The 72,089-nt window shown below is 38.3% G+C and overlaps 4 protein-coding genes, 1 long non-coding RNA gene and 1 pseudogene across 6 annotated transcripts; 2 read left to right on the forward strand and 4 right to left on the reverse strand.

The window, feature by feature from the left end:
• Positions 1–1,109: 1,109 nt before the first annotated feature.
• Positions 1,110–3,278, reverse strand: LOC102408555 (olfactory receptor 51F2-like). The gene has a single exon (XM_006062030.2). It carries the CDS (start codon positions 2,630–2,632, stop codon positions 1,640–1,642), a length of 993 nt encoding a protein of 330 aa, XP_006062092.1. The 5' UTR covers positions 2,633–3,278; the 3' UTR covers positions 1,110–1,639.
• Positions 3,279–9,601: 6,323 nt separating this feature from the next.
• LOC123329601 lies at positions 9,602–14,216 on the reverse strand. The gene is made up of 2 exons (XR_006545154.1): positions 14,138–14,216; positions 9,602–9,744 (listed from the first exon to the last, which is right to left on the reverse strand). It is a non-coding gene; the product is annotated as an uncharacterized LOC123329601 (long non-coding RNA).
• Positions 14,217–18,070: 3,854 nt separating this feature from the next.
• On the forward strand, positions 18,071–27,670 carry LOC112579446 (olfactory receptor 51F2-like). 2 transcript variants are annotated; one of them, XM_045162869.1, is made up of 2 exons: positions 18,071–18,091; positions 26,744–27,670. In XM_045162869.1, the coding sequence occupies exons 1-2, from the start codon at positions 18,071–18,073 to the stop codon at positions 27,668–27,670; spliced, it is 948 nt and encodes a 315-aa protein (XP_045018804.1). The 2 variants fall into 2 exon arrangements, with proteins under 2 accessions (XP_045018804.1, XP_025121678.2); XM_025265893.3 differs by lacking the exon at positions 18,071–18,091 and having other exon boundaries at positions 26,575–27,670.
• A 12,366-nt stretch (positions 27,671–40,036) lies between these two features.
• On the forward strand, positions 40,037–41,207 carry LOC123464979 (olfactory receptor 51F2-like). The gene has a single exon (XM_045162870.1). The coding sequence runs from the start codon at positions 40,257–40,259 to the stop codon at positions 41,205–41,207; it is 951 nt and encodes a 316-aa protein (XP_045018805.1). The 5' UTR covers positions 40,037–40,256.
• A 7,125-nt stretch (positions 41,208–48,332) lies between these two features.
• Positions 48,333–49,611, reverse strand: LOC112579333 (annotated as a pseudogene).
• Positions 49,612–67,260: 17,649 nt separating this feature from the next.
• LOC102398927 (olfactory receptor 51F1-like) lies at positions 67,261–68,220 on the reverse strand. Its single transcript, XM_006062005.3, has one exon. It carries the CDS (start codon positions 68,218–68,220, stop codon positions 67,261–67,263), a length of 960 nt encoding a protein of 319 aa, XP_006062067.3.
• Positions 68,221–72,089: the final 3,869 nt, after the last annotated feature.

Raw genomic sequence — 72,089 nt, forward strand, 5'->3', positions numbered from 1 at the left:
AAACTGTGATTGAGAATGTTTTTTCCTTGGTGTGAATACCAGGATATGGTTTTGGATATGATGAGTCTAAAATGATTTTTAGATGTCCAAATGAAGATACTAATGCACAGGCAATTAGATATGAGTCTGGACTATATTATAAATACTTATTTGGGATTTACAAGCTTATAGATGGTATGTAAAGACATTATGTTAAATTAGATGACCAGAAATGAGAATATAACAAAGAATAAGACAGGTCTCAGAACAAAGTTCTGGGACATTTCAACATAAAATGATAACGAAGATGAAGATTAATAGTAATTGACTCTGAAAATACTATTGTCCAACATGCTGAGGAGTTTGACATCATCCTAACTATTAAGTAGCTGGTACTGTGAATAAATTCCCTGTAGCTATGAATGACTACTTCTACTTCCTTGTTGGATATGATACCAGCTATAGGGCCCACCATTACTGAGTGATTACTGAGTGAATACATGTATCATTGAAACATGCACTTTAAATTTTTGAGAATTATTGGATATACCCAGGTTGGAAAAAATAATTAACTTGCTGGATTAAGCCATACATGAAATAAATGTTATAAATTAAAACAATTCTGATAATACAACTTGTAATTCCTTTGCAATTCTAGTCACTTTTTAGTTTCTGCTGGGGCAGAAAGTTGAGGGAGGTCAGAAAGAAATTCTGGAATATACTTAGCTGGGAAAGAACATCAGGTAGAAATACATTTGTGAGGTTTGAGGATTTTGTTTTAGGCTTTTATTTGATTAATTGGTTGAAAATTTCTAGAGAATACAGTTTTATTTTTTTGTTTGTTTGTCTAAATTGTGTCCCCCCAGTACAAGTTAGTTAATTTATGTACGCTGCTGCTCAGATGGTCAGTCATGTCCCATTCTCTGCGACCCCATGGACTGTAGCCTACCAGGCTCCTCTGTCATGGAATTTTCCTGGCAGGAATACTGGAGTGGGCTGCATTTCCTCCTCTAGGGGATCCAATTCACATATAATTATATGCTATATTGTGTATACATGTTTATATTACATATAAATACAGTATAGCTATATAAATACATATATTGTTTATACTACATACACAATTAAGGTTAAGAGTAGGAGGACCCTGAAGGAAGTCAGTTTGCAGGTGGAAAGGAAATATGGCTTCATTACTTACTAGCTGTTTAAGCATGTTACTTAACATTTTTGTGCTTCAGTTTTTCTCATTAATACTGAGTGACTATCTTATCATTTTGTTTCGAATATAAAAATGTGTTAATATGTGTAAAAAACAGAACAATGACTGGTCAAAGGAAATAATAAATATTAGTTAAGATTATTAGTACGGTTAGGAAATACTACCTATTTCTCAAAAAGGAGTGACTTTTTCATACTGTGTCATCTTACCTGCTGAGAAGTGGATGAAGTAAAAAGAGACAGACTACTGGCAGGATAAACAACAGCTTAGAATAAGCAGTCATTGGAGGAGAAATTCTAGACATTAAAGCTGTTTGTTCCTCCTATTCTAATGTCTCATCTCCTCATTTGTAAAATAAATGGATCAGTCAAGCTGATTTTCTAAATATATTTCATCTTTGATTTTAAATATTTGCATATTTGGCATCAACGATCACCAGATTCACTTTTCAATTGATAAAACAACCTGACACAGACTGTTTCTATGATTCTTTGTGTCTTTGGAATGGAGAATTTTTATCACAGCTCTGCGTATCTGTTTTGTCTTAACACTGTAGATGATGGGGTTCATGACAGGGGGGAGTAGCAGGTAGGTGTTAGCTATCACAGTATGTACAAAGGCTGGGGCCCGTTTCCCAAATCTGTGAACAAAGGACAGACTGATCAATGGGATATAGAAAATGGCAACAGCCCCAATATGAGAGATACATGTGCTGAAGGCTTTTTTCCTCTCTTCTGGGGATGCAATGCTGAGGATAGTCTTAATGATCAAAACATAAGAAAAGGGAATGAGGATTGAGTCCACACCAACAGTCGAGATCATGGCAGTCAGCCCCACTGCATTGTTGAGCCTGGTGTCTGTGCACGAGAGCTTCATCACATCAGGGTGGAAACAGTAGGAGTGGTGGAGCATGCGGCTGTGGCAATAGGACAGTCTCGTAAGAAGTGCTACCATCGGCGTGAGCGTTATCGTCCCCCTGATGACAATGGCCACTCCAATTTGAGTTATTCTGGAGTCCGTCAAAATGATGGCATACCTGAGGGGGTCAGAGATGGCCACAAAACGATCAAAAGCCATGGCCAACAACACTGATGACTCCATGACAGTGAAGAATTTAATAAAGAACATTTGTGACAAGCAGGCATTAAAGCTGATCTCCCTGGCATTGAACCAGAATATACCCAGCATGGTGAACAGAGTGGATACAGACAAGCCAAGGTCAGTGGTGGACAGCATGGAGAGGAAATAATACATGGGCTCATGGAGGCTGGGCTGAGTGACGATGGCAAAGAGAACCATGCTGTTTCCTGAGAGAGCAGTTGCATAGAGAAAGCAGAAGGGAATGGAGATCCAGGTGTGGAAGGCTTCCAGCCAGGGAACACCAGTCAGCAGGAAAATGACGGAAGAGGATGTGGTATTTTGCAAGTTTGACATGATGAATTAAAAAGTACAGAATTCCAAGATGAAATTCTGGAATAACCAAAAAACTTACATTTAAACAGGCAATCCAATTACAGATAATTTTATTCAACCAAAAGCTAACCAGAGATGAAGATCTATATACCATGTAAATATGAATGGCTGATATAAACTGATAAAATAATTGCAAAATTTCAACTGCTTTAAAAATACTTTTTTTTTTTTTTGTATTTGCTCCTGCTCATGGTTTTTCTTCCCTGGAGCATTTTGCTGATAGCAAGGTTTATATTATGTGATCTTTTCCTCTAGGCAGAGATGGCAGAACTAAGAAAAGAAACTTGACCCAAGACTGGCTGATCATATTCCATCCTCTTTGGAATATATTCTGTATAGTTGGCATCAGAGACAAATGATTGAGGCCTTGGAGGAGCAGTATTACATTGGTTAAGAGAAGAGAAAGCAGTGAAGCTTACAGATAATTTGGGAAGCCAGAAAATATTGAGAGATACTTATAATGCAAAATAACATGTATTAAGTGATAATAAATGACTTAGGCATCAGTGCGGTCATGTGCAGGTGACTATAGTACCTAACCTTTCAAATGACCCTTGTCATTTGAGCCTTGCCCAGATCCTTACAGCATCTGGAATTGCATTAGAGAGATGGAGAGCTAGAACACAGACTTATTACCCACAGAAGCCTCTGGCCCCCGGTTGATATAACATGCTGTCAGTTTCAAATATATTTCTTCAATTTCTTTAAAGACTAGCTTTTCTCCATTAACAAAGAACAGATTTTTCTCCATTTTGTTAAGACATGCTTCTAAGGAGACACCTAATAGAATCTTACTGCTTTGCTTTGGAGGGGAACATAACTTTATTTTTCATTGAATAAACAATTGCAGCCTGGGTAAATAGGTCTGTATGAATTGGAAGAACAGGTATGGGGAAAACAGAGATAGTATTCCAAAGCTTTTAGAATGGCATATATGAAAGAGGGTTGAACCACAATGAACTTGTAACCAATGTTAAGATCACTGTTCCTTAAGGGAACCTAAGAGTTTACAGAACACAGTTTTACCCAAAGTGCAGGGTCAAGAATTTCCTAAATAAATCTCTTAGTTTTAACAGGAAATTTTTAATTTGATTAATGGAAAATTCAAGGAAAAGAGAGTGTTAAATTACATGAGTTGGTCAAATCAGTGAACTATGACTTCATATTCTCCAGTTTACAAAAATGAGACTGTTCTCAGAGAACCAATCAAATTACTGTCAGAATATATTAGCAAATTTCATAAGGGAAATTAGAATTAACAAAAAGGGAATATTTATTTAAAAAGGAAAATTTTTTCTGGATACTACTCCCATGGCACTGCCATGGATTTGATCATTTTATAGAACTGAAGTATCAGGATTCCTTAGTGGTCCAGGCTTAAAAAAAAAATCTGCCTGCCAATGCAGGGGACACAAATTTGATTCCTGGTCTGAGAAGATCCCACATGTCTTGGGGCAAATAAGGTTATGTGCCTCAGCTACTGAAGCCTGGGTACTTCAAGCCAGTGCTCTGCAATAAGAGAAACCACTGCAATGAGAAATGCATGCCTCTGCTAGAGAGTAACCTCTGCTTGCTGCAACTAGAGAAATCACATGCAGCAAGAAAGACCCAGAGCAGCCAAAAATAAATACATAAACAATTAAAAAATACTTAAAAAATGAAGTATCAATAGATACTGTCTCACGCAACTGGCATGTATTTAACAATTAACTGTGAAAGTTTGAAAGATTAACAGGTTCTATTAGCACTTTTTGAAATTAATTATAACTATAGTGATTTCTGAAAATCTTTTTTTTTAAACAGCTTTTACATTTAATAAGTATGTATTGATCAGGAAGATAAACTAAAAATCTATTAAATGAATTATACGATAATTTATAATAATGGGTTCACATCTCATTTTCCACAAGTCTTTGACCTATTTCTTATCATTTTTCATAGAACCTGGGACTCAGTTTTTGAAGTTAACAACTTTCTGAGGTTACTTGGAAGTAGAGAAATTATTAAAAAAGGAATCACTTCAATTCTGTTTACAAATGGTTTGGGCTATTTGCAAAAGTCTTTCCAAGAAAAACAGTACTTGAAATAATTCTACATTTTATGTATGTCAAGATGAAGTATTCCAAGCCAGAAACTGTCAAGCCAAAATGAGCTCGTAATATTTTTTCTTTGCTCTTGCCTTACACTCTCAGAGGCATTTCCTGAGCACCTACTCTGGGCACAGTGCTGTGTTAGAAGCTAAGATATAGCACAAACAAAACATCTCTTACAGGGTTTATAATTAAGGGAGAGTGAATGCTGCTGCTTATAAATAATTTCAATATCCAGCGTATCATGATGAATAATAAAAATTGTTATGAGAATACAAAAGACCAGATTATGTCAGCACTAATAGTACAAAGCAAGCAAAATAATGGAGGTTTGGTGCCTGAGAAAACCAGAGAGATGTCAGGACCTCATCACTGAGAGGCAGAAAACCTCATCTTTAAACAGAGCCCAGTGACACTTTTGAAAAAAAGGAAAATTACCTGTTTGAAAAACCAACTACATGCCAGGCACTGTGTGCTAGTCATGTGCCTATCAGAGGAATCACAGGCAAAGAAATGCCACTAGTTGTAGAGCTCTTAAATTGAAGAAAGTAGGGAAAACCACTAGACCATTCAGGTACAACCTAAATCAAATCCCTTACGATTATACAGTGGAAGTGACAAATAGATTCAAGGGATTTGATCTCATAGAGTGCCTGAAGAACTACGGACAGAGGTTTATGACATTGTACAGGAGGCAGTGATCAAGACCATCCCCAAGAAAAAGAAATGCAAAAAGGCAAAATGATTATCTGAGGAGGCCTTACAAATAGCTGAGAAAAGAATAGAAGTGAAAGGCAAAGGAGAAAAGGAAAGATATACCCATTTGAATGCAGAGTTCCAAAGAAGAGCAAGGAGAGATAAGAAAGCCTTCCTCAATGATCAATGGAAAGAAATAGAGGAAAACAATAGGATGGGAAAGTCTGGAGATTTCTTCAAGAAAATTAGAGATCCAAGGGAACATTTCATGCAAAGATGGGTGCAATAAAGGACAGAAATGGTATGGACCTAACAGAAGTAGAAGATATTAAAAAGAGGTGGCAAGAATACACAGAAGAATTATACAAAAAAGATCTTCATGACCCAGATAATCATGATGGTGTGATCACCAGCCTAGAGCCAGACATCCTGGAATGCAAAATCAAGTGGGCCTTCGGAAGCATCACTATTAACAAAGCTAGTGGAAGTGATGAAATTCCGGTTGAGCTATTTCAAATCCTAAAAGATGATGCTGTGAAAGTGCTGCACTCAATATGCCAGCAAATTTGGAAAACTCAGCAGTGGCTGCAGGACTGGAAAAGTTCAGTTTTACTCCAATCCCAAAGACAGGCAATGCCAAAGAATGCTCAAACTATTGCACAATTGCTCTTATCTCGCACACTAGTAAAGTAATGCTCAAAATTCTCCAAGCCAGACTTCAACAGTACATGTGTGAACCATGGACTTCCAGATGTTCAAGCTGGATTTAGAAAAGGCAGAGGAACCAGAGATCAAATTGCCAGCATCCTTTTGATCATTGAAAAAGCAAGAGAGTTCCAGAAAAAACATCTATTTCTGCTTTACTGACTATGCCAAAGCCTTTGACTGTGTGGATCACAATAAACTGTGGAAAATTCTGAAAGGGATTGGATACCAGACCACCTGACCCGCCTCTTGAGAAATCTGTATGCAGGTCAGGAAGCAACAGTTAGAACTGGACATGGAAGAACAGACTGGTTCCAAATCGGGAAAGGACATCAGGACTGTATATTGTCACCTTACATATTTAACATATGCAGACTACATCATGAGAAACACTGGGCTGGATGAAGCACAAGCTGGAATCAAGATTTCCGGGAGAAATATCAGTAACCTCAGATATGCAGAGGACACCACCCTTATGGCAGAAAGCGAAGAAGAACTAAAGAGCCTCTTGTTGACAGTGAAAGAGGAGAGTGAAAAAGTTGGCTTAAAACTTAGCATTCAGAAAACTAAGATCATGACATCCGATCCCATCACTTCATAGCCAGTTGATGTGGAAGCAATGGAAATGGTGACAGACTTTATTTTTTGGGGCTCTAAAATCACTGCAGATGGTGACTGCAGCCATGAAATTAAAATATACTTGCTCCTTGAAAGAAAAGTTATGACCAACTTAGACAGCATATTAAAAAGCAGAGACATTACTTTGCCAACAAAGGTCCATCTAGTCAAAGCTATGGTTTTTCTAATAGTCATGCATGGATATGAGAGTTGGACCATAAAGAAAGCTGAGTGCCAAAGAATTGATGCTTTTGAACTATGGTGTTGGAGAAGACTCTTGAGAGTCCCTTGGAGTGCAAGGAGATCAAACCAGTCAATCCTAAAGGAAATCAGTCCTGAATATTCACTGGAAGGACTGATGCTAAAGGTGAAGCTCTAATACTCTGGCCATCAGATGCAAAGAATGGACAAATGGGAAAGACCCTGATGCTGGGAAAGACTGAAGGCAGGAGAAGGAGGTGATAACAGAGGATGAGATGGCTGGCTGGATGGCATCACCGACTCAATAGAGATGAGTTTGAGCAAGTTCTGGGAGTTGGTGATGGACAGAAAAGCCTGGGGTGCTGCAGTCCATGTCATCGCAGAGTTCGATAGGACTGAGAGACTGAATTGAACTGAACTGTAAAGTATGTGAAGGTAAGATGCTCCAAAGTGACAGATAAGACAAAAATAATGTGAAGTGACAGATTCTGAATACAAGTATACATGAATGTGTGTGACTGTGTGCTAAGAAAAATTAGTTCCAAGAAATCTTAAGTGATGAGATTAATTTTAACTCTGTAAAGTTTTGATGGTTGGGTGTAAGTTTTCAAGATGGAAATCAAAGATATGTTCTTGACATAGATAACAAGGAAGCAGAGGTTGAATGATATAATACAATTTGTTGGAAGACTACTGAGCCTTAAATGTGAAGTTGGGTGCTATAGGAAATAAAGTACGAGAAGGTGGGGGGCTAGGACATGAATCTCTTGAATTCCATGGAAGAGATTAGGAATTTGGATTTTATTTCCAGAGCATCAGAAGCCAGGCATTTCCAAATATTTTATTAATAACTAAATAAATAATTCTTCATCTCCTCTAATTTAACTCCAGCAAGATTCCTTTCCTTCTTTAGTGTCTTATTTAGTACCATTGACTCCTTTTCTGCACTCTACAATACTCAAGTTTTATCCTAATCTATTAATGAAAGCTTCCCACACATTTATATTGATTTTTTCCAACACATTCAATTCAACCAAGACAGATTGAGCATCTTTCTTAACCAGCCTTTGTGCTTAGCTAGTGAGAGAAATACAACATAAACTGTTTCTCTCTGTTTCCTGCCATATTTTATAATAACAAAAATGTTCTTTGAAAGGCAGTATACTTTTGTTTATCATTCCTTCATGCTCAGTAACAATCCAGATCATTTCTCTAATGACTCTCAGAACATTCTCCAACTGTCACCAATGACTTCCTAAATACCAAGTCCAAAAGTTTATTTGCACATTCATTTTCCTCTCCCTTATTTCACATTTTCTCAGTATTGACTATCTCCTCTTTGAAACTGTCTCCTTTATTAGCTTCACTGACAGTTTTTCTATAATATTTTCTTCCCTGGTGATCAAACAATATTTTTGTTCCCTGTCTTGTAATTGTGCTGTTCTTTAAGACTGTCTTTAAGACTTTTTTGGCCTCCAAAAGCACTGCAGATAGTGACCGCAGCCACGAAATTAAAAGACACTTGCTCCTTGGAAGCAAAGCTATGGCCAACCTAGACAACATATTAAAAAGCAGAGACATTACCAACAAAGGTCCATCTAATCAAAGCTATGGTTTTTACAGTAGTCATGTATGGATTGTGAGGGTTGGACTATAAAGAAAGCCAAGCACTGAAAAACGGATGCTTTTGAACTGTGGTATTGGAGAAGACTCTTGAGAGTCCCTTGGACTGCAAGGATATCCAACCAGTCCATCCTAAAGGAAATCAGTCCTGAATATTCATTGGAAGGACTGATGCTGAAGCTGAAGCTCCAATACTTTGGCCACCTGATGCGAAGAGCTGACTCATTTGAAAAGACCCTGATGTTGGGAAAGATTGAAGGCAGGAGGAGAAGGGGACGACAGAGGATGAGATGGTTGGATGGCATCACCGACACAATGGACATGAGTTTGAGTAGGCTCTGGGAGTTGGTGATGGACAGGGAGGCCTGGTATGCTGCAGTCCATGGGGTCGCAAAGAGTCAGACATGACTGAGCAACTGAACTAAACTGAAGACTATCATTTTCTTTCAAGAAGTTCCTCTTATTTTTTGCTCTCCATAGATTCTTCTTGTGATATAAGTTATTCCCATGGCTTTAAATAGCACTTATATCCTGATGACTCACAAAACTGAGATCTAATTATGGTCTCTCCAAAGTTCTGCATTTTAAAAGTTAATAGAATCTTTGAAGCTGTAAGAAGATTTTTAGGCTTCAACTAGGTCATGGGAGTAGAATGAGTAAATCAAATTGATGATTTAGGAAAAGAACTGGCAGTAGTTTGCAGAACAAATCAAAGCTCTTTGCTTAGGGCCAGTGAATAAAATGTGAATAAACTATTTTATCTATACCTGAGGGATAGCTCCACCCATATATTCTAAGACAGCTCAATCAGTAAGAATCAAGAAGATCCTACCCTCTCTCCCATTCCAAACCTGGCTCCCTCTTCTTTGCTTCATTTATCAGAAAATGACATTGAACTCTAGCAGATCATCTGCTCAGAACTGCCTCCCTCATGCACACACATACCACACATACTCACCATCCACTCACTTAGCCTCAATATACAAGTCATCATTAAGTTCATATTGATTTTATTTCTGAAATGTCAAAAACTGGAGCCTTAAGAGGATTTCGTATGGAGGCTTAGTAATAGCAGTATGGTTGGTCGTGGAACCTTGCAGTTGTATTTCATTGCAATCTTCTTAAATCAAAAACATGAAACTGTTCTTAAAGAATAAAGGAGGACTAATGAATATGGTTAGGAGGAAGCACAAAAATTCCCTCAAACGAACGTTTTGTGTAGTCACCACTGTTCAACCCATCCTCTGAGTCCCTGCACAGCCTTCATTTTCTCTTATGGGAAATAAGCTGCAGTCTCTCTACTAATTTTCTTGTCCTCTTCGATCACGGTGATGCACTTTCTCCATTGCACTGCCATGAGCTGCAGTTTGTGGTGATGGCTTTACTGCTGAATTAGACTATATAGTATTATCAGTATTGTCCAAGTCATTGCCAACAGCATGTCTATTGTGTGACCGATCTGGGTTTAGATCCTTGTTCAAACACCAACTAGTTTTGAGATCTTGTATAGTGATAATGACAAAAATATAACAACAGCTACTGCTCTATGAACAGTACTTTGCCAAGTACTCTTTAAGCATTTTATCTTTTCATCTTTACTATAACACCATGTTGCAGTATTATATTCACTTTTCTGATGAAGAAATTGAGTATGAAAGAAGTTATGAAACATTTACAGGATCATGTACAACTAGTGAACATCAGAGTAGGGATTCTAAACCTATTTCTTTTTTTTTTTTAATCCTTTTATTTTTTTTTAATTTTATTTTATTTTTAAACTTTACATAATTGTATTAGTTTTGCCAAATATCAAAATGAATCCGCCACAGGTATACATGTGTTCCCCATCCTGAACCCTCCTCCCTCCTCCCTCCCCATTCCATCCCTCTGGGTCGTCCCAGTGCACCAGCCCCAAGCATCCAGTATCGTGTATCGAACCTGGACTGGCAACTCGTTTCATACATGATATTTTACATGTTTCAATGCCATTCTCCCAAATCTTCCCACCCTCTCCCTCTCTCACAGAGTCCATAAGACTGTTCTATACATCAGTGTCTCTTTTGCTGTCTCATACACAGCCTATTTCTTTTTAATTTCAATGCTCAGGCTCTCAAAAACTATTCTCACTGAAACCTACAAGTAATGTAAACTTTCTTTCATTTGGTTTCCTTCTCTGTGAGATTGAACACACACTGTCTAGTACAGTACCTGGCATGCATTAGATGTTCAAAATTTGTATTTTTTCATTTTTAGTAAGAATCATTGGGCTTTTCAGCCCCTGAAAACCTCTTTAGTTTCCTTGAGCACCAAACCACTAACTAGGATAAATGTATTAGCAACTGATTAAGTCATTTGACTAATGAACAACAGGATATCCCACCCACACCTGGCAGAACAAAACACCCCTTCTCTACAGATTTCTGAAAATAAATAATTATGTAAATTCTACCCTCCATCTCAGCCCACCATCCCATTATCAAGGCTAATTCAGCTCCGGGTGAGGAGACTCTCATCTGTGGGCAGGAAAGTTCAGCTCGCCTAGAGTTGAGCTTTTTCAAAACAATGTTACTTACAGGGCCCATACAGCAGTTTTCCAGTCCCTCTCGGGCTGACTCACAGTGCCGGGAAGGCTTTAGATCCAGCTGAGGGTGAGCTTATGAGGAGACTTATTGGCAGACTGGCTGGAGACAGTCTCAGAACTGAGCGGCCAATTCCCTGTGGTGTTGTCACTCACTATGTCTCTAGAGTATGCTGGTTCCCAGAAGGCTTCTTTTGCCTCATATAGTATTTTTATACCTTCCATTATGCAATTGCTTTTTGTGGCTATGTGCTTTATAGGCTGATGTAATTTTTTGTACTGTGCCCTTGTATTGAAGGATTTCGCATATGAACAGTTTGGAGATATAAGTCACATACCATAAATCCCACATTTATAGTGTACAATTTAAAAAGTTCTAGTAAATTTGGACACGACTGAAGCGACTTAGCAGCAGCAGCAGCAGCAGCTAAATTCACAGAGTTGTGTAACAACCATCATCACAGTCTAATTTTAGAAAATATTCATCACCCCCAAAAGAAACTCCATGCTCATTTGCAGTCACTCTAAAGAGGACTTTTTTAAAATGAAAATTTTATACCCAACTGCTAAAATGCACCAGCTATTGTGAATGTAAGTCATACTCTACCCCATAGTATCTGTCATTAAGTGCAGTCTTGTTTTATTAAACTGCCCACTTGTAGCCTCTCTCTTACAAAAAATGTTATCCATCTGTACATATTCAGTAATAAAAGTGTCCTAAATTCCGAACATCAAGCTAAGTGCTAGAGATTTAAAAAAAAGAATATAACAATAATTCTTACTGTTCAGGGTCTCCTAGTTTAGTATAGAAAACAGGTTGATAATTTCTGATACTGATAACCAATGATAAGATTACCACAGAGCCTGAACCAAGTGTTGGTGAATATAGTAAATAAAAATCTCAGTCCATCATTGAGGTGGGCAGAAAACAAGGTTTTTTTTTTCACTTTTGCATAACTCAACCTATTTTCTGTTTTAAAGTCCCATCCCACTAGGTGGAAGAAAACTAATCACAGTAATTTGGGGTTCTGCCTGCTGCTGCTGCTGCTAAATCGCTTCAGTCATGTCCGACTCTGTGCGACCCCATAGATGGCAGCCCACCAGGCTCCCCTGTCCCTGGGATTCTCCAGGCAAGAACACTGGAGTGGGTTGCCATTTCCTTCTCCAATGCATGAAAGTGAAAAGGGAAAGGGAAGTCGCTCAGTCGTGTCTGACTCTTAGCGACCCCATGGACTGCAGCCCACCAGGCTCCTCCATCCATGGGATTTTCCAGGCAAGAGTACTGGAGTGGGCTGCCACTACTTGTGTTCAAATGTGGAGGATCTTATATTGTACATCTGAGTATGTCTGATGTGAGGTGAATATTATCTTCCTTAGTCTTTGGTAATTAGTACCCACAGATTTCTTTGGGAGGTCCATCTTCTCTACTTATGGTACCTTTATATCCTTAAATATTGCCACCATTTCTGGACTACTCTTAAAGTCATCTGTGATTTCTCTCTTACACTCTGTATACAGACGACTGGAAAATCATGCCAATATGTTTGAAAACACAACCAGAATTCAATCACTCTTAATCACTTCCCAAAATGCCTCCCTTATCCAAAACACAATTATCTTTCACTTGGATATTTTCAGAAATTTCCTAACCATTTTCCCTGCTTCCATCCCTACCACCAACTCTGTTTCACCACAGAAAATGTCTTGGCCTGAAATATTTTGTGTTTTATAATGTAACAAAACAATGATAGAAATATTTGATTATGTATTCTGTGCCAAAGTTATTATGCCAAATGTTTATCGTAGGCAAAATAATGGCCCCAGAGATGACCTGGATAATAATATGTTATTATTCTGGAACCTGTAAGTATGTTAGCTTTACACGACAGAAGGGATTTTGAAGATGTGATTGAAGTTGAAGTCTTGGAGATGGGAGATTACCTTGTATAATCTGGGTAGGTCCAATATAATCATATGAGTCCTGAAAAGTGGAGAACCAGAGAGATGGCAGCATGAGAAGGACTTGACCACTGTTACTGGCTTTGAAGGTGGCAAGGAAAGTGGGCAGCTAAGGAAAGTGGGCAGCCTCTAGAAGGAGAAAAGGCAGCATATTGATCCTTCCCTAGACCCTCTTAGACTCTCTAGGAAAGAACGTAGTGTAGCCCTGCTGATGATGCCTTGGTTTTAGCTCAGTGTGACTCTTGACAACTATAAGATAATAAATTTGGAAGAAGAATCTAGTAGTCCTTTGATATACGCTGTTGCCAAGATTTAAGTAACTTACTTCAGTCTCTCAGTTAATAAGTGGCACAACCACTATTCAAAGCATGGCCAATTGGAGAGTTTTCATGTTTAAAACTCATTCGCTAGAGAATTTCACATGACCATCCATTTACCACTGATTCCAATTCAAGATGTTCTAAACCCATAGCACGCATTCATGCCTGTGTACCAGATTGGATATTAACGTATTGTCACTGTGTATGTTTATATTCTGCATATGAAGTTTTGTTCTGTTGTGTGTCCTCACAATGAACTGAAGACGTGTGAAAACATTTCCTCTACCAGGCTGGGCAAATTCTAGGGCAGTGAATGCTGCCCTAGATCTCAAAAACTACTTGACAATACCAGAATTATTTTTCCTCTAGACACAAATGTTACTTTTTTCTCAAAACAGTAGAGTTACTACAATAGTATTGTGTGCCTTCTGTGACAGAGCTTGGTGTGTACACAGGGATCTGGTGATACACTGATCCACACATGGGTGCACAGACTTTCAATACATGGCCCTTCTCACTACTCTTCTCTCACACTAGCCTAGGAGAAGAGCAGCTGGTATATCAATCCAACCTTCTGAAAAACCTGAGCAAAATATCCCTCAATAAAATTAGTTGCAACAGGCATATGCAGTTATAAAAATATCAATATCAATAACATTGAATCTGGGAAACATACCACAGTCTGTGATGTCATTCATCTCCATGTTAATATGTGCCAGACTTGTTAATCCAAACAGAAAGAATAGAACTAAAAACAAACAAAAACAATTGTAGCATAGGGAGGGGCAATAAATATTACTTATTGAGTATCAACATTTTATTATAGTAAACAGTAAAAACTCTTTCCTAACAAATCAGCAAAACTTTTTAAACATACTGCACAGTGTGTGTCCCAGTCTCTGTTATAGGGAATAGTGCTAAGCACTATTTTGGCTTCCCTGGTGGCTCAGTGGTAAAGAACCCACCTGCTAATGCAAAAGACACAGGTTCAATCTCTGGCTCAGAAAGATCCCTGGAGAAGAAAATGGCAACCTGGGAAGTATTCTTGCCTGGGAAATCCCATGGACAGAGGAGTCTGACAGATCAGGGTCCACGGGATCACAAAAAGTCAGACACAACTTAGCAACTACACAACAATGACAACAATAAGAACTATTTTACAATATTTTGATAAACTTCATGAATGGAATAAGAAATGGCATCTCACTCCAGTATCCCTGCCTGGGAAATTCCATGGACAGCGGAGCCTGGCAGGATACAGTCCATGGGGTCACAAAGAGTTGGACATGACTGAGCACACACACAGAAATTTTATGGAAGTGAATCTTCCAATATATCAATGCTTTAAAATGCCCATAATATTTCATTTCTAGAAATTCATTTAAAGGAAAAATATCAGAGATGCCAGCCACATTTCATGTAGGGGAACATTTATTGCAGCATTATTCACAGAAGTGAATGTAGACAATTCTCAATGGTGTAGAAATAAAACATTTATATTGAGTCATAGGGTGTTATAGAACCTTTAAAATTCATGTATATAGCAGCTGATGTGGATGGTCATCCTGAATCAGGAAATGGGAAAGCAGGAATCAGGGCTGAGAGTTTTCTAGGGCAGTAAACAGTACAGGTTCTGAAAGACACAAAGTCTGAGACAGAAGCAAGAGGCCAGAGGCAAATCAGGCAATCTAACGTGTCAAAATTGTAGAAATAAACTTCAAAGTAAGCAAACAGTAATAACTGCAGCAAAGCCTGGTTGCTGCATCAATGAAAGCTGTGTTTGGGCCACCATTCACAAAAACTATTAAGGTCCTACAATGTGTACCGGCCCTGTGTGATCCAGTGAAAGTCTAATTTCTCCTCTTCTCTTTGATTCAGTCTTGTCAAATTAACAGCAGTTTCTCCTTCCTTGCTGACTTGGCCAACATTAACCATTTGATTTTAGTGGACAAAGAAACATGTTATTGTTGTTTGGTCGCAAAGTAATGTCCAACTCTTTTGCAACCCCATGGACTATAGTCTGCCAGGCTCCTCTATCCATGGGATTTCCCAGGCAAGAATACTGGAGCAAGTTTCCATTTCCTTCTCCAAGGGATTTTCCCAACCCAGGCATTGAACCCCATGTCTCCTACACTGCAGGCAGATTCTTTACTGCTGAGCCATGGGGGACACCCATGAAGAAATGTAGCTCTTCCTATTTTCTCTGTATTAACTTCTTCCAGCTGTTCTTATTCTTCCTATTTATTTCATTCCTCTCTGCTTCCAGCATGTCTTATGTGCTTCCATCAAAATTCTTTATTCATTCATCTTTTCAAAAACATTGTATGCACAATATATGCTATTGAAAAAGATCTGAGGGTGTAACATTGCCCAAATGCACAGACTCTAGTGGAGGATATAATTACATGGGAAATTATATAGTCATAATTACTCAAAAAGGGGAATTAATAGAGATCTACAGTGAGATGGGATGGGTTCTGGGACCTGCAACCCTTTGCTTCAGTGTTTGCAGTTAGACAAATATCTTCTGTAGCAACAGAATGCAAATAAACAATAAGGAGTTAAAAATAACTGCATGCATGTATAGTTGTGGCAAATTATGAACAAGATGCAAAAAGACCAAAACCTTCAGCTGCCACTTCTGAAGTGTCAAGAGCAAAAGCAGGGCACTGTGCATGATCCCTGCACACAGCTCCACCAAGAGGTGGGCAGAGCACCCATGCCAGCCTTCTGGCCTGACCCCTGGACTTGCCTCTAGCCTCATCCCATTTAAGGGGCCAGCTCACTCCTCTTTAGGGAGTAAGCAATGAAACGTGTTACTTGTTTTCTGTCCCTTGTTCTGCAGTGTAAGTCCCAATAAACCCTTCCCTGAATTTCTCATCTGGCCTCTTATCAGTTTCTATTGATTAAACAGTGCGAGAATTCTGACTAGTAACAATAGTATTGGCATCCCTGGAAGCTTGTTAGAAAGGCAGAATAAGGTGTGGAGAAAAGGGAACTCTTTTCCACTGTTGGTGGGAATGTAAATTGATATAGTCACAAAGGAGAACAGTATGGGACTTACTTAAAAACCTAAAAATAGAACAACCATGTGACCCAGAAATCCCACTACTGGGCATATGTCCAGAGAAAACTATAATTCAGAAAGACACAGGCACCCCTGTGTTCACTGCAGCTCCCTTTATGAAAGTCAGGATATGGAAACAACCTAAATGTCCATCAGATACATACAATGGAATATTACTCAGCCATAAGAAGGAATGAAATTGGGTCCTTTGTAGAAATATGGATGGACCTAGAGACTGTCACACAGAGTGAAGTAAGTCTGAGAGAGAAAAACAAATATTCTGTATTAACTTATATATGTGGAATCTGAAAAAAATTGGTGTAGGTGCTCTTATTGACAAAACAGGAATAGAGAAACAGAGGTAGAGAACAAACATATGGACACCAAAGAGGAAAGGAGGGGATGGGATGAGTTGGAAGATTAGGATTGATACTATATATTAAATAGATAATTAATGAGAACCCACTGTATAGCATGGGGAACTCTACACAGTGCTCTATCATGACTTAATTAAGGAAATTTTTAAAAAGATGGGATATATGTATATGCATGATGGATTCACTTTGCTGTGCTGTAGAAACTAACACAGAGTTTTGCCAAGAGAACACACTGGTCATAGCAAACACCCTCTTCCAATAGCACAAGAGAAGACTCTACACATGGACATCACCAGATGGCCAATACCAAAATCAGATTGATTATATTCTTTGCAGCCAAAGACAGAGAAGCTCTATACAGTCAGCAAAAACAAGACCAGGAGCTGATTGTGGCTCAGATCATGAACTCTTTCTTGCCAAATTCAGACTTAAATGGAAGAAAGTAGGGAAAACCACTAGATCATTTAGGTAAGACCTAAATCAAATCCCTTACAATTATACAGTGGAAGTGACAAATAGATTCAAGGGATTAGATCTGATGGACAGAGTGCCTGCAGGATGGAGGTTTGTGACATTTTACAGGAGGCAGTGATCAAGACCATCCCCAAGAAGAAGAAATGCAAAAAGGCAAAATGGTAGTCTAGGAGCCTTATAAATAGCTGAGAAAAGACGAGAAGCAAAAAGCAAAAGAGAAAAGGAAAGATACACCCATTTGAATGCAGAGTTCCAAAGAACAGCAAGGAGAGATATGAAAGCATTCCTCAGTGACCAATGGGAAAAAATAGAGGAAAACAATAGAATGGGAAAGACTAGAGATCTCTTCAAGAAAATTAGAGATACCAAGGAAACATTTCATGCAAAGATGGGCACAATAAAGGACAGAAATGGTAAGGACCTAACAGAAGTAGAAGATATTACAAAGAGGTTTCAAGAATACACAGAAGAGCTGCACAAAAAAGATTTTCATAGTCCAGATAACCACGATGATGTGATCACTCACCTAGAGCCAGACAAAGCTAGAATCAAGATTTCCAGGAGAAATATCAATAACCTCAGATATGCAGATGACACCATTCTTATGGCAGAAAGTGAAGAACTAAAGAGCCTCTTGATGAAAGTGAAAGAAGAGAGTGAAAAAGTTGGCTTAAAACACAACATTCAGAAAATGAAGATCATGGCATCCAGTGCCATCACCTCATTGCAAAAAGATGGGGAAACAATGGAAACAGTAAGAGACTTTATTTTCTTGGGCTCCAAAATCACTGCAGATTGTGACTGCAGCCATGAAATTAAAAGACGCTTGCTCCTTGGAAGAAAAGCTATGACCAACCTAGACAGTATATTATAAAACAGAGACATTACTTTGTCAACAAAGGTCCATCTAGTCAAGCTATGGTTTTTCCAGTAGTCATGTATGGAGTGAGAATTGGACCATAAAGAAAGCTGAGCACTAAAGAATTGATGCTTTTTAACTGTGATGTTGGAGAAGACTCTTGAGAATCCCTTGGACTGCAAGGAGATCCAACCAGTCCATCCTAAAGGAAATTAGTCCTGAATATTCATTGAAAGGACTGATGCTGAAGCTGAAACTCCAATACTTTGGCCACCTGATGCAAAGAACTGACTGATTGGAAAAGACCCTGATGCTGGGAAAGATTGAAGGCGGGAAAAGAAGGGGATGACAGAGGATGAGATGGTTGGATGGCATCACCGCCTTGATGGACATGAGTTTGAGTAAGCTCTGGAAGTTGGTGATGGACAGACAAGCCTAGAGTCCTGCAGTCCATGGGGTTGCAAAGAGTCAGACATGACTGAGCAACTGAAATGAACTGAGAAATTAACACAACATTGTAAAGCAACTATACTCCAATAAAAAAAAATTATAAAAATAGAAGAAATGCAGAATATCAGATGTACTGAATAAAATATATGCATTTTTGTAAGATGCCTAAGAAACTCATTGGCATTCACATTTGAGAAGCACTGATGTAGATCATATAGGTATTGGAACAACGTAGCCCCATACAATCAAGGGGGGCTAACAAAATATAATTGCTAAAATGAGATTTTAGGAAATGAGGATTTTCCCGTGGGGAGTTAGGCATGAAGGCAGGAGATTAGAGGGTAGAAGGAGATCATAGAAGGTTAAAGAAATGATGCAGACACAGGCCACAGCTGTGGTGTGTTTTATCCTATCGGCAGATTGAGCACAATATTAGGAAATCGTGAAGCAGGAGAACTAAAATACAAATTGCAAACAAAACAAAATCAAAACAAAATTTTTAAAAGACTCACAATACTCCACTGTCATTAATTTATCCTTAAGTTTGAAATCAGAACATCTAGGAGAAAGAAGCTATTTTAATACAAACATAAATGTTATGTCAATACAAAATAAAATCTCTTTTCTGCTAGCATTTGAGAAAGAATTTTGGAAAAAATAAACACCTTAATATTACCTTGGAGAACAGAATGAGACACGGCTCAGAGGAGGGAAAAAAAGCATGTCATTTTTAGGAACTTGAAGATGTGTTCAGGAGGGCTGAAGCAGAAAGAGTAGAAAGACAGCATATCAGGATACAGCTCTAGCTGGGTAGGTGTGTGCAGAGAAAGTATTTGAACTGGTCAAATCCTGGGACAGGTCAATTAGACAAGATACTCTCTGAAGAAACACTGATCATTTTCCCCTCTGTCTGTGTACCCACTGCTTATTATTCCTGGGCTGATGAATTATTTAAAGCCCTTGGGCTTGTGCTGAGAAAGCCTGAGGTTCTGCTGTGTAGCCTCTCCTGAAGCCCTGCTTATGGACTAGCACCATTCTAGTTGGAATCCTTAGCATAGCCAGCAGGATTTTCATATTTATATCCCTATAGCAGCCTGGGCATCTCTGTTTGCTTTTATATCTTGAAAACTTATTTGAATTGTGCATTTTTTCCCACTGAGTTTCACATATTCCTAGCAAACTTATCCAGGTCTTTAAAAAAAGTCTCCCACATCTGCTGAAGTGCTTTCTGGGGGAAGACAATGCTTCTATTAATGCAGAAGATATCAAAAAATGGCAGCATATCTTATTAGGTTCTTGATGAACTCCTGGAAACAAACATGTCTTTTCAGACTTTCCTGGGTGTCTCACTAAGCCCAGGGCTGGCAAGGAGCAAGTGGGGAAGCTGGAAAAAGACACAAGGAACTGTAGGTTTATTCTCTGCTGGTTGGTAGGCAACAGCAGCAGTTATGCTGTACTCTCCTATGGTTGACCCACTGGACACAGCCTATGCAACTCAACTACAAGAGCTTTTCAGGTTGTGCTGATATAGGTCATTGCATATGTGCAGTGCTATAAATGATCTCGGTTGTTACATAACCATGTATTTACTAAAGATGGAGGGAGAGTGAGAGGCCATGGAGCAAGAGAGAGGGACCACTGCCATCTTGACAAATTGCTCTTTCCTTACACTGGGGATCTAGAATCTTGCAACAGAAGGGGAAAAAACATTAAATAGGATAAGTAAGGTCTCTGCTCTGCAATAATTCTAGTGGTATAGTTACCTCATCCTCTTCTTCCATATAGCAGACCTTTGCAAGGCAATGTTCTCTTAGCGTAATCTTCTCTGCCAAGAAGCAAGATTAATTAATTATTGGACTTGACACTCACCAACCTTCTCAGTTTACCACAAATTGTCAAAGCCTGTATCAAGCGGACAAAGACTAAAGGCTGCTTATGTGTTTCTACAGTTTTGACAGAGACTGTCCGTTAAACGTGGTTAATATCTCTATCACGGGGATGAATACACTAGTGTCAGTTTCAGGCCAGTCATCAGAATAGCCTATTGCTTCTGTAAGCTGGCAAGGGACACACCAGGGACACAAAGTTTTATCATCTTTAGCTGTTTCCTTCAAAAAAAAGAATAGGCTTTACTCTTTAGAGAAGTTTTAGGTTCACAGCAAATTGAGGGGAAGGTGCAGACATTTCCCATCTATTTCTTGCCGCTACACATGTGTATGCTCTCCATCCATTAACAACAGTGACCCCTGCGCCCCACAGCAAAGTGTTTCATTGTTTGCAACTGATAAACCTACATTAATGACTACATCATTATCACCCAAAGTCCGTAGTTTACATTAGGGTTTACGCTTGGTGTTGTGCAGTCTGTGGTTACGGACAAATTATAATGACATGTATCCAACATTATAGTATCATACAGAGTATTATCACTGTCCTAAAAATCCTCAATGTTCCACGTATAAATTCCTCCCTCCCCTCAAATTCTGTTTACCACTGATCTTTTTATTATCTCCAATAGTTTGCCTTTTCCAGAAAGTCATATATAGTCATTATGATTGACTCTAATAGGTTTCCTTCATGTTTTTTCATGACTTAGCAGTTAATTCCTTTTTAGCACTACAAATAATCCATTTTTTAGATATATCAGTTTATCCAGTCACCTATTGATGGGCATCTTGGTTGTTTCTAAATTTTGGCAATTATGAATAAAATTTCTGTAAACATCCATGTGTGATCTTTGGTTTACAGACATAGGATTTTGACTCTTTTGGGTTTATAGTAAGGAGTATAGCTGCTTGGTTTTATGATATGAGTATGTTTAATTTTGTAAGAAACCACCAAACTGTCTTCTAAAGGGGCAATACCATTTTGCATTTCCATCAGCAATGAATGGGAGTTATTGTTGCTCCAAATCCTCACCAGAATTTGATACCAGTTTTGGAAGTTTTGCATTTTAACAGGTATGCAGTGGTATTTTATCACTATCTTAATTTCATATCCCTGATGACTTATGATGTGGAGTATATAGTGGTATTTTCCCTGATGACATGATATGGAGTATGTTTTCATATGCTCGTTAATTGAGTTGCTGTCTTGTAAGTTGCACAGAGGTAAAATTGCTTTTCAATGAGAACTACAATCATAATCCATCTTCAGGATTATGTTTTGGGGAAAAAAAAGAGAAGTTAGTCTGAAAAGAAACTGCTCTCCACAGTCAGTTGTTTGGGGCGTAAAGGGTTAGCAGGACACAGCTGTGTGGAGTTCTCTCCTAGGAATTGTTTTAAGGCTGAGTAAACAGCTTTCACCGGGCAGATCCTGGGCTCCTTATAAGGTCTTTCTTTCTCAAGTCTGAGAGTTCGATCATTCCAGAAAAGTCCCTATGAGTTCTCCTGAAAAAAAGAGAGCTTCTTTGCAGATGGATTAAGGGTGTAGGACTGATGAGGAAGTATTTCCCCAGCCTTAGGAAAGAGACCTTTCTGCTTGTAAGTTTGTGAGATGGAGATAATTCTCTTTTAAACTCTCTGCTAATGCCTGGGCCGACTTTCAAAGGATCAAATCTCCCTTTCCAGACCCAGAAAGCCTTTGCTTGAGGTCAGTGTTTCAGTGCAGCAAAGTCTTTTATGAGTACATCAGGGACTGTATAAATCTTCATATAGTTTATAAAGCCAACTGTTCACAGGAAACTGGTGAACTCGGTAGTACATATTAAAGAGGTTTGTATATATTATATATATATATATATGCATTTATTGTTGTGTAGTCACTATGTCTAACTCATTTTGTGACCCCATAGACTATAGCACACCAGGCTCCTCTGTTCATGGGATTTCCCAGGAAAAAAAAACTGGAGTGGGTTGCCATTTCTTTCTCCAGGGGATCTTCCCAATCCAGGGACTGAACTGACATCTCCTGCATTGTAGGCAAGTTCTTTACCACTGAGCCACCAGCGAAGCCCCCCATAAATATCAATATATTGTATCAATTGAAAACAATTGCTTTATTGTTCAAAATAGTTATGAAAATATCTACTGCAGTCATAAGCATGTATTCATTCATTCCACATTTTTAAGATGTTTTAAAAATAAGTGAAGAGAACAGTGAATTCATAGAGAACAGAGTTCAATTCTTAGATTTGCCACATGGATAAAAGTGAGAAAGAAACATGACTTTGCTGAACATTTGTTTTGTAATCTTTGCCTCAATGTTCTCATCTGTGAAAAAGCTAGTAACACGCGATACAAGTTGTAACAGTAATAGATGTGAAGCTTTGTAATGGGACAATCTATTTACAGGTTCTTGATGGTCTGCTTACAGGATGTTTAAGTTAAAGTCCTTAAAGAATTCCCCATGGGGGGGAAAAAAGAGACATTTAAATGTATCTTTCCAAGAATAGTTATTTGCTAGTTGTTCATTAGTTTTGGTACAAGAACAGGCGAGAGTAGTTTCAGAATCAGAATTTTAAAAAGGGAAAGATATTCCTGCTCATGCATTTTAGTTAACAGTTCTCTGAATTAGAGTAGACTTTACTATGTTTCCCTTTGATTTTATCAGCTGAAAAAAGATACCATAAGAAACTTACAAAAGAGTGGAAAGAATGATTTAGACAAAGAGAGAAAATGATGTAAACTGTTTGGCCTGTAGGAGGCGTTGAAATATTATCACTACTGTTAAGGAGAAGACTAATTTGGATATTTGGCTAATCTATTGAAGTCTCATAATTTATTTACTATAGTAAAAAGAGCATTAACCCAAGAGCCTGCTTCTGCTATGGAACCAAACGTAGGTCCGCTTGCCTTTGTGCAGTAAAGCTCATCTACTGATTGTGGGGAAGAAAAGTGCAGCATTTAGTGCAGAGCAACAAGCAAGGAGTTCAAGACAGCTCGTGCTCAAAACACTCAAACTCATGGATCACCTGGGGTTCAGAAAAGCATTTTTAAAGGCAAGGCGACGGAGAGGTGTCCCAGGGCCAGTAAACAGCTTGTGCACAATTCTCTGATTGGATGATGATGAGGGAACAGGGTATTGTCACAGGTTGTTAACGTTATCAGTCCTTAGGTTCCAGTAAGCCTGGGGCAACTTGCTCCTGGTCATCAAGTAGTTAATTTGTTCCACTTGATGGGGGTTTAGCAGCTATACAAAAAAAAAAAAAAAAAAAAAGAAGGAAAAGAAAACCCTCAGGTAATGTGCATTAGATGATATGACCCTAATGGCAGAAAGCAAAGAGGAACTAAAAAGCCTCTTGATGAAGGTGAAAGAGTAGAGTGAAAAAGCTGGCTTAAAATTCAACATTCAAAAACCGAAATCATGGCATCCGGTCCCATCACTTCATGGCAAATAATGGGGAAAAAATGAAAACAGTGACAGACTTTATTTTCTCGGGCTCCAAAATCACAGCGGACAGTGACTGTAGTCATGAAATTAAACAAACAAAACGCTTGCTCCTTGGAAGAAAAGCTATGACAAACCTAGACAGCATGTTAAAAATCAGAGACATCACTTTGCCAACAAAGGTCCATGTAGTCAAAGCTATGGTTTTTCCAGTAGTCATGTATGGATGTGAGAGTTGGACCATAAAGTAGTCTGAGTGCAGAAGAATTGATGCTTTCGAATTATAGTGCTGAAAAAGACTGTCCATTGGACCGCAAGGAGATAAAACCAGTCAATCCTGAAGGATACCAACCCTGAATATTTATTGGAAGGACTGAAGCTGAAGCTCCAATCTTTTGGCCACCTGATGGGAAGAGCCAACTTATTGGAAAAAACTGATGCTGGGAAAGATTGAGGCAGGAGGAGAAGGAAGTGACAGAGGATGAGATGGTTGGATGGCATCATTGGCTCAACGGATATGTGTTTGAGCAAATTCCAGGAGATAGTGAAGGACCGGGAAGCCTTTGCGTCCACGGGGTCACAAAGAGACGGATATGACTGAGCGACTAAACAATAACAAAATGACTTCAGAAAAATTTGTTTTTATCATCAGATCTAAATTTGAGCAAAGTTCAAGTAAAAAAGATAAACACCAGGTTAATAAGAAAACTGTTAGTTTATCTCCTATATTACTATATACCAGTATGTTTACATGAACTCTACTTCTCATCCGAAGGGATCTATATCAGGAACCACAAAATGCCTTAATATTAAGTGTCTAGGGTCTGTCAGTGTTATCAGATGCAATTCAATTCAATTATTCAATAGATACTCTTACACACTATTTTTCCTAGCTCTGAGATAAAAGGTCTGAGAAAAACTGATGAAGTCCTTGCATTTTCCTGGGGTTCATTTACACCTTACTAGCCTCGCCTCTGCTGTCTCAATAGAAGGTGCTACTGCCTTTTCCTTAAATACTGCTATTCCCCAAGGCCTTTTTTCCAGGCCTCCTTCTGCTAGATTTTATTTTTCTATATATTTCACCATTCCTATGACTTCAACCCAGGTGTCTGTTTAACTCTCAATCTGTATTTTCAGGGCAGAAATACTTTGTTTAGAATGCAGAGGTAAGTACATATTCTAATTCCTGCAAGGCAAAGTGAGGCCTTTCTTGCAGCTGAGATCCAAGGGCTAACTCAAAATCCATGAATTTTAATTTTTTATGCATTTCCTCTTAATTCAAATTTTCCAGTCATTTTTTTAGTAAGTCTTCTAAAGGCTGCCTATATTGAACACTTTTATCGCTTCTTCTCAAATGCTCTCATCACAAGTTCTATAACCAGTTATTCCCACTGAAGTTGAAGCCACTCCTTGTTCATTTAGGCTGCAAAAAACTCATTAAGTTAACTTACACAGAGTTATTTGTTTTTCCCAAATCATGTATCAGCCATGTTGGAGTGCTAGGTCTGATTCTAATTCTATTCCTTCCACATTGTCATCTTGTCAGTTATTTATTAATACATATTTGTTGAAGGAACACATTCATGAATGAGAGAGGATATACAACATACTTTAAAAACCAAACATTCTTTCCACAGATAAAAATAGGGTATCAGAAAACTTAGGACACACTTTGAAGAACTTCTTTGATCCTAGAGTTTTATTGATGGTTGAGTATATGCTTATATCCTCAAACAGAGAAGATGGTTCAGAGTCATTATCCACCATCCGAACGGAGATGCATCCTGTCTTAATGAGGCTTTCTGAGGGTCCACAGCCCTACCTCAAACCCCTCAATTCATTTTCTTTTTTTTATTTTGAATATAAATGTGAAATTTTTTTTTTTTTGGTATTTTTTTTTCACTTTACAATAATGTATTGGTTTTGCCATACATCAATATCTCTTTTGTAATAATGGAATATTAAGAATTACACTTAGATAGTTTTGCTCCAATTATCTGCTTGCAATGACTTCATTTGTTCTTGTTAAGGTTAACTTAAGCCCTATTTTTTCAGGGAGAATTTTCATTAAACATTGTCAGGTTCACAGTTACTACTTGAATAAATGCTTTATTTACCAACTATATACACTGTAGTCTATTTGTACAGATTGAAAGACTTTTCTTAGTATTTCATTTTTATCATTACCTCTTGCATATTTTATTCTGTAAAATATTTAATAGTATCTTAACTATACTGTTTTCATTGGATATGTAAACGCTTTTAATGGACCTCTTAAGGTTTTTGTCTTGGAAAGCTAGAAGAGAAGCAGGAAGAATTGCCTTTTGTGTTGTCTTAGATTTGTGTAAAAATGCTCTCTCTGCCCATGACCATAGAATCATAGATGTGGGAAATATCTTACCATTATCTAAACTAATCTCCTCTTTTATCTGTGTACATAGATATATACTGAGGCCTAGAGGTAACAAGTGGGACTCTGGTAAAACTCAGCTGATCTGGATTTAGTCCTCGGTTTCTTCCCCTAAGTCAACCAAGATTAACTCTAAACCTAATAAGAGTAAATAATAATGCACTTACACTTAAGAACAAGACACGGTTCATTAGTGATCCTAAATTGTATGATATGTGGAAAGCAGGAAATCATTTTTCTTCCCTGTTTTTGTAGGACTTGCTCATTTTTCCCAGTGAAATTTGCCTCCTTCACTCATCATGCCATCATTCAATCAGAGCATTTTCTACCCTACAGTCTTCTTTCTTACTAGCATCCCTGGTTTTGAAGCCTACCATGCCTGGGTCTTCATCCCATTCTGTTGTCTCTATGTCATTGCTATTTCAGGGAATGGCATGATCTTGTTCATCATCATCACTGAGTCAAGCCTTCATGAGCCTATGTACTATTTCCTCTCCATGCTATCCTTCACGGACCTAGGACTATGCCTTTCCACATTGGTCACCATGATGGGTATTTTCTGGTTCAATGTCCAAGAAATCAGCTTTGATGCCTGCATTGGCCAAATGTTCTTCATCCATGGTTTCACATTAATGGAGTCCTCGGTACTCCTTGCAATGGCCTTTGATCGCTACATTGCCATCTGTAACCCACTGAGATACGCCACAATCTTAACTAATTCAAGGATCATTAAAGTGGGCTTTGCAATTGTTGTTAGGGGGACAACAGCTCTGATTCCTTTACTCCTGCTCCTTAAGCGTCTGTCCTTCTGTGGAAGTCATGTTCTGCATCATTCATATTGCTTCCACCCTGATGTGATGAAGCTTTCATGCACAGACACCAAGATCAACAGTGCATTTGGTCTGGCCATTGTCATCTCTACCGCTGCCTTGGACTCTGTCTTGATCCTTCTCTCCTATGTCCTGATCATCCACTCCGTGCTCAGCATTGCCTCCCCAGAGGAGCAGAAAAAGGCCTTTGGAACTTGTATATCCCACATAAGTGCTGTTGCCATCTTCTACATCCCCATGATCAGCTTGTCACTGGTGCATAGGTTTGGGAAGCACGCCCCTCCCCTTGTGCATACTCTCATTGCCAACATTTATCTGCTCATCCCTCCTGTAATGAATCCCATAATCTACAGTGTGAAGACAAAGCAAATTCAGAAGGCCATGGTCAAAGTGGTTCTTTCTAAAATAATTTAGAGCCATTTCCAGTGTAATCTTTCATTAGGTTTTCTTCTCTGACTGATGTTTGATCATTCCCTAGTGTAAGTTACCATGATACATTAAAATATGTTTATACATGCTTTAATCTTCTGATGATCCAGTAACTTACTATATGCAGAGTTCTAAACTGCATTCTTTGAGAACAGGATGCATGTCTTGTGTATATGTAAGCCTCTCACAAGTACTGCACCTGCATGGAATAGGATCATGCTTAAAATATGTCTGTAAAAGGACAAATTAAACCATGAGTGAGTGAAGTGAAGTTGCTCAGTCGTGTCCAACTCTTTGCGACCCCACGGACTGTAGCCTGCCAGGCTCCTCCATCCATGGGATTTTCCAGGCAAGAGTACTAGAGTGGGTTGCCATTTCCTTCTCCAGGGAATCTTCCCAACCCAGGGATTGAACCCAGGTCTTCCCCACTGCAGGCAGACTCTTTACCATCCGAGCCACCAAGGATGCCCCAAGTTAAACCATAAATTGGAGTCAAAATGGTCTCAGCACCTCTAGTGTATATAGGTATCAAGGCAAGTCTGATAAAATTTTGATCAGTAGCAAAGTCTAATTTTCAGCAATTCTCAGTTATTCCCCAAAATAGAGGATCATGAATAAGCACAATAAACAAGAGGAAATGTGAATTAAAATTGTATTTTTCTAATTCTTTAAAGAGTTCTTTAGACCCTTTGGTAAATTTTTTAACATTTTAAGTATCTAATGTCCAGTGATTCATCTTCTGAATATATGTCTAGTGGGGGAAAGTGGGCAAGAATGTTATGATATGTTGTGAGATTCAACACATTGTTATATGTTGTAATTTATATGATAATTTAGAAACTGAACATCTACTTCAAAATATCTGAAAAACAAAACATGAACTATCATGAAAAAAGATAGATAATGATATAGATAAACATATATATTAAGAGAAAAAATTAAAATACTTATCACTGTTGCATGTATATTTCATTTAAATATACACAAGTGTACACATACATACATTGAGGACATTTGTTATAAAGGTATGGAAAGATATGTTCCAAATGTCAAAGTTAGTGATTTTTTCATAATTGAATATTGGTTTAGTTATACTTTTTCTTTACATTCCTGTACTTTAAAAATGTTCAATAATGAGGTTTTTCTTTCTGGCTTACTTCACTCTGTATAATAGGCTCCAGTTTCATTCACCTCATTAGAACTGATTCAAATGTATTATTTTTAATGGCTGAGTAATACTCCATTGTGTATATGTACCACAGCTTTCTTATCCATTGTTGCTATTTTTTAACTACAGACAGTAAAATGATCAACTTTCATTTAACAGCTTTCTAAAAACACACAATTTGTTTGTTCTTCACTTTCCACAGGCTCTTTATTACCAAGGGTCTTCATAGTCTGTCTTCATACTGCCCATTGGATACATTTAGAATATGACAACCACTTTCCATTTCCGTGGGATTCCCTGGTGGTTCAGAGGGTAAAGCACCTGCCCGCAATGTGGGAGACCCAGGTCTGATCCCTGGGTCAGAAAGATCCCCTGGAGAAGGAAATGGCAACCCACTCCAGTACTCTTGCCTAGAAAATTCCATGGATGGAGGAGCCTGGTGGGCTCTAGTCCATGGGGTCGCAAAGAGCTGGACACGACTGAGCAACTTCACTTGTTGTTGTTTCCATTTCCATTGCCTCCTTCGCTGCTCTCAGTGTGGCCCAGTATCGGGGCATCAAAATCACTTGAAATTCTTTTATTAAGTGCGGTTTCCTCAACTCCCCTCCTCCCTCACAGAAGTACTTAGACACTCCTCTGATGGAGTACAAGAATTTGCATTTTAACAAGCTACCTATAGGATATCACGTATATTGCAGTAACACTTTTATAAGAGGTTTTCACTTCTGAATAACACCATGATTAACCCTAACCCTTAGCTATAGTCTTTAACCACTTTTCTCTCTCTGACTGAACCATCCACCTGCTGTCTTTGATTTTTTAAGTTTTAAAATACATTTTAATTTTATTATTTTTTCCTGGTATTGCTATTTTGTTACCTTCTTTCAGGTGGCATTAAAAAAACTTTTTGTTCCAGCTAGTTAGGCCTCTCATCCCTGATTGATTTTAAACTGTTCATTTTTTTCTTCCAGTTTTACAGAGAAGTAATTGACATACAGCACTGTGTAAGGTTAATGTTTACATCTTAATAATTTAGCTTACATACACCACGAAATGATTACCCCAGTAAGTCTGGTGAACAATAACACCTCATATAGATAAAACAATAAAGAAATTAAAAAAAATATTTCCATTGTGATGAGAACTCAGAATTATTCTCTTAACAACTTTGTAGATAAAACCCAGAAGTGTTAATTTTATATATATATATATTTCATGTTGTACATTACATCCCTAGTACTTTTTATCATCTAACTGGAAGCTTATATTTTTGATTGCCTTCATCCAATCCCCATGTTTGGTGACCCAAAAATGCTTTCTTTTTCTATGAGAGTGTTTGTTTTTGAAGTAGAATTGACCTATAACATTGTGTTAGTTCCTGCTACACAGCATAGTGATTTGATATTTCCATAAAATCACCATGATAAGTCTACTTACTGTCTGTCACCATACAAAGATATTATATAATTATTGGCTATATTCCCCACTGATGCTGAAGCTCCACTACTTTGGCCACCTGATGTGAAGGGCCAACTCTTTGGAAAAGACCCTGATTCTGGGAAAGATTGAAGGCAGGAAGAGAAGGGGACAACAGAGGACGAGATGGTTGGATGGCATCACTGACTCAATGGACATGAGTTTGAGCAAGCTCTGGGCGATGGTTGAAGGACAGAGAAGCCTGGTGTGCTGCAGTTCATGCAGTCAGACACGACTGAACAAATGAAAAACAAGATATTCCCCACAGTGTATATTTCATACCTGTGACTCATCTATCTTATATCTGAAATCTCCCTCACCAATTTCTTAATCTCCCTTTTCTATTTCTCTCCTCCCCTGACCCTCAAACCCCCTCCCTCTGGCAATTACCAATTTGTTCTCTATATTTATGAATCAGTTTTGATTCATTATGTTTGTTCATTTTTAAATTTTTTAGATTTTACATGTAAATGAAATTACATTGTATTTTTATTTATCTGACTTATTTTGCTTAACATAGTCCGTGTCCATTCAACTGTCTGACTGCTGCTGCTGCTGCTAAGTCGCTTCAGTCGTGTCCGACTCTGTGCGACCCCAGAGACAGCAGCCCACCAGGCTCCCCCTCCCTGGGATTCTCCAGGCAAGAACACTGGAGTGGGTTGCCATTTCCTTCTCCAACGCATGAAAGTGAAAAGTGAAAGTGAAGTCGTTCAGTCGTGTCCGACTCTTTCCAACCCCATGGACTGCAGCTCACCAGGCTCCTCCATCCATGGGATTTTCCAGGCAAGAGTACTGGAGTGGGGTGCCATTGCCTTCTCCAACTGTCTGACTATACACTTCTAAACTGAAATTATATTTTAACCTGTTGTTTCTTATGCATGATACTCTGTGCACATCACTGTACCAGATAATAAGAGGATTCATAGTTGGTGGTCTCTTTCTATAGGAAGAACATGTAGTAAAGGGAAAATCATTAACCCAGGAAACTCTTAGGCCTATATCCTGTTTCTAAATATATACTATTTAACAGAAGAGACCAAACGCATATTCAAGTATAAGCAATAAAAGTAGAAATATCATGATTCAAATTTCATGGATGCTCAGTGAAAGTATTGAAAATGGAGAATTTAAAGGTGGAGAACCATATTTTTCACTGTATTTTAAAATAAATGTGTTAAAGTTCCCATGAAATTAACATACACTGTAGTAAGAAAGACGACTCAAGATGTGTGAATTATATATGATTTTGTATAGTATAGTCATGTGTGTTGTTGTGTTAATAACTCAGTCGTGTCTGACTCTGCAACCCTATGGAGTGTAGCCTGCCACGTTCCTCAGTCCATGGAATTATCCAGGCAAAAATACTGAAGTGGGTAGCCATTCCCTTCTCCAGGGGATCTTCCTGATCCAGGGATCAAACCCACATCTCTTGCATTGCAAGCAGATTCTTTACCATCTGAGCCACCAGGGAACCCCATAGTTATATGTAAAGTAACACAATCCATTTTAAAATATACAATTTTTTTTTTTCTTTTTAAAGTGACACAATTCACAGAAAATTTCCTTAGGATAGTCTGTCTTTTTTCTTATGGGAAATACTTTTCTGTTACCTATGTTTTTCTGTGAATTCAGTGTCATCAACTAGAGAGAGGTCTACACATTTTTATAGCTTTTGTATTTATTTATAGACTTTATGGAACAATGCTTTTTTGAGATTATCTGAGCAATGCTAAAAATAATCGCCTGGTTAATCTGATGCAAAATTTGGAAGAGTAAGTGACCAAGTATTCTGCTGAGACCTCATAAGCTAATTGAGGGTCTGTTTGAGAATGTTTCCTAAGTTGACATTTCTGTATAACTGAGAGATTGTGGCCTAGAGGAAAAATATTATATTCTTATCATTCAGGTTGATACTGCACCAAGCAGGGAACTGCAGTATATTATTGAGCCTCAAATAAGATGCCTGAAATCTTCAGTTACTTCATAAGGATGTGTATAAATGTGTTTTTCTAGGAATGGAGAAAGATGTGATTGCATACCTAGCAATTTCTATTACTTTAGTCAGATACAAATGCTTTAGAATGCCTGCAAGGTCTTCTGCAACAGGGATCCTGCCTCCCTGTTGAGGCTCACTTGCCACTTGCTGTCCCACCGCACCCAGGGCTCCAAGCATGCTGAATGTGCTATTGGTCACTTTTCTTTTCCTGTACTCTGTTCTTCCTTGTCTCCTGACAAACTTGGTGCTGACCCTCACGCAGGATAAATATACGTCTTTCGATGCCTTCACAATAAATATGCCCAGTTGTCAGCATGTTTATGGCTATTTTTTCACTGGACTTTCAGCATTGAGAGGTAATGACTCAGTTCTATTCCCTGCATTCACAGCACAGAACCCTGGCATGTGATACATACTTAACGTGCTTTATAAAGAATTAATGACATTTTAAAGAAAAATAAATGGAAAGTTTTATTAGAAATGTACAAAATTCACAGGAGATACTGGAGGCTGATATATTTATCAGCTGGGTGTGGGGTAGTGTGGGGTTAGGGGTGAGACTATACATAGAGCAAGTGGTTTGTTTTGGATTTTTTACTCACAATTTACTTTTAACAAACATTTAATGGGATACATTTTCAAGGAACGATCATACCAGTCCCTGTATAGAAATGACTAAAATAAGTTTGATGGAGTAGATAGGGAAGGCAGCCCTGAGGGAGAATGAACACTTGGGAAGCTTCATACTCTGGGGCCATAAAAATGTCCACTAGAATTTTTCTGATCAAGAGATTTCATACACTCTACATCTTAGCTGCTTATATATGCCACCAATCCCTGAATAGTTAACCTCCCCTCCTCCTGAGGCCCCTTCCTGGAAAACAGGGCAGGAAAGAATTTACCTCCATACTGTGTAAGTAGAATTGCTATGTTCAGAGAAAAATATGAGATTTACCCACATTGGCTTCTTTAAGAATGAGGAAGATTTTATTAAGTGAAAAAAGTACTTTTGGTGTCCAAGGAAATTTGTATTTCTGAGGACATAATATTTCTAACTGGGTAGGGGGTGGTTTCCATTGGTCTTTGGACCATATGTCTTGCTGCTTAGAGTGATTTGTAAGCATGTTCTGGCAATTGTGAGTTTTCCGGTCAGTTGTACCACATTTCAAAACCATGTGCAAGGCCAGCTGGCACTATTACTACCATTCACCTTCCATCTTCATACTCATTTACCATTATTAAATGTCTCCCAAGGACTGGTTATTAAATGTTTACAAATGGTATTTCATTTAATCCTTACAAATTAATGCTTTGATAAGCTACATATTTCTCAGGAGAAGCAACTTATGTTCAGTGTTCACTTGGAGAACCTCATCTAGTTGTTGGTAGGGCCAGCATTTGAACCTAGGCTTGCCTGCCCCAACAACCATATTAGTATCTTTCTGTAATTAAAGGAGAGAGAGAAGTCAAGGTATTCAAGTCTAGAACTTGCAGCATACCCTGACAGTGAGACTGGAATATTATCTTCTTGTAAGGAGAAAATTATTATCAATAAATGGAAGGAAGTATATGAAAGTTTACCCTACAGTATTAGGACAGAGTCTTCCATTGAAAAATCTAATATGCATGTGTGTGCACGAACACACACACACACACTCACTCATTTTGTGGGAATGAAGGAGAGTTCAGTGAGATTTCTTTGTCAGTTTACAACTCTTGGATTTAATTTATATCAAGAAGCATGGATTTTTTTCCTGCACTGGACATCATAGTACAAAGTAATGGGAATATAATGATGAATAAGCAAAAATCCACCTTCCAGTAGATAATTTTTGTTGGAGACACATATTTTCAAATAACTCACAATGGAGTATCCACAATTCTAGGTGCTGAAATACAAAAGGATGTGCCTCTAGAGGAAATTTTTTCTTCTGACTTGGCTTGGAGAAAGTGATGTCATCAAATATTTTCTAATGTAACTAATGTTAAATGTAAACAAATGAAATGAATTTACAAATGGTTCACTGCAGCAAGTAATGGGTCTAAAGCATGTCAGCTAGTTCAAAAGAGAAGAGCCGGTCCAGCAGGGTGACAATATCCAGCCTTGATGTACTCCTATCCTATTTGGAACCAGTTTGTTGTTACATGTCCAGTTCTAACTGTTGCTTCCTGACCTGCATACATACAGATATTAATAAAGTCTACAATCACTTGACTTTGAGTTTATCAAAAGCAAGATTGTGCTGAGTGAGCAAAGCTTAACCGTGTATGCCTTTATAAGAGAAAGCATCAGAGAGATTCTTCTGCTGGATTAGAAGAGGCAAGATGTCATGTTGTGAGAAGTCCACCTGGCTGAGACTGAGAGTAGTCTCTGGAAGTTAAGAGCAACCCTGTCTCCAGTAGTCATTTCAGTCACTCAGTCATGTCCGACTCTTTGCAACCCCATGGACTGCAGCACACCAGTCTTCCCTGTCCATCACTAACTCACGGAGCTTGCTCAAACTTATATCCATTGAGCCGGTGATGCCATCCAACCATCTCATCCTCTGTCATCCCCTTCTCTTCCTGCTTTCAATCTTTCCCAGCATCAGGGTCTTTTCTAAGAAGTGAATTCTTCACGTCAGGTGGCCAAAGTATTGGAGTTTCAGCATAAGTCCTTCCAATGAATATTCAGGACTGATTTCCAGCCAGCAGGAAAATGGAGACCTGAACACTACATCACAAGCAACTCACTCCTGTCTATAACTTGAATGAGTCTGGAAGAGGACACTGAGCTCCAGATGAAAAGACAGGGCTGACTGAAACCTCAAAAAGGAACCAGACTTCAACTATAGGTATGAACCATTAAAGAGGCAGAAACCTTTAAAGAGAGGTGAGGGCAGACAAATATTCAATAAGTGATTCATGAAGAGAAGGAGAAACTGTAACAGTGAGACAAGGTTATTAAGAAAAAGTTTCTTTTTCTTTATTTCTTGCTGTCTCCCTTCCTTCCTCCCTCCCTGTCTTCTGCCCTCTCTTTTTAAAAACTTTCTCAAAAAATTGCTTAGGTTGAGGAAGAAATTGGAATATTTACAGAATGTGGTAATGCTACAAATGAAAGAGAATGAGACTTTTACAAAAGAAAGAGGGAAAATTGTTGGAATTATTTCCCAGTACAAAAATAGTTCTATATATTCACTTTTTCCTTAGTGTTTAGGAAAAAATCTACATTCCTTACCCTTTTACTGGTGAAAAGATAATTTGATACTGGGTCCCTGTTACCTTTAAATGCTACCTATTAATATTTTTATATTTCACAGTTTAATGGCATTTTGAACATATCTGAAGCTACAAACTTTTGACGTGCTTAGAATTTTTTCATGGTTGTTTTAACTTATTAATTCCTGCACAAGTAATCTTCCTGTTCTCAAGGAATCTTTTTTTTTTTTTCTAACACTTCTGCTATACAACTTGCTAATATTTGAGACAGATAATACTTCCATCTCTTCTGTCAGAAATCAGATAATAAGCTATGTGGATAAGTGGGGAGGGATATGCAACTTTTATTGAAGCATAGTTGATTTATAATGTTGTGTTAGTTTCAGGCAATACAGCAAAGTGATCCTGTTATACATATATGTATATATTCTCATTCAGATTCTTTTCCATTATAGGTTATTACAAGATACTGAATATAGTTCTTTATGCTATATAGTAGGTGCTTGTTGTTTATCTGTTTTATATATAATATTGTACATTTGTTAATCCCAAACTCCTAATTTATCCCTAGACCACTTTCCCCTTTGGTAACCATAATTATTTTCTATTTCTGTGAGTCTCTTTCTGTTTTGTAAATAGGTTCATCTGTATCATTTTGGTGAACTTTTGCTTTGTAGTTGAGTGCCCTCCTGAACTATTCACATGCATTAGTTTAATCCTCAAAATCATCCTCTGGGTTATTTATATCATGATTACTTTAGAGAGGAAGAAATTCAGACAGTTTAGTAACTTATGTAGTTAGTCAACTCAGCCAATAAATATAGTCATCTATGTTTGAGCACATCAAAGTTTAGAATGAGAAATCCTAAAAAGTTTATTGATATGCCAAAAAATTAACATGAAAATACCCATAATTTGAAGAGCTTCTATACTCAGATTGTTCTGTTTGTAACTCTCGATTGCTTATACTCACTATGTGTTGTGAAAGTTAAAAAGGTACAGTTCAAGTTATGATATTGCAAATAGACTGCATATTTATATATGATATTATCACAACCACTAGTAGGGACTCAACAAATGTTAGCTGTTTGTTAAGATTGGAGATATTCACCCTGGTTGAAAAGAAGTATCCAGGGACTGAAGAGAGGATTTCTTTTGGGGGCCACCAAAAGCTAACTTACTTTATTTACTATATTCAGAATCACTGCATGTACTATTCGCTGCTGATCTAAATTCCACTTAATTCTATAAACAGGTTTTAACAAATATTTAATGATTGTGTATCACATGAAGTCAGGAAGTGATGGGTATAATCTCATTTAACAGACATATGATTTAAATAAGATGGGTTGTTATGAGATGTGCTTGTGCACAAACTCTATATTCTTGTATAATTGTTCATTTTATGTTTAGTGGGCTTTTACTAAATGTGATCTTTTTTTTTTAAATCAATCTTCATGAGCTCTTTATAGAATATGGATTCTGCCTTGGAATACAAAATGAATCATGGCAAATGCTAACAGAGTTTTGTCAAGAGAATGCACTGGTCATGGCAAACACCCTCTTCCAGCAACACAAAAGATGACTCTACACATGAAAAACACCAGATGGTCAATACCAAAAATCAGACATATTATATTCTTTGCAGCCTAAGATGGAGAAGCTATATATAAATAGAAAATATAAGAATGGGAGATGACTGTGAATCAAATCATAAATTCATTATTGCAAAATCAGGTTTAAATTGAAGAAAGTAGGGAAAATCACTAGGCAATTCAATTATCAGTTTAGTTCAGTTCAGTCACTCAGTTGTGTCTGACTCTTTACCACCCATGGACTGCAGCATGCCAGGCTTTCCTGCCCATTTCCAACTCCTGCAGCTTGCTGAAACTCATGTCCATTGAGTTGGTGATGCCATTCAACCATCTCATCCTCTTTTGTCCCCTTCTCCTCCTGCCTTCAATCTTTCCCAGCATTAGGGTCTTTTCCAATGAGTCAGCTCTTCGCATCAGGTGGCCAAAGTATTGGAGTTTCAGCTTCAGCATCAGTCCTTTCAATGAATATTCAGGACTGATTTCCTTTAGGGTGGACAGGTTGGATCTCCTTGCAGTCCAAGGGACTCTCAAGAGTCTTCTCCAACACCACAGTTCAAAAGCATCAATTCTTTGGCACTCAGCTTTCTTTATAGTCCAACACTCACATCCATACATGACTACTTGAAAAACAATAGCTTTGACTAGATGGACTTTGTTGGTAAAGTAATGTCTCTGCTTTTTACTATGTGGGCTAGTTTGGTCATAGTTTCTTCCAAGGAGCAAGCGTCTTTTAATTTCATGGCTGCAGTCACCATCTGCAGTGATTTTGGAGACCCCCAGAATAAAGTCTCTCACTGTTTCCATTGTTTCTCCATCTATTCGCCATGAAGTGAAGGGACCAGATGCATAATCTTAGTTGTCTGAATGTTGAGTTTTCAGCCAATTTTTTCACTCTCCGCTTTCACTTTCATCAAGAGGCTCTTTAGTTCTTCTCCACTTTCTGCCATATGGGTGGTGTCATCTGTGTATCTGAGGTTATTGATATGTCTCCCAGCAATCTTGATTCCAGCTTGTGCTTCATCCAGCCTGGCATTTTGCATGATGTACTCTGCATATAAGTTAAATAAGCAGGGTGACTCTGCATTCAAATAGGTATATCTTTTCTTTTCTCCTTTGCCTTTAGCTGCTCTTCTTTATAAATGTATGACCAAAATCAAATCCCTGTGATTATAAAGTTGAAGTGACAAATAGATTCAAGGGATTGGTTTTGATAGACAGAGTGCCTGAAGAACTATAGATAAATGTTCCTACTATTGTATAAGAGGCTGTGATCAAATCCATTCTCAAGAAAAAGAAATGCAAAAAAGCAAAATAGTTGTCTAAGGAGGCCTTAGAAATAATTGAGAAAAGAACAGAAGAGAGTAGCACAGAAGAAAGGTGAAGATAAACCCAAGTGAAAACAGAGTTCCAGAGAATAGCAAGGGGAGAGAAGAAAGCCTTCTTAAGTGAACACTGAAAAGAAATAGAGGAAAATAATAGAATGGGAATTACTAGAGATGTCTTCAAGAAAGTTGGAGACACTAGGGAACATCTCATCAAAGATGAGCACACTTAATGACTAAAATGGCAAGGACCTAACAGAAGCAGGAGAGATTAAGCAGAACTGGCAAGAATACACAGAAGAACTAAACAAGAACGTCCTAATGACCCAGATAATAACTATAGTGTGGTCACTTATGTAGAGCCAGACATCCTGTAGTGTGAAATCAAGTGGGCCTTAGGAAGCATTACTATGAACAAAGCTACTGGAGGTGATGCAATTCCAGCTGAGCTGTTTCAAATCTTAAAAGATGATGCTGTGAAAGTGCTGCAGTCAATATGCCAGCAAATTTCAGCAATGGCCACAGGCCTGGAAAAGACCAGTTTTCATTCCAGTTCCAAAGAAAGGCAGTGTCAAAGACTATTCAAGCTACCATACAATTTCACTCATCTCACATGCTAGCAAGGTAATGCTCAAAATCCTTCAAGCTAGGCTTCAAAGTACATGAACTAAGAAATTGCAGATGTACAAGCTGGATTTAGAAAAGGCAGAAGAACCAGAGATCAAATTGCCAATGCCCTTTGGATATTAGGGAAAAAAAAGGAATTTCAGAAAAACAACTACTTCTGCTTCCTTGACAATGCTAAAGCTTTTGACTCTGTGGATAACAATAAACGGTGGAAAATTCTGAAAGAGATGGGAACACCAGATCACCTGACCTGCCTCTTGAGAAATCTGTATGCAGGACAAGAAACAACAGTTAGAACCAGACATGGAACAGCAGACTGGTTCAAAATTGGGAAAGGAGTACACCAAGGTTGTATATCGTCAACCTGCTTATCTAACTTATATGCAGAGTTATATCATTGAAATGCTGGGCTGGGTAAGTCACATGCTGGAATCAAGATTGCCAGGAGAAATATCAACAGTCTCAGATATGCAGATGATACCACTCTAACAGCATAAAGTAAAGAGGAACTAAAGAGCTTCCTGATGAAGGTGAAAGAGGAGAGTGAAAAAACTGGCTTAAAATTCAGCATTCAAAAAACTAAGTTCATGGCATCTGGTTCCATCACTTCATGGCAAATAGATGGGGAAAAATATAAACATGGGCAAGTTTATTTTCTCTGGCTCCAAAATCACTGTGGACAGTGACTGCAGCCGCAAAATTAAAAGACACTTGCTTCTTGGAAGAAAAGCTATGACAAACCTAGACAGCATATTAAAAAGAAGCAAGGAGGTTAAACCAGTCAATCCTAAAGGAAATCAACCCTGAATATTCTTTGCAAGGTCTGATGCTGAAGCTCCAATACTTTGGCCACCTGATGCAAATAGCCAACTCCTTGGAAATAACCCTGATGCTGGGAAAGATCGAAGGCAGGATGAGAAGCTGGTGAGAGAAAATGAGATGTTTGGATGGCATCATTGACTCAAGGGACTTGAGTCTGAGAAAACTCTGGGAGATAGTAAAGGAGAGGGAAGCCTGGCGTGGTGCAGTCCATGACATTGCAGTGCCGGACATGACAGAGTGGCTGAACAATAGCTGTCTTTTATAAATGTTTACTTGGTGAAATATTTTATGTGAATGCATAGTAAGTGAATGAATACAATTTATCATTTTAGAACACTCAGATTAAATACTTCAGCTTGAATTCCACATGTCAACTTTCAAAAATACCACATCCTCTTCTGTCGTTTTCTTTCTGACTGGTGTTCCCGGGCTGGAAGCCTTCCACACCTGGATCTCCATTCCCTTCTGCTTTCTCTTTGCAACTGCTCTCTCAGGAAACAGCCTGGTTCTCTTTGCCATCATCACTCAGCCCAGCCTGCACGAGCCCATGTATTATTTCCTCTCCATGCTGTCCACCACTGACCTTGGCTTGTCAATATCCACTCTGGTCACCATGCTGGGTATCTTCTGGTTCAATGCCAGGGAGATCAGCTTTAATGCCTGCTTGTCACAGATGTTTTTCATTCAACTTTTCACTGTCATGGAATCTTCAGTGTTGTTGGCCATGGCCTTTGATCGATTTGTGGCTATCTCCAATCCTCTTAGATATGTCAGCGTCTTAACTGATCTTAAAATAGCACAGACTGGAATAGCCATCGTCACCAGAGGTTCCCTAACACAGACTCCTGTGGAGGTGCTTCTTAAGCGCTTGTCCTATTGCCGCAGCCATGTGCTCCATCACTCCTACTGTTTCCACCCTGATGTGATGAAGCTCTCGTGCACAGACAGCAGGATCAATAGTGCAGTTGGTCTGACAGCCCTGATCACCACTGCTGGGGTGGACTTCATCTTCATCATCCTCTCTTATCTTTTGATTATCAAGACTGTCTTCAGCATAGCATCCTCAGAAGAGAGGAAGAAAGCCTTCAGCACATGCATCTCTCATCTTGGTGCTGTTGCTGTATTCTATATTCCATTGATCAGCCTGTCTTCTGTTCACAGATTTGAGAAACGGGCCCCACCATATGTACATACTCTGATTGCAAATGCCTACCTGTTGATCCCCCCTGTAATGAACCCCATCATCTGCAGTGTGAAGACCAAACAGATACACAGAGCTGTGCTAAAAGCTCTCCATACCACTGCAACAAAGAATTAGATGTGTTTCTCAATGTTTTTCTAGTCTTGGGCATCATAAGAAGTGAAAGTCACTCAGTCGTGTCTGACTGTTTGTGATCCCATGAACTGTAGCCTGCAAGGCTCCTCTGTCCATGGAATTCTCCAGACCAGAATACTGGAGTGGGTAGCCATTCTCTTCTCAAGGGGATCTTCCTGACCCAGGAATCAAACTGGGGTCTCCTGCATTGCAGGTGGATTCTTTACCAGCTGAGCTACCAGGGAAGCCCATGGACATCATATAGATGAGTAAAATGCCATTTATAGAAGCAAAAATCTTGAGGCTCATGCTTGGGATGAAAACATCAAAAATATCACTTTAGCTTTAAGTAAGAAGACCCTCAGATAAAAAAGGTAAATTTAAGCTGGAAAATCCCTGTTATCATTTTCCTCAGATAACCCCAATTATATTAATATTTCTTCATTCAAGATGAAAGACTTATAATTACCAAGATCCCATTATCCAGTTTTGATTTCACATATGGAATTAGTTTTTATTTTTGATTTTTTAGACAAAGATGGGGATGAAAAGTATATTAACAATTGTAAGTTACCAAATTTTATCATCTAAACCTGGCACATACAAACTGGCATTGTTCATGGCTATAGAATTGTTCTAAATATGTTTACTTTTTTTTAATGCCTATGGCTTCCCTGACCTTTAATATGATAGCTGTTATCATCATCCATACATTTTTTACTGCTTTGTCAGTCATTTAAAATTGTTTGTCAAATATTCTTACCTTCACTTAGCTCTTCAGGCAAGATTTATAACACAATCATTCTGTGAAAATAACTCTCCTCAGATCACCTCCAAACAATTTATTTAGAAGTACTGATGTCATACTTGATGGTTAATAAATTTGTTTTTGGTTAGCAAACATCATCTAGAAATGAAGCAATTTTCTTTATAGTCCCTAGGTTATCAGGAACCAAATGTAGATGCAATTTAATTTAGTTGGATTTATGTTGCTATATTTGAATTCTCTTGTCAAGAAGACTTGAAGTAGGTATGGTAGTCTTGCTCTATATAATAAAATAGAAGTCACACCAGCAGTTAATACTGGAGTTATTTAATCCAAGGAACTGGATACACAGGATTAGAGAAATTCAATGGCATACAGGTAATACTGAGGTAATAACTGCAGGATGTCACTTCTGCCTTTAAGTCTATCTAAGCAAAATGAGTTTGAGGTTATGAAAACCTAGACGCCTGGTGGAGGGTCTCCCCAGAGCTGACTCTCAGGCCTGTAATGAGAGGGTGCTGCCCTGCTGGGTTAGTACCTCAGAAGTTCACAGGACAGACCACAGGGAGCCAAAACTCAAACCTCTGTGGATGGGCACTTTGTAGGTGGAGCTTTTGCATCAGGAGCCCAGAAAAAGGACCTCTCAGAGAACTGGGACTCAGATCCCTGGAAAGGAGCCCACTGATATTGGTGCTAAGTGTGTGGAAATACTTGAAATTGGAAAGTGGATCTGATATTAGCCAGCAAAGAACTATTGCTGTCCAAGCATTGGCAGGAACAGCAAGGAAACGGTGGAGATACTTGTCCTTCCAGTATAGCAGGGAACCCAGCTGTCAAACAATGATCATGGTTATTTATTTTATGTCTTCTTAGCAGCTTCAGAGCATAGAAAATGGTAGTTTATAGAGCTGAGATACAATGTCTTCATATACAGTACAGTGCAGTAATGTGCATGTAACAGAATTAAGTTTGATGGGATCATTACAGGAATTTACTTAGTTGCTCTAATCTGGACTGTTGATAATAACATCAGTATCTAGGAGCTATAGATAGACAAGTGCTTCCACACTTCACCAGACATTTCTACGTACAATCTTCTGCAATGCTGCTAACTGAACATTTTCAGGAAACATGGAATGTGAACTAGTCTTTAGATTATTATTATTATACTCCACTCAGTAGTGTCCGACTCTTTGCGACCCCATGGATTGTAGCCTACAAGGCTCCTCTGTCCGTGGAATTTTCCAGGCAAGAGTACTGGAGTGAGTTGCCATTTCCTTCTCCAATTCTTTAGATTAAATGGCCCTAATTGACAAATGCAGAACATTCTAGACAACAGAGGCAGAATGCATATTCTTCTCAAACACAGGAGGAAATTCTACAGGATAGGTCATATGTTAGGTCATAAAATAAGTCTTAACAAATTTACCTGTCAGTCTTGCCAGTGATTCTAAGGATTTAACAGATCTTTTGTGTGGATGTGATGGCTCACACATCTTGTTTCCTCTTGGTGGTGGGACAATTCTTTAGAATGTATGTCTTCTCTTCACTCTGCAGAGCCAGGCAGACTGTTGCTAGACTCACATTTTCTTTCTCTATAGTGTGCTATTAATTCAACTTCATGTGCTTTCTTTTGATTCTGCCTCAGTTCAGTTCAGTTCAGTTCAGTCGCTCAGTCGTGTCAGACTCTTTGCGACCCCATGAATCGCAGCACGCCAGGCCTCCTTGTCCATCACCAACTCCCAGAGTTCACCCAGACTCACATCCATCAAGTCAGTGATGCCATCCAGCCATCTCATCCTCCATCGTCCCCTTGTCCTCCTGCCTCCAATCCCTCCCAGCATCAGAGTCTTTTCCAATGAGTCAACTCTTCGCATGAGGTGGCCAAAGTACTGGAGTTTCAGCTTTAGCATCATTCCTTCCAAAGAAATCCCAGGGCTGATCTCCTTCAGAATGGACTGGTTGGATCTCCTTGCAGTCCAAGGGACTCTCAAGAGTCTTCTCCAACACCACATTTCAAAAGCATCAATACTTCGGCGCTCAGCCTTCTTCACAGTCCAACTCTCACATCCATACATGACCACAGGAAAAACCATAGCCTTGACTAGATGGACCTTTGTTGGCAAAGTACTGTCTCTGCTTTTGAATACGCTATCTAGGTTGGTCATAACTTTCCTTCCAAGGAGTAAGCGTCTTTTAATTTCATGGCTGCAGTCACCATCTGCAGTGATTTTGGAGCCCCCCAAAATAAAGTCTGACACTGTTTCCACTGTTTCCCCATCTATTTCCCATGAAGTGATGGGATCAGATGCCATGATCTTCGTTTTCTGAAAACTGAGCTTTAAGCCAACTTTTTCACTCTCCACTTTCACTTTCATCAAGAGGCTTTTTAGTTCCTCTTCACTTTCTGCCATAAGGGTGGATGTCATCTGCATATCTGAGGTTATTGATATTTCTCCCGGCAATCTTGATTCCAGCTTGTGTTTCTTCCCGCCTAGTCCAGCTATTTCTCTGTGTGTGCTCACTGGCCATCTCTAAAGCTTGCACTGTCCACCTGTGGGGACACACACTGTGAACTGTCTACGGAGGACGTACAGTAAGGCATGTGAGCATCGGGGAGGGCCCATAGGTCAGATGGGGGCTGAAGTGAGGCGTCCCCAGTGGCTTTTGGGCAGGCTTCCTAGTAGAGTCTGCAAAGTGGTTCATAGCTTCTGAATCCCCTCTGTGGGTTTCAATCCCTGACTGCTGTGATCCAGCTCTCCATATCCCTGAGTCATGCAAATCACCTTAGTATTCTGGGGGGTGTGGAGCAGTTCAAAAAGACATAGGCCTCTTTTGAAGCATCCTTTACTGCTGGGGGAGGTGCCCCTCACTTCCCTCTCATTTTCCCCCATGGAAGAGGCGACCTCTCTTGGCACTCATATCTCAGTGGAGTTATGCTGCCTTCAGGTAGCATGATGCAGGTAAAATGAATCTGTTTTTTTCTTCTTCAGTGGATCTGTTCCTGGATGTTTTTGCTGAGACTTCTTCCCAGAACTCCCAGATTCCCACAAAGGTACTTTTATCTGTGGGCAGTTGTCAAAACCAGTGTTCTTTGGAGAGAATATTGTAGAAAATTCCTATTCTACTATCCTACTCACAGTCATAGTCTTGACCCAAGGCTCTATGTCATCTTTCTGGAGCTCTGTCCTAATATAGTTCAAAGAGACCTGGAATAGTAGGACATCCCACAAAGCCTCACACTGGTCCATTACATTGATATAATGATGAAATCATGCTAAGCATGTGGAATGGACAAGAAACAGCTAGCAACACATGCACTCTAGAGCGTGGCTGGCAAGCCTTCACACATGCAGAGTCCTTCCATATCTGTAAAACTCTTGGTGGCTCAGTGTTCTGGAGTCTGCTAGGACATTACTTGCTCAGTAAAGTAAAAATGTTGTGTTTTGCTCTCCAAACCCAAGAAGGATACCAATGTTTAGTAGGCCCCTTTGGGTTCTGGAGGCATTTACACTGACTCCTTCTCTCCCTTCCTCTCTCCACACATAATTAGGTGCTGCCTCAATGACACTGAAATTTTCTTCAATACCAAGAGGATCCTCAGATATTTGTATGTATTTCCTCTTAAAGGGTTAGTTAATTTGGTTAGCTATTTTCCTTCTGAGTGAAGGTCAGAGTGCTCTATATTTACAGGCCTAAGGACCATGACTGGTTAAGAAATCTGACTCTGGTCTGACCTTGCCCTGACATGTAAAGACAGTTGTCAGCAGCTCTGCTTTCCCATGTGACCCCCACCTACACATTTATATGTCTGGGATAAAAGTGAAGGTACGCTTAGCTATGGTGCATGTATAGCTCAGATATAGGGACACCTCAAAAAATATCTGGATTTAATATTCTATTACTTAATTCTAATGTTAAAGTGTGTGTGTGTGCATGAATGTGCCTTTTTCCTATAAATTCAGAGCTACTCTGAAATAATGTGTTTAGAAATTCTTCACTGTATGATCTTCTATATATCTAAGATTTTCTGGGTATTGTTTCTGCTCTCTATAGACACTGCCTTCTATATATCTATGGATAGGATGACATATCTTGTCATGGGGAGGGCAATATGCTATTTGTTCTTCATCTGGGCATAAGGTTCTCTGTTCATCCCAGATACTGCCAAAAAGTTAAAGCACAGACCTGCCTCGGTGGCAGAAACATCCTTATTCATTCTTTTACATTGAAGCAAATTTCTCCTTGGCCTAAAATTTGGCACCAAGAGGATCAGGTTAGAGTAAAAGAGGCAGAAGTAAAATCATTGGGTATTTGATGGAGTTCTGCAGTCCAGCACCTCAGAATTTGAAACAGCACTTAGAGCAGCCTCTGTTTCCCCTTCAACATGCTCTTGTACATATTGTGGGCTTCCTTTCTTTACATTAGCAGGTAAAGAATCTGCCTGCCAATGTAGTAATCACAGGTTTGATCCCTGGGTCAGGAAGATCCCCTGGAGAAGGAAATGACAATCCACTCTGGTACTCTTGCCTGGAGAATCCATGGACAGAGGAGCCTGATGGGCTACAGTCCCTGGGGTTGCAAAGAGTCAGACATGCTTAAATAACTTTCACTTCACTTTCACTCACAATTGTCAAAATGGCTATTATCAAAAAGACAAGAAATAATAATAAAGTGTTGGAGAGAACGTGGAGAAAAGGGAGCCCTCATGCACTGTTGGTGGAATGTAAGCTGGTGCAGCCACTACGGAAAAACAAGAGATTAATTTTTCTAATTAAAAGTAGAATTACCATATGATTCAGCAATTCTATCCCTCAGTGTTTATCCACAGAAAATGAAAGACTAATTTGAGTAGATCCATGAACTCATATGTTCCCTACAGCATATGAGCAATAGCCAAGATATGAAAGCAACCTAAGTGCCCATCAATATTTGAGTGGATAAAGATGTAATATATATAACTAAATGTTATTCAGCCATAAAAAATAAAGTCTTTCCATTTTTACCACTTGGATGGACCCAGAGGATCTTATGCTAAGTAAAACAGGTCAGATAGAGAAAGACAAACACATTATGGTTTCATATACATGTGGATCTAGAAAATAAAACAAATTAACAGCTATAGTGAAACAGATTCAGATACAGAGAACAAACAGGTGATTGTTAGAGGGAGGCAGTTTGACGGTCAGGGGAGGAGAGAAATAGAAGAGGAAGATTAAGAAACTGGTGAGGGAGAATTCATATATAAAATGCATGAGTCACAGGTATGAAATGAACAACATAGGGGATATAGTCAATAATTATGTAATGTCTTTGTATGGTGACAGATGGTAACTAGATTTACAGTGATTACATTGAAATTTATGGAAATATCAAATCACTATGCTGTGTAACAGGAACTAACAATATTAAACATAAATTCCACTTCAAAAACAAAAACAGAAAAAAAATCATATTTGTGGTTACCATACATGGGGATGGGGAAAGGGGGAATTGGTTGAAAATAGTCAAAATATAAACTTCCACTTAGAAGATTAACAAATACAACATGATAAATATAATTAACCTTGCTGTAAGTTATCTATGAAAATTATTAAGAGTAAATTCTGAGTTCTTATTACAAGGGAAATATTTTTTTCTATTTATTTATTGTTTCATCTTTATGACATGATGTTGTACACTAAATTTGTTATGCTAATCATTTAATGTATGTAATCACTGCAGATGGTTACTGCAGCCATGAAATTAAAAGACGCTTACTCCTTGGAAGGAAAGTTATGACCAACCTAGATAGCGTATTCAAAAGCAGAGACAGTACTTTGCCAACAAAGGCCCATCTGGTCAAGGCTATGGTTTTTCCAGTGGTCATATATGGATGTGAGAGTTGGACTGTGAAGATGGCTGAGTGCTGAGAATTGATGCTTTTGAACTGTGGTGCTGGAGAAGACTCTTGCGAGTCTCTTGGATTGCAAGAAGATCCAACAGGTCCATCCTAACGGAGACCAGTCCTGGGTGTTCATTGGAAAGACTGATGCTGGGGCTGAAACTCTAATACTTTGGCCACCTCATGTGAAGAGTTGACTCATTGGGAAAGACTCTGATGCTGGGAGGGATTGGGGGCAGGAGGAGAAGGGGACTACAGAGGATGGGATGGCTGGATGGCATCACCGACTCAATGCATATGAGTTTGGGTGAACTCCGGGAGTTGGTGATGGACAGGGAGGCCTGGCATGCTGTGGTTCATGGGGTTGTAAAGAGTCGGACACAACTGAGCGAATGAACTGAACTGAACTGAACTGATAACTCCAATTTGTGATAAATCTTCACTGACTTTGAAATAGATATTTATGATAGCAGAATTGTTAAAAATGAGTTCCCTTGAAACATAAAAGTTTGAACATAGCTTTTTGAATTGGCTTTTTTTTAATTTATTTTATTTTTAAACTTTACATAATTGTATTAGTTTTGCCAAATATCAAAATGAATCCTCCACAGGTATACATGTGTTCCCCATCCTGAACCCTCCTCCCTCCTCCCTCCCCATTCCATCCCTCTGGGTTGTCCCAGTGCACCAGCCCCAAGCATCCAGTATCGTGCATCAAACCTGGACTGGCAACTCTTTTCATACATGATATTTTACATGTTTCAATGCCATTCTCCCAAATCTTCCCACCCTCTCCCTCTCTCACAGAGTCCATAAGACTGTTCTATACATCACTGTCTCTTTTGCTGTCTCGTACACAGGGCTTTGTTTTTACACTATAGATGATGGGATTCATCACAGGAGGGGTGAGCAAGTATACATTAGCAATGAGTATGGGCACATAAGATGGAGCGTGTTTTCCAAATCTGTGAACAAAAGACAGGCTGATCAAAGGGATGTAGAATATGGCCACAGCAGTGATATGAGAAATGCAGGTGCTGAAGGCCTTCTTTCTCTCCTCTGGGGATGCAATGTTGAGAACCCAGTGAATGATCAAGACATAGGAAAGCAGGATAAAGACTGAGTCCACCCCAGCAGTAGAGATAATTGCAGTTAGTCCAAATACACTGTTGATCTTTGTATCTGAACACGAGAGCTTCATCACATCAGGGTGGAAGCAGTAGGAGTGATGGAGCACATGACTATGGCAGAATGACAGACGTTTAAGAAGCAGGACTAGTGGTGTCAGAATGATTGTCCCCCTGGTGATGACTGCTAGACCAATCTGTGCAATCCTCGTGTGTGTTAGAATGGTAGCATATCTCAGGGGGTTAGAAATGGCCACAAAACGGTCAAAGGCCATAGCCAGGAGCACCGAAGATTCCATGAAAGTGAAGAGGTGAATGCAGAACATCTGTGATAAGCAAACATTGAGGCTGATTTCCTTCCCGGGCATTGACCCAGAAGATTCCCAGTACTGTCACCAGTGTTGAGATGCATAAGCCAATGTCGGTGGTGGACAACATGGACAGGAAGTAGTACATGGGCTCGTGGAGGCTTGGCTCAGTGAGGACTATGAACAGGATCAAAGTATTTCCAGAAAGGGCAGTCAAATAAAGGCAGCAGAATGGGATGGAGATCCAGGTGTGGGCCCATTCAAGTCCAGGGATGCCAGTCAAGAGGAAAGTTGGCAAAGTGGAGTTATGGAAAATTGGCATTAATGCCTGCAGGAGTGGAATTCTCTTGTTTGATCCTGACTTTCTAAATTTAGAATTTATTTTTAGATTAAGTTTACTATAAATTTAGTAAAGTTCACAAAATTTCAGAGTACAGCTAAGCCTGGCATCTATATATACCTATGTAACCACTTCCATGATCAACTGATACATCCTTACCACCAACCCAGAAGGCTTCCTAATGCTTCATCCTTAACAATGTCTTCTCCTGCAGTAACCATTGTTCTGACTTCTAGTACTACAATTACTTCTCTCTGTTCTTGATCTTGATACAATAGAATCATGTAGTATATACTAATTGCATTTTGTTTCTTACACCAATATTATGTCTATGAAGTTCATCACTGAAATAAGATATTGAGTTCAATTTAATTTCAATTTACTTAGCTAAATATATTTGATGTTTATCACTTATTATCTTATACTCTGACCAATATTTTTATTACATATTTTATTCTTCAACTGGATTGTAAACTTCTGCTTGAGAATGGGAATTAATCTTAATTCTGCTACATGAGAATAGGAGTGAATTTTAGCTAATCTTTGCTTCAAAGAATTCATTGCTCATAGTAGATATTCAGTATGTTTCTGGTAATTGATTTATATTTTATTTGCCTTCCTGAAGTACTCTATGTAACTATGAGCAGAAGTTGGTCTAAGAAAACAATTGACTAATTTTGCCTTGGAATTTTAGAATTATTAAACTCAGATTATAAGTGAAAAGTCATTTTAAGTTAGCAGAGAAACCTCTCTTTATCAGGTTCCACATATACCTAAGACTCTATCCCTGATAACATCAGTTTATCCTGCCTCATTACATTTATTTACTAAAGTGAACTAGAGGGAAGATGCTTCAGGTCCTGTGAATCTGCAGCTTAATACTGTTTTTAATTTGTAACATTAAAATACTGCCTTGTTTACCGTTATAGAGTCTGCCTTTGTTGCGCTAAAAATGAATAGGGAAAAATCTTCTTTTGTATCACGTATTCCTTGGTCCTTAACCTAGTCTTTGATCTCTTATAGGGTTTCAGGTATACAGTATTGTGCGACTCTAAGACAGTGTTCTATATAATGTTATAGGTATTTTACAAAGATTATTTCATTTGAACCTATGATAAACCTGAGAGAGATATTTTTATTACAGATAAAACAAAGAGAAGTTCAGAAGTTATTATAAATTACTAAAGGTCATAAAATCTGGAAGAGATCACACTGAGAATCAGAAAATAAGACTTTAGAACTTGTGCTGTTAAAAACTACACTATACTTCCTAATGAAAATAATAATAATAATAATGATGATGATAATTACTTATATTTCAACAGTAATATAATTATCTATTAATAAATATAGCAACCATGTCAGAGAAATCTATGTTTTCAAATCTCCTATATAATATTTTTATGGTTCAGAGATGAAGCAACTGTATTTCTGGATTGCATATGTTTTGGAGGACATGTAGATACATTATTGAAACACTTTATCAAACATTTAGCAAACAGGAAATTCTTAAGCATAATATGGGATACATTAATTCAAATTAATCTATAGTGGACTTAAATTTATTGTAAAAATAAACCTATTGTCCAAATGTATTTTGAGCTCATTTAAGACTTCTGTTTTCCTTTAAAAGCCATCCAAGATAATTTCCATTAAGTATATCCATTTTTGCACAATTTTATCGTCAAATCAACTCTATAACTTACTTATGAATGTAGTCAAAGTTTAGTTTGACTATTTCTCCAACATGTTGTTATCTATTTATACATACTTTCAATTCCATAGGCATCTCATTGATAATGTTATTTTATTCATTTATTTTTCAACTTTAAAATATTTATATATATAAAATATTTATTTAATCTGAAGCTAATCTCCTAAATACTCCCCTAGTAGCTTAGTGGTAAAGAATCTGCTGCCAATGCAAGAGTCATGGGTTCCACTCCTGGGTCAGGAATATTCCCTGGAGAAAGAAATGGCAACTCACTCCAGTATTATCTCCTGGTAAATCCCATGGAGAGAGGAACCTGGTGGGCTATACAGTCCATGGGGTCGAAAAAGAGTCGGACACAACTTAGTGACTAGACAACAACAACAAATCTCTTAAATATTAGATCCATCTCCCTAACTCTTGGGTTTCTCCATTAAAGTATCTCAAAGTCAACTCAAGCACCAAATGATGGCATCTGAATTATTTCCCACAACTTGTATATTCTATTTATTCCCATTTGATTAACAGCTCTGTACATCTATTGTCAATCTATAGGTCTATGGTAACTTACTATATCAGGTTGCCTAATTCAGAAATCTGAATGTACTCTCACCTCCCATCTGTAGATCATCAATATCTATCTATGTTGAAACTCTTTCTAATTTGTATAGCATATTGCTTTCAGAGTTTTCTAAGATTTAAAATAGACTTTGGGATTAAAATATACATACATACATACACACACACACATACATATACATATATGTATATAGGTATAACTGAATCACTTTGCTCTACACCTGGAACTAACACAACATTGTAAAACAACTATATTTCAATAAATTGTTTTTAAAAATAAAATAGAATAGGCTTCCATTTTAAAGTATTTTTAGCCAGTACTAACTGAAACCAGTCTCTCCCAATTTTCTATTAAGTTTTAAAAAAAATGATAAAGGGGAAGAGAAATATACCAAAGAAACACTAAAGTTAAAGACAGTCTTCATCCAGAATTTTTTGAAGGTGATTAACTGCTCCTAACTAAGGAATATAGACATGAATTGAGTCAAAACATAGGACAGCACTTAATGACATTTTGACAGACTACATTCAGGAATCCAGAGTCTGTATCAAAAAGAAAAAAATCACCTTTTTTTAAAGGATATTTCCATAAGGTGACCTAGGGAGTTTTGTTTCCCCAGACATCTCATCTCAAGAAAAACAGGCAAAGATGATGGTGTGAGGGGTGTCATTAGTAGAGACATGTTGAATTATGAAATATTCACTAAAGTACATCTTTTTCAGCAGAAGTGAAAACAGAAGAAAATTTGGCAACAGCATAATTTTGAAATTTAGGTTTTAATTGCCTCTCTTTCCAAAGTGGCAAAGAGCTAAAAGTGTTAGTAGCATGGGTGTTAGTGGGACTGTAGGTTCTAGAAACTGGAAAATGTGTCAGAACCTGCACTCGACATGATCATAATTTGTGAGACAGCATCCAGAAGCAAGTTGCATGAGTAGTTTATTGGGGGTAAAAAGGTGTGAAAAGATCTTTCTTTGCACTACAGAAAAAAAAATGCTAGTATAAAATCTTTAAAATATTGCATAAAAATAAAAAGAATAGCATCTCAGTCATCAGTATCAAAGCTGTTATAACCCCTGTAGAATGAAGAAGAAAATATCCTAAGGTAATTCAGGTAATAGACCACAAAGCATTATGAAAGAAAAAAAATGGGAAAAGAAGGGCCAAAATAATGAGATACTAGTAACATAAAGAATTAAAGCAAATGCACGATACTGGATGCTTGGGGCTGGTGCACTGGGACGACCCAGAGGGCTGGTGCAGGGAGGGAGGAGGGAGGAGGGTTCAGGATGGGGAACACATGTATACCTGTGGCGGATTCATTTTGATATTTGGCAAAACTAATACAATTATGTAAAGTTTAAAAAATAAAATAAAATTTAAAAAAAAAAAAAATAAAATAAAATTAAAAAAAAGAATTAAAGCAAATATTAGATGTAATTCAAATCAGAATCGAGGTATAATAATTTAAAGATTGTATTTTGAGGTTTTGTTATTATATGTGTCATGAAATACACACATAAAAGAAGCAGTTTTTTTTTTTTTTTTTGCCATGATTAACTAAACGGATAAGAACAAAACATCTATATGGGGTTTGGGATTTCTGAGTAGATATAAGAGCCATAGAAGTCAATAAAACAGTGGAAGTAAGAATAACCAGGAGCTCCGAGGGCCTGGAGATCAGGTACCAAGGTAAGTGGGGGAATGGCTTACCTTTCAAGATGTGGAAAATTAGAAGGCATATGAAGAAAGATGTTGAAGTAACAATGCCAGAAGACTAGATAAATTGTTGTTTTCACTTCTGAAAAAAGTCTTCCTTTTATTTAAGCTAAATCACTCATGATTCAGCCTTATTTCATCAGACGTATTTTATTGTAGACACAACCAACTACTGTTTCCGATCTGAGAGCAGCTGCTTGACTTGGCCTTTAGACAAGAGGAAAGACTTCTCTTACTCTTATTTGGAGTGAGTATATGAAAGCTACCCATTTACCTCTAAGAATGGAGAATTTTATAAGCAAACTTGTTGACGTAGGAATTTACTCAGTGTGAATAAATACACCCCTGGGAATTTCTGTGCCCTTCTGCTGTGCTTTACCTCCCTGCCCCTAGGTTATCTTCGGGCACCAGGAAATGTGATGCTAAGACAGACACAAAAGAACCAAGAAGAATGAACATCGACACAGCAAATCTGTGTTTACATGCTTTAATTAAAAATGAAATTGAATCATTATTTGAGCATGGATATGTCATTTAATGAGGATCCAGTAATCCTTAATTTTTATTCTTTGTGTTTCTCTTAAAGAATCTATCACGCAGCGTTTCGCGCACAACTAAGTGAAATAATAGATGCTTTGAAAGTATCCCCAGGTAATAACATAGTAGTAGGGTCATAGTGCATATGCATTAAATGTTAAAATGAGCAAATACATTCCTATAATTCAGAAGTAAGCAGTAAAACAGAATTACAAAGTCAAGTGGCTCCATGAGTGTAGCCTTTTTCATACAAGAAGAAAAATTTGGCAACATGGTGCCCTGGTGGCTCAGATGGTAAAGAATTTGCCTGTAATGCAGGAGACACAAGGTCAATTCCTGGGCGGGAAGATCCCCTGGAGAAGGGAATGGCTACCCACTCCAGTATTCTTGCCTGGGAAATTCCATGGACAGAGGAGCCTGGCAGGCTATGGTCCATGTGGTTGCAAAAGAGTTGGAGACGACTTAGCATCTAAACAACAACAAATCATCTAAGATGCTTCTTTCTACCAAAACCTTCTTCCATCCTTCTCTCCCAAATTCAAGGTCAAGCTTGCAAAGTATGACAATCCTTCTAGCCCCTTTGTCATCCATTCTTGTCTTGTTTTTGTTATAATGTTACCTAGCTAACCCCTTGTTGGTTGTTTGTTTATTTTGTCCCAGGGATGTCCCACTACTGCTTGGACATTAAGCTCTCTTGTCTACCCTTCAGACTTTGGGGGTTCTTATAATTGCAGCCTCCTGTTTTTTTCTGATTAATCACTGCTCTTTGGCCTCTGTTATGTCAAGGCCTTATCACGTGAATGGATATTAATGAGCCTGGCTCTATGACTGCATCTCCAATGGTCATTCCTGGTCAGCAGAGGACAGCCACTTCTCAACTTTTTAGTGATGCTATCATTTTCACATATCATTCCTTAATATCCTTTGAACGACATGTCCTCTAGGCCCTCTTCAAGGACACACTCAAGGGTGGGTCTTACGGCTTTATGTAATCTACTCATAGCAGTTTGCCCACTTTTGTCAGCTGCTTTATTATGTTTGTTATTTTTTTAAGACAATGTTATTTATTATTTTTTATATATTTTGATATGATTTTTTAATTTATTTTTTTAATTTTATTTTTTAACTTTACAATATTGTATTGGTTTTGCCATATATCAAAATGAATCTGCCACAGGTATACATATGTTCCCCATCCTGAACCCTCCTCCCTCCTTCCTCCCCATACCACCCCTCTGGGTCGTCCCAGTGCACCAGCCCCAAGCATCCAGTATCGTGCATCGAACCTGGACTGGCGACTCGTTTCATATATATTATACATGTTTCAATGCCATTCTCCCAAATCATCCCACCCTTTCCCTCTCCAACAGAGTCCAAAAGACTGTTCTATACATCAGTGTCTCTTTTGCTGTCTCGTATACAGGGTTATAGTTACCATCTTTCTAAATTCCATATATATGCATTAGTATACTGTATTGGTGTTTTTCTTTCTGGCTTACTTCACTCTGTATGTTTGTTAAAGAATGGTTCATAGAAGAGGCAGAATTTAAATACAGTGTAGATTAAAAACCAAAGAGGAATGAATGTGATATTCTAGAGTGGGAAGTAGTAAGATTCAATGTGGAGTTAACCTCTTACATCAGTGGAATGGTGAGAATTCGAATTCAAGCCTACTTAGAATCCTGGCCAATGAAGTAGATAAGCTAGCAACTTATTTCCAGGCTGAGAGATGTCAACTAGATCCATCCTTCTGCAGGAAAAATTTTATTTTTTTCCGTAAATTGATCAAATTGGAATTACTGGACAGCATTGGAAAAAGGGACAGACAGAGAACACAACAGATGTACATAAATGAAAGAATCAGGGCATACATAAGGTACAGAAAAACATAGTGAAACAATGTTATGCCTTCACATTCACATAGCTCTCTTTTTACCCCCTTGTCAGCTTCTTTTATTTCTACCTGTGACCTAGGGAATGAGCTACTCTGATCTACAAGATTCTCCTGAGTATCTTTTAAATGGGGCCTCCTTGAAGAGAAGGATAAGGAAATGGCAACCCACTCCAGTATTCTTGCCTGGAGAATCCCATGGACAGAGGAGTTTGGTGGGCTACAGTCCACGGGCCTCAATGAGTCGGACACGACTAAGCGACTTCACTTTCACTTTCACTCCTTGAAGTACTGAATTTTATTAGAATGCTAATTTAGTAAATTTACCTCAAGTCCACTCTGCATCTAAGCAAAGCACAAGCCAACCTCCTTTACTGATTTACAGTAAATAGCATGTGTATGTGGAGAAGGAAATGGCAACCCACTCCAGTATTCTTGCCTAGAGAATCCCGTGGACAGAGGAGCCTGGAGGGCTGCTGTCCATAGGGTCGCACAGAGTCGGACACGACTGAAGTGACTTAGTAGCAGCGGCAGCAGCAGCAGCAGCAGCAGCATGCATATGTAGTATCCTAGATAATTTGTAGACCAATACAACTCAAGCTAAATAAAATTATCCAAGTTTCTGCTTGCAGCTCATGAAATCCCCAAATATATTTCTCCCTTCCCATCATCTTTGTGTGTGTGTGTGTGTGTGCATGCACACTTGTTTAGGTCCAGCCAGAAGTATCCAAAGAGATATAGAATCTTTTCTTTAGCAGGTTTAGCTAGGATTACACTTTATAATGCTATAGTCCTTTGGGCATCTCAAAGTAAAAGTTCCTCAACTTTAACATTTTTGTGTGTTCTATATTTTTGAAGCTCTATGGAGGAAACTGGCATGTAGAACTGTCAGAACAAAAGTCCCCTATGTATACAATTCAGGAAGAATGGAATTTCTAAACCAAATCTATAAATCAATTCTTCTTAAAATAATATTGTTCAAGCAAAAGATGTTCTTTAAGCAACTAATGAAAATCTTGTAACCTAAATTCTCTTGGAAGAATCTGATGGAGGGAAAAAATCAGAAGGACAGAGAAGGAAATATTTTGTGTTTTCATATTCTTTGATGCTGTGCCTAGATAGGACCTATGAATTTAAAATTCAGGAGCGTATTCTTCCATGAAGAGTAAAATGGTGACACAATACCTCTTACATTGTTCCACAGAGTTGCTTCCAGAATACTCTTCTCCATTTACCTTTGGAAACATGTTCAGCTTAGAAGGCAGCACAAATAAGGGGTATAATTTTGTATTAGCAACTATTGCAACACTTCATACATTATTTTATAACTTTTTTGTCTCTATTACTTCACACATTAGATTTTAAGGGCATTATCTTCTAATTTCTATTGCTTTTCACAAAGCCAAATGTAAGACAGACTCCAGTCACTGGTGTGCTGGCAAACTGAAATCCTAGGAAAAAAGAAACTCATTTGCAGTATTTACCAACGCCGTAGTATCAGTGGTGATTCTAGCTGTCAATGTGGCATCATTAATGCGGAGTTGAGAAGAGATGCACACTATGGCTTCGGGTAAACTAGTGAGCGTTGGCTCCAGCTCACAGCTGCCCCCAGTGTTTCTGGGATTCATGGCTCATCCCTCCTATCTTGGACCACTTTTCCAACAGCAATAATATTAATAGGTCTCCCATCAGGTTTCCATCTCCCTTTTCCTCCGTATTTTTCAACCATTTTGTGCAACTGAGTTTTAAGTTTCTGTCCATCTCTTAAATTGACATTGTCATCATGCATCTCTTTTCAGGAACCAAACTTTTTAAGTCCAGCTGTGCATCACCATTTATAGCCTAAAAATTATGAATTCTTCACTTTTGTTCTTTGACTAAGAGAGCCATGTAGGCCCTTCATGGCATTTTGTGAATCCTCTGACACTCTTTGAAAAATAATATGAGAGGAGGAGCCAAGATGGTGGAGGAGTAGGACGGGGAGAACACTTTCTCCCCCACAAATTCATCAAAAGAGCATTTAAACGTCGAGTAAATTCCACAAAACAACTTCTGAATGCTGGCAGAGGACATCAGGCACCCAGAAAAGCAGCCCAACTCTTCGAAAGGAGGTAGGAAAAAATATAAAAGACAAAAAAAGGAGACAAAAGAGGGAGGGACGGAGTTCCGTCCCGGGAAGGGAGTCTTAAAAAGAGAGAAGTTTCCAAACACCAGGAAACCTTCTCACTGCCGAATCTGTGCCGAGATTTGGAAGCACAGAGGGCAACATAAAAGGGAGGAAAAAAAAAAAATAAATAAACAATTAAAAATCGCAGATTGTGAGCCCTACGGTAACTCCCCCAGCGGAGAAGCAGCGCAGACGCCTGCACACGGCATTAGCAAGCGGGGGCTGGGCAGGGAAATGCGGCGCGGGCTGTGTCCCTTAGAAGTAGAATCAGGCCGAATGTCCTGAGCACTATCTGAGCGAAATAATTTGGGCTAGCAAACCAGACTGTGGGATATCTACCACGCGAAAAGCCAGCCCTAACCTAAGACACCGCCAGGCCCGCGCACAGAACAAAGGACTGAACAGAGAGAGCGGGCTGCAGACCTTCCCCCTCCGGTGACAGGCAGCCAGAGCCGGAAGGGGGCAATCGCAGCCCCAGAGAGACACTATCTATAAAACTGTAAGCAGGCTTCTTTGCTAACTAAAACTTCTTGGGGTCTGGACGGTCAACATCTGCCTGAGAAGGTGCACCGGTTTTACACCCAGATAACCGAGTGGTAGGGAGGCGATAAGTTGCAGCATTGGCTCCCGCCAAACACATCACCTGAGCTGCTCGGATCTGGGAAGAACACAAAACGCAGGCCCAACCGAGTCTGCGCCTCTGAGGACTACCCGAGTGCCTGAACCTGAGCTGCTTGGACCTGGGAGCTCAGCCCAGGGCCGGCCTCTGATTGTTCCCGGCGGAACAACCTAGAGCCTGAGCAGTGTGGGCAGGGACGCTACACGAGCCGTGAGCGGGGGCAGACCCAGTGTGGCTGAGGCACTGCGAGCGCACGCCAGTGTTATCTGTTTGCAGCATCCCTCCCTCCCTCCCCACAGCGCGGCTGAACAAGTGAGCCTAAAAAATAAAAAAAAAAAACAAAAATAGTGTCCTCAACCGTCCCCTTTGTGTCGGGGCGGGAACCAGACACTGAAGAGACCAGCAAACAGAAGAAGCTATAACAGAGGGAAACGCCTTGGAAGCTACAGGCCATAGATTAAAACCCTGTGGTTACTACGGATTACATAGGAAGGGGCCTATAGATCTTGAGAAATATAAGTCGGACTAAGGAACTAGCCAAAAATGAACTGAACCCACAATACTCACAACAAAACCAGAGAAAGACTTAGATATATTTTTACTATTTTTATGATCAATCTTTCTTTCTTTTTTTTTTTAATTAAAAAAAAAAATTTTAAGTCCTCTATTGTCCTTTAATTTTCACTTTTATAACTATTACTTTGCAAAAAAAAAAAAAGACCCTATTTTTTTTTTCTTCTTCAGCAAACTTCATATATATATTTTGTAATTTTTTGACCGTGTTTTTTTTTTTTTTTTTGATTTTTTTTCTTCTTTTTTTAACATTGTATTTTTGAAATTCCAAACTCTACTCTAGATTTTTAATTTTAGCCTTTTGGTATATGTTATCAATTTTGTACCTATAGTTTTTTTTTTATAATTTCTGTGATTTTTTTGTCTTTTTTCCCCTCTGTTTCTTTCTCTTCTTCTTTTATATAACATCATCTGCAATTCCAAACTCTACTCAAGATTTTTAATTTATGCTTTTTGGTATTTGATATCAATTTTGTACCTGTATTTTCTTTATAATTTTTGCGACATTGTTTTTGTTGGTTTGTTTGTTTTCTCTCTTTATTTTCTTCTTCTTCTTCTTTTTTTTTTTTAACATTGTATTTTTGAAATTCCAAACTCTACTCTAGATTTTTAATTTTTGCTTTTTGGTATTAGTTATCAATTTTGTACCTGTAGTTTCTTTATAATTTTCGCGACCTTGTTTGTTTTTCTTTGTTCGTTTTTTCTCTCCTTCTTTTCTTTCTTCTTTTCATTAACATCACATTTTTGAAATTCCAAACTCTACTCTAGATTTTTAATTTTTGCTTTTATGTATTTGTTACCAACTTCGTACCTTTAAGAACCCAATCTTCAGGACCCATTTTTCACTAGGGTACGAGATTACTGGCTTGACTGCTCTCTCTCCCTTTGGACTCTCCATTTTCTCCACCAGGTCACCTGTATCTCCTCCCTAACCCCTCTCTACTCTACCCAACTCTGTGAATTTCTGTGTGTTCTAGACGGTGGAGAACACTTGAGGGAACTGATTACTGGCTGGATCTGTCTCCCTCCTTTTCATTTCCCCCTTTTATCCTTCTGGCCACCTCTGTCTCCTGCCTCCTTCTTCTCTTCTCTGTATAACTCCGTGAACATCTCTGAGCGGTCCAGTTGTGGAGTGCACATAAGGAAGTGACTACTGGCTAGCCCACTCTCTCCACTATTGATTCCACCTCATCTCATTTGGGTCACCTCTAACTCCCTCCTCCCTCTTCTCTTCTCCATGTAACGCTGTGAACCTCTCTGAGTGACCCTCACAGTAGAGAAACTTTTCATCTTTAATGTAGATGTTTTATCAATGGTGCTGTATAGAAGGAGAAGTTTTGAAACTACTGTAAAAATAAGACCGATAACTGGAAGTAGGAGGCTTAAGTCCAAACCCTGACTCCAGGGAACTCCTGACTCCAAGGAACATTAATTGACAGGAGCTCATCAAACGCCTCCATACCGACGCTGAAACCAAGCACCACACAAGGGCCAACAAGTTCCAGGGAAAGACATACCAAGCAAATTCTCCAGCAACAAAGGAACACAGCCCTGAGCTTCAAGATACAGGCTGCCCAAAGTCACCCCAAAATCATAGACATCTCATAACTCATTACTGGACATTTCATTACACTCCAGAGAGAAGAAATACAGCTCCATCCACCAGAACATCGACACAAGCTTCCCTAACCAGGAAACCTTGACAAACCACCTGTACAAACCCACACACAGCAAGGAAACACCACAATAAAGAGAACTCCACAAACTGCCAGAATACAGAAAGGAACCCCAAACTCAGCAATTTAAACAAGATGAAGAGACAGAGGAATACCCAGCAGATAAAGGAACAGGATAAATGCCCACCAAACCAAACAAAAGAGGAAGAGATAGGGAATCTACCTGATAAAGAATTCCGAATAATGATAGTGAAATTGATCCAAAATCTTGAAATTAAAATGGAATCACAGATAAATAGCCTGGAGGCAAGGATTGAGAAGATGCAAGAAAGGTTTAACAAGGACTTAGAAGAAATAAAAAAGAGTCAATATATAATGAATAATGCAATAAGTGAAATTAAAAACACTCTGGAGGCAACAAATAGTAGAATAACAGAGGCAGAAGATAGGATTAGTGAATTAGAAGATAGAATGGTAGAAATAAATGAATCAGAGAGGACAAAAGAAAAACGAATTAAAAGAAATGAGGACAATCTCAGAGACCTCCAGGACAATATTAAATGCTACAACATTCAAATCATAGGGGTCCCAGAAGAAGACAACAAAAAGAAAGACCATGAGAAAATAAGTGAGGAGATAATAGTTGGAAACTTCCCTAAAATGGGGAAGGAAATAATCACCCAAGTCCAAGAAACCCAGAGAGTCCCAAACAGGATAAACCCAAGGCGAAACACCCCAAGACACATATTAATCAAATTAACAAAGATCAAACACAAAGAACAAATATTAAAAGCAGCAAGGGAAAAACAACAAATAACACACAAGGGAATACCCATAAGGATAACAGCTGATCTTTCCATAGAAACTCTCCAAGCCAGGAGGGAATGGCAAGACATACTTAAAATGATGAAAGAAAATAACCTACAGCCCAGATTATTGTACCCAGCAAGGATCTCATTCAAGTATGAAGGAGAAATCAAAAGCTTTTCAGACAAGCAAAAGCTGAGAGAATTCAGCACCACCAAACCAGCTCTCCAACAAATACTAAAGGATATTCTCTAGACAGTAAACACAAATATGGTGTATAAATTCGAACCCAAAACAATAAAGTAAATGGCAACGGGGTCATACTTATCAGTAATTACCTTAATTGTAAATGGGGTGAATGCCCCAACCAAAAGACAAAGACTGGATGAATGGATACAAAAACAAGACCCCTACATATGTTGTCTACAAGAGACCCACCTCAAAACAGGGGACACATACAGACGGAAATTGAAGGGCTGGAAAAAGATTTTCCATGAAAATAGGGACCAAAAGAAAGCAGGAGTAGCAATACTCATATCAGATAAAATAGACTTTAAAACAAAGACTGTGAAAAGAGACAAAGATGGTCACTACATAATGATCAAAGGATCAATCCAAGAAGAAGATATAACAATTATAAATATATATGCACCCAACACGGGAGCACCGCAGTATGTACGACAAATGCTAACAAGTATGAAAGAAGAAATTAACAATAACACAATAATAGTGGGAGACTTTAATACCCCACTCACACCTATGGATAGATCAACTAAACAGAAAATTAACAAGGAAACACAAACTTTAAATGATACAATAGGCCAGTTAGACCTAATTGATATCTATAGGACATTTCATCCCAAAACAATGAATTTCACCTTCTTCTCAAGCGCACATGGAACCTTCTCCAGGATAGATCACATCCTGGGCCATAAAGCTAGCCTTGGTAAATTCAAAAAAATAGAAATCATTCCAAGCATCTTTTCTGACCACAGTGCAGTAAGATTAGATCTCAATTACAGGAGAAAAACTATTAAAAAATCCAACATATGGAGGCTGAACAACACGCTGCTGAATAACCAACAAATCACAGAAGAAATCAAAAAAGAAATCAAAATTTGCATAGAAATGAATGAAAATGAAAACACAACAACCCAAAACCTGTGGGACACGGTAAAAGCAGTCCTAAGGGGAAAGTTCATAGCAATACAGGCACACCTCAAGAAACAAGAAAAAAGTCAAATAAATAACCTAACTCTACATCTAAAGCAATTAGAAAAGGAAGAAATGAAGAACCCCAGGGTTAGTAGAAGGAAAGAAATCTTAAAAATTAGAGCAGAAATAAATGCAAAAGAAACAAAAGAGACCATAGCAAAAATCAACAAAACCAAAAGCTGGTTCTTTGAAAGGATAAATAAAATTGACAAACCATTAGCCAGACTCATCAAGAAACAAAGGGAGAAAAATCAAATCAATAAAATTAGAAATGAAAATGGAGAGATCACAACAGACAACACAGAAATACAAAGGATCATAAGAGACTACTATCAACAATTATATGCCAATAAAATAGACAACAAGGAAGAAATGGACAAATTCTTAGAAAAGTACAACTTTCCAAAACTCGACCAGGAAGAAATAGAACATCTCAACAGACCCATCACAAGCACGGAAATTGAAACTGTAATCAGAAATCTTCCAGCAAACAAAAGCCCAGGTCCAGACGGCTTCACAGCTGAATTCTACCAAAAATTTAGAGAAGAGCTAACACCTATCCTGCTCAAACTCTTCCAGAAAATTTCGGAGGATGGTAAACTTCCAAACTCATTCTATGAGGCCACCATCACCCTAATACCAAAACCTGACAAAGATCCCACAAAAAAAGAAAACTACAGGCCAATATCACTGATAAACATAGATGCAAAAATCCTTAACAAAATTCTAGCAATCAGAATCCAACAACACATTAAAAAGATCATACACCATGACCAAGTGGGCTTTATCCCAGGGATGCAAGGATTCTTCAATATCTGCAAATCAATCAATGTAATACACCACATTAACAAATTGAAAAACAAAACCATATGATTATCTCAATAGATGCAGAGAAAGCCTTTGACAAAACTCAACATCCATTTATGATAAAAACTCTCCAGAAAGCAGGAATAGAAGGAACATACCTCAACATAATCAAAGCTATATATGACAAACCCACAGCAAACATTATCCTCAATGGTGAAAAATTGAAAGCATTTCCTCTAAAGTCAGGAACAAGACAAGGGTGCCCACTTTCACCATTACTATTCAACATAGTTTTGGCCACAGCAATCAGAACAGAAAAAGAAATAAAAGGAATCCAAATTGGAAAAGAAGAAGTAAAGCTCTCACTGTTTGCAGATGACATGATCCTCTACATAGAAAACCCTAAAGACTCCACCAGAAAATTACTAGAACTAATCAATGACTATAGTAAAGTTGCAGGATATAAAATCAACACCCAGAAATCCCTTGCATTCCTATACACTAATAATGAGAAAACAGAAAGAGAAATTAAGGAAACAATTCCATTCACCATTGCAACGGAAAGAATAAAGTACTTAGGAATATATCTACCTAAAGAAACTAAAGACCTATATATAGAAAACTATAAAACACTGGTGAAAGAAATCAAAGAGGACACTAACAGATGGAGAAATATACCATGTTCATGGATTGGAAGAATCAATATAGTGAAAATGAGTATACTACCCAAAGCAATCTATAGATTCATTGCAATCCCCATCAAGCAACCAACAGCATTCTTCACAGAGCTAGAACAAATAATTTCACAATTTGTATGGAAATACAAAAAACCTCGAATAGCCAAAGCGATCTTGAGAAAGAAGAATGGAACTGGAGGAATCAACCTACCTGACTTCAGGCTCTACTACAAAGCCACAGTTATCAAGACAGTATGGTACTGGCACAAAGACAGAAATATAGATCAATGGAACAAAATAGAAAGCCCAGAGATAAATCCACGCACCTATGGACACCTTATCTATGACAAAGGAGGCAAGAATATACAATGGATTAAAGACAATCTCTTTAACAAGTGGTGCTGGGAACTCTGGTCAACCACTTGTAAAAGAATGAAACTAGAACACTTTCTAACACCATACACAAAAATAAACTCAAAATGGATTAAAGATCTAAACGTAAGACCAGAAACTGTAAAACTCCTAGAGGAGAACATAGGCAAAACACTCTCTGACATACATCACAGCAGGATCCTCTATGACCCACCTCCCAGAATATTGGAAATAAAAGCAAAAATAAACAAATGGGACCTAATTAACCTTAAAAGCTTCTGCACATCAAAGGAAACTATTAGCAAGGTGAAAAGACAGCCTTCAGAATGGGAGAAGATAATAGCAAATGAAGCAACTGATAAACAACTAATCTCGAGAATATACAAGCAACTCCTACAGCTCAACTCCAGAAAAATAAATGACCCAATCAAAAAATGGGCCGAAGAACTAAATAGACATTTCTCCAAAGAAGACATACAGATGGCTAACAAACACATGAAAAGATGCTCAACATCACTCATTATCAGAGAAATGCAAATCAAAACCACTATGAGGTACCATTTCACACCAGTCAGAATGGCTGCGATCCAAAAGTCTACAAGTAATAAATGCTGGAGAGGGTGTGGAGAAAAGGGAACCCTCTTACACTGTTGGTGGGAATGCAAACTAGTAGAGCCACTATGGAGAACAGTGTGGAGATTCCTTAAAAAACTGGAAATAGACCTGCCTTATGATCCAGCAATCCCACTGCTGGGCCTGCACACTGAGGAAACCAGAAGGGAAGGAGACACGTGTACCCCAATGTTCATCGCAGCACTGTTTATAATAGCCAGGACATGGAAGCAACCTAGATGTCCATCAGCAGATGAATGGATAAGAAAGCAGTGGTACATATACACAATGGAGTATTATTCAGCCATTAAAAAGAATACATTTGAATCAGTTCTAATGAGGTGGATGAAACTGGAGCCTATTATACAGAGTGAAGTAAGCCAGAAAGAAAAACACCAATACAGTATACTAACGCATATATATGGAATTTAGAAAGATGGTAAAATAACCCTGTGTACGAGACAGCAAAAGAGACACTGATATATAGAACAGTCTTATGGACTCTGTGAGAGAGGGAGAGGGTGGGAAGATTTGGGAGAATGGCATTGAAACATGTAAAATATCATGTATGAAACGAGTTGCCAGTCCAGGTTCGAAGCACGATACTGGATGCTTGGGGCTGGTGCACTGGGACGACCCAGAGGGATGGATTGGGGAGGGAGGAGGGAGGAGGGTTCAGGATGGGGAACACATGTATACCTGTGGCGGATTCATTTTGATATTTAGTAAAACTAATACAGTTATGTAAAGTTTAAAAATAAAATAAAATTAGAGTCAAAAAAAATAATAATATGAGTGTTTTTATATGTGATTGTTCTCTGGAAAAGGGTTGATGGATTTCATTAGGTTTCAAAAGGACCTTTGAACACAAGAAAGTTAACAAATTCTACCTCGAAGGTCCTTACATGCCACTTCATGATGTCTCCAGTTCTCTAAATTGCTGTAGTGAATTAGCTTATGTCCCTAATCCTTGCAGATTTTCTATTGGTTGCTCAGTACTAGATAATGACCTATGGCTTACATGCCATGGCATATCTATTTCTACTTTTTGTACTACTAATTATGAATAAAGACTAAAAGCTAAAATATACTGCTAGAAATTCATTACAATATGTTAAATGCATGACACACAGATGTGAAGACCCAGTTCCTTCTTCTGATCTTGTGACATTTTTGTAGTTGCTTTTGGAAGAGTACACAATACATGTATGAAGAACACAGTATCTAAGATACAAGAAGCATGAATTCAAGCCTCAGTCCTGCTCTGTTAGATGTCTTGCCTTTGATGGCCTAAATGTCTTTGTCTGTTTCTTCACCTCTAAAATATAATTAATCATTTCAATGAGCAGTTTTGAAGAATAAATAGTATATATTAAATGCAGTTAACAGAATGCTTAGTATAAAATGGACAATAAATGTTAGTTACTATAGGCATTACTTAAATTATTTCATTATTATTATTTTTCTGCTTCTATTATTGGACTGTAAATTCCTTAAGATATATTATATATGTATTTTATGACTGAAAACTCAAAAATGCTTACTAAATATTTGCTGAAAAAATGGAAAGATGAGAAAAAAATTGTCCCAAAGACAGTAACCTACCAGAACTGCTTTTTCTACAGTGAAGGCCACTTCTATCATGATTTTCTCAAACTTAATTATCTCTGTCTATTTCATAAGAAGAAGACTGAGTATAGCCTTGCGAATCTGCTTTGTTTTTACACTGTAGATGATGGGGTTGAGCACAGGAGGAAAAAGCAGGTACATATTGGCCATCACTGAATGGATCACTTTGGGGGCTGATCGCCCATAGCGATGCACCAATGACAAGCTAATCATGGGGATGTAGAAAATAGAAACTGCTCCAAGGTGGGAGACACAGGTGCTAAAAACTTTGTGTCGTTCTTGAGGGGAGGAAATACTGAGAACTGAGTGAATGATCAAGATATAAGACAGGACAATGCATGGTGTATCTACTCCTGTGGTCAGGATGAGATCAATTAATCCACAGATGCTATTGGCCCGAGTATCTGAACATGCTAATTTAATCACATCTGGATGATAGCAGTAGGAGTGGGAAAGCACATTCCTGCCACAAAAATTGAGGGGCTTAAGAAGCAAAAGTAGTGGTCCAATTAATACTACAGTGTGTATAACCATCAAGAGACCCATCTGAATGATTCTATAATTAGTGAGAATGCTAGTGTACCTCAGAGGATCACAGATGGCCACACAGCGGTCAAAGGCCATAGCCACCAGCACCCCAGATTCTGTGGCGGCAAACCCATGAAGAAAAAACATCTGGATAATGCACATATCCAGACTGATTTCATTTGCATCAAACCAGAGGATACCTAATGTGGTTGACATTGTAGAAACAGTCAAACCCAAGTCAGCAGCTGACAGCATGGAGAGGAAATAGTGCATGGGCTCGTGGAGACTCTGCTGGGTGATGATGGCAAACAGGATCATGCTGTTCCCAGAAAGGGCAGTGGCATAAAGACAGCAGAAGGGAATGGAGATCCAAGCATGGGCAAACTCTAGGCCAGGAATTCCAGTCAACAAGAAAGTTGGAAATTTAGATGTTGAGTTACCTAAGGTTTCCATGTTTTCCTGGACTGGTAGCATTTATCTTCACAATGCACACATCCTATAGAAATAATACATTTTATTGTTACATGAAGATATCTAGATAAATTTTCTCTTGGTTAGGAGAGTTATCTAAGGTCATGGGTAAGTGATTATATTATATATATAAAACAGTTTTATTTATAGCTTTCACTATATATATATATAACATATTTATTCTTAAATTTAAGAAAATATATCCAAAGAATTCCATACATTTTGATAATAATTATTTTCAATAGTGATAGAATTTTTAGCTCCATCATATTATAAGATTAAATGGATAGAGAGTTAAGAAAAATCAATACATTGAATACATTCAATTTTGAATATCTTATGTAAGAAATGACAAAGAGAAATTCAGCTAAAGATGTTGAGTCTGCTGTGCCCATGTAGGCATGCCTTTCCAGGCAAACCTTTCCAGATTTTTGCTAGTAATACATGTTTGGAAGTACAGGAGAGCTTGTTAATCCAGTGCCATGTTAATCCGGTAGTGTGGATGAATACCTTCAGGGAGGAGATTTCTATAAGACAAAACCAATAAAGATGGAATTTGATAGAAGTTATTGGAAAGGACTATATAGACTAAAGCAAGATGAGACTGGATAGCCTTCCTGGAACCACTAAAACCAAAAGAGTCTAGTGTCATGTCTGGGTGTTACATGAACAATAGTACTGAACTGCTTGAGTGGATGCTTTTAAGGATCAAAAATGTCAAATGCTGCTGAGAACACATGAATGACTCTAAGAAACAAACAAACAAACAAAAAACAAACAAACAAAACTATCTGAAATCCAGCAATGAAAGCTGAGAATCTGCCACAGTGGCTTGGGGAATAAATGGAAAAGTCCTGGAGGCATGGTATATATTACTTTTGGAAACTTGTCAGTAAAAGCAAGGAGAAAAATAAGCCATGGTTTGGCAAAACTAATACAATATTGTAAAGTTTAAAAATAAAATAAAATTAAAAAAAAAAAAAGAAGAAAAATCAGCCATGACTAAGGGTGACCATAAGGTGGATGGAGGATATTTGTAATATAGGAAAAAGAACTGAGCATATTTATAAACTAAGGTTAAAAATGTTATATAGTGAGAGATTAAAACTATTGAATGACAGGAGTTAACTGGCATAGAAAATTCCCTAAGGAAACAGTGTGTGTCTGACTATTTGGGATTCTGTGGACTGTAGCCCGCTGGACTCCTCTGTCCATAGAATTTTCCAGGCAAGAATGCTGGAGTGGGTTGCTACTTCCTACTCCAGGGAATCTTCCTGACTCAGGGATTGAACCCACAATGCCTGCATCTCCTGAGTCGGCAGGTAGATTCTTTACAACTGCAGAGACTGAATATAAAGCATGACAGTATTGGGTTGGCCAAAAAGTTCCTTTGGGTCTTCTGTAAACTGTTATGGAAAACACAGAATTAATTTTTCTGCCAACCAAATAATTAGCCCTCACAAAGATGAGGATCAGGACATCCACTGACACTAGAGGGTAAGTGCAAGTGGATAAGTTGGTGTAAGGCTCCGTGGGACAGTTATCACCCAGTGCTACTAGTTTTTGTTTTGTTCCACAATTTTTAAAATTGTGGTCAAATTCAACTGACATTTCACTGCAGATGGTAATTACAGCCATGAAATTAAAAAACACTTGCTCCTTAGAAGAAAAGTTATGACCAACCTAGACAGCATATTAAAAAGCAAAGACATTACTTTGTCAATGAAGGTCCATCTAGTCAAAACTATGGTTTTCTCAGTAGTCATATATGGATGTGAGAGTTTAACTATAAAGAAAGCTGAGCGCTGAAGAAATGATGCTTTTGAACTGTGGTGTTGGTGAAGACTCTTGAGAGTCCCTTGGACTGCAAGGAGATCCAACCAGTCCATCCTAAAGGAGATCAGTCCTGGGTGTTCATTGGAAGGACTGATGTTGAAGCTGAAACTCCAATACTTTGGCCATCTGATGCAGAGAGCTGACTCATTTGAAAAGACCCTGATGTTGGGAAATGTTGAGGGCAGGAGGAGAAGGGGACGACAGAGGATGAGATGGCTGGATGGCATCACCAACTCAATGGACATGAGTTTGGATAAACTCTTGGAGTTGGTGATGGACAGGGAGGGCTGGCGTGCTGCGGTTCATGGGGTTGCAAAGAGTCAGACACGACTGATGGGTTGAACTGAACTGAACAACTAACATAAAATTTACCATCCTAATCATTTTAAAGTGTGCATTTCAGTGGATTTAAAGGCATTCATAATGTAGTGCAACCATCACTATCATCCATCTCCATATCTGTTTCATCTTGTAAAACTGAAACTCTGTATCCACTAAACAATAACTCCTCAGTCTCCCCTTTTCCCAGTCCCTGGCAACCACCATTTTATTTTCTGTCTCTGTGATTTTTGACTGCTTTAAGTGTCTCATATAAGGGAATCATATTTTCATAAGGTAAATCATAAGGGAAAAGTATATTTTCTTTTGTGACTGGCTTATCTCACTAGAAATAATGTCCTCAAGAGTCATCCATGTTTCAGCATATGTTAGAATTTTGTTTCTTATTAACCAGTGATATTTTTTTTTTCTTACCTGACTTATTAGGAGAAAATTACTGCTCTTCAGAGAGTATTAGGTAATGAATATTGGTTTGAGTATACAATAGACTTTTTCAATAGACACTCAAGAAATAGAAAGGGCAACTTAAAAATGTTATGAATTTTTGTTCAATTGCAATTTAAAAAATAAGTTTAAAGTAATAAATTTCCAGTGTCAAAATAAATTCTAGGAAAACTTAAAATCAAAGAATAGCAATATTAGTTATTATAACATTAATATTTCTCAATCAAGCTTTAAAAATATTAGGTAAAACTTACTTCCTAAAAGTGAATTCCCTGCAACAAGTATACGTGTTGCTATTCCCTTTATGCTAGTTCTCTATAGTTCCCTTTGAATTGCCAGTTCTCAAGATAACATTCAATCTGAGAAAATCATCATCATAATATTTGACTATAAAGTAGAAAGGCGCAATTGTCTGTGTTATATGAATCTCTGAGGACAGGGTAAAACCTAATGTTATCTGACTTTTTTGTAGGCTCATTTAAACAATTATAAATAGAACACAAAGCATAAAATCAATACAACAAACCCCTTTCTCTAGCTTCTTACCAGCTTTATGGGGAAAAACAAGCCTTCTCTGTCTTTATCAGCAGAGAGTGAACAAGTAACAGCTCTGGAGCCATAGATTTTATAGTAAAGTGAAATTGAACTGTGGAGCCATTGGTAAAATGTGAATATCCCTGGGGCTGCATATATAGAAAAGCAGAAATACTCCTATCTCCATCTATTAATATAATATAGTGCTGTGTAATCTCAGAAGGATTTTAGCTTCTAACTTGAGTGACCAGTGGTCCCCAGAGACAATACTGCAAAGCAAAATAAACCAAATCATCCATAGAAAAGGAAAGCTTATGCATTGTTCTAGGCACTGGGGAATAGAGAGCTGCATATTATTATGTCTAGATTATCAGTATGCTAGAAAAATAAGAAAGCAAATCAACTTTCACTGGAACAATTATGAAGACAATGAAGAGAGAAGAAAACATGTACTTCAGTCTCCAAGCCTCTGTCTTTTCACTACCATATTGATCCATAGGGATGATGATATATCTGTTTCCAAATCCATCTCTCTCCAGCTACTCACTTGCTTTTGCCCAATAAATGGGTTCCTTTCTGGTATGCTCAGTTCAGTTCAGTCACTCAGTAATGTCCGACTCTTTGCGACCCCATGGACTGCAGCATGCCAGGCCTCTGTCCATCACCGACTCCCAGAGTTTACTCAAGCTCATGTCCATTGAGTGGGTGATGCCATCCAG

The sequence above is a fragment of the Bubalus bubalis genome, chromosome 16, assembly GCF_019923935.1.
Source record: "Bubalus bubalis isolate 160015118507 breed Murrah chromosome 16, NDDB_SH_1, whole genome shotgun sequence".
NCBI classification, from domain to species: domain Eukaryota; kingdom Metazoa; phylum Chordata; class Mammalia; order Artiodactyla; family Bovidae; genus Bubalus; species Bubalus bubalis.

What these genes read in the sequence shown, in the direction of transcription:
- LOC102408555 (XM_006062030.2), bottom strand. Translation starts at nt 2,632, where the DNA reads ATGTCAAACTTGCAAAATACCACATCCTCTTCCGTCATTTTCCTGCTG.
- LOC112579446 (XM_045162869.1), top strand. Translation starts at nt 18,071, where the DNA reads ATGAAGATCATGGCATCCAGT. An exon ending in TGAAGATCATGGCATCCAGT is followed by an intron (nt 18,092 to 26,743) that starts GCCATCACCTCA and finishes TCATTCAATCAG; the next exon opens with AGCATTTTCTACCCTACAGT.
- LOC123464979 (XM_045162870.1), top strand. Translation starts at nt 40,257, where the DNA reads ATGTCAACTTTCAAAAATACCACATCCTCTTCTGTCGTTTTCTTTCTG.
- LOC102398927 (XM_006062005.3), bottom strand. Translation starts at nt 68,220, where the DNA reads ATGCTACCAGTCCAGGAAAACATGGAAACCTTAGGTAACTCAACATCT.